Source organism: Lytechinus variegatus, chromosome 3, assembly GCF_018143015.1.
Source record: "Lytechinus variegatus isolate NC3 chromosome 3, Lvar_3.0, whole genome shotgun sequence".
Lineage (NCBI taxonomy): Eukaryota > Metazoa > Echinodermata > Echinoidea > Temnopleuroida > Toxopneustidae > Lytechinus > Lytechinus variegatus.
In genome coordinates this window covers 13285615-13357703 of record NC_054742.1, presented here as the reverse complement: position 1 = coordinate 13357703, position 72089 = coordinate 13285615, and the positions used below count along the sequence as shown (strand labels likewise).

The 72089-nt window shown below is 36.4% G+C and overlaps 1 protein-coding gene across 1 annotated transcript; it reads left to right on the top strand.

Moving 5' to 3' along the window:
- The first annotated feature begins 25298 nt into the window (after positions 1-25298).
- Positions 25299-70630, top strand: LOC121410263 (bifunctional purine biosynthesis protein ATIC-like). The gene is made up of 17 exons (XM_041602221.1): positions 25299-25417; positions 30929-31055; positions 31508-31584; positions 33898-33964; positions 35212-35300; positions 37466-37544; positions 38458-38530; positions 41328-41610; positions 43622-43729; positions 43869-43954; positions 44386-44475; positions 44760-44888; positions 49885-50051; positions 62304-62412; positions 64165-64224; positions 68412-68507; positions 70304-70630. Exons 1-17 carry the CDS (start codon positions 25399-25401, stop codon positions 70421-70423), a joined length of 1779 nt encoding a protein of 592 aa, XP_041458155.1. The 5' UTR covers positions 25299-25398; the 3' UTR covers positions 70424-70630.
- The last annotated feature ends 1459 nt before the right edge of the window (positions 70631-72089 follow it).

Below are 72089 nucleotides of genomic sequence, written 5' to 3'. Positions count from 1 at the left end.
ACACGTATCTCACCAACAAATTAATACGAGCGCGAAGCGCGAGCTGAAATTTTTTAGAATACTAACCTTAAAACAGGAAAAGCGTACCTGTTCAGGACTGTTTGTAGTAACTCATGAGGAGGATTATCTCACTAAACAGATAATGCGAGTGTCTAGAGCAAGCTGAAAATTCTTTATATTCTGACCTGAAGGCTTGATATTGTAAGCATTTTTGGTAGCAATGATTAATATTGGTATCTAAAAGGACAATAGATGCGAGCGCGAAGCGCGAGTTGAGAATTTTGATATTTCGATCTGACAAAAAAATGACAGTTTAATAGACGTTTTTGATAAAAAAAACAAGATATATATCCAACAAAAGATTTTTGCAAATCGAAGCGGGAGTTCTTTTGAGGTTTAGAACTGAAAACGTGACATTCTATTCACCTATTTAATCATGGAAAGTATGGGTTTTGGCTACAGAAATTATGCGAGCGCGAAGCGCGAGCTGAAAATTTTTATATTCCAATCTGAAAAGTGGACATTTTGAGCACGATTTGAAATAAGTCTTATTCAATTTTTGCACATCCGGAATTATTGGGGGGCAAAACGATATGTTTGCCCCCAATATTTTCATTGGTGGGGCGATCGCCCCCTGCCCCAGGATCGACGCCTCTGATACTTGATGATGGTAAATTGCCAATTCGTCTACTGCCATCCCGTCCACTCACCACATGGTCTACATTCATTTCGTCTAATGCCATTTCGTCCATTAACATTTCGTCTACCACCCATTTCGTCCAATCACCATTTCGTCTAATAGCCATTTAGTCTAATAGCCAGTTAGTCTATAGCCAATTCGTCTACAACCATTTCGTCTAAATCCATTTGGTCTAATGCCAAATCGTCCATTAACCAGTTCGTCCACCGTTCATTTGGTCCAATAGCCATGTCGGCTAATTTCAGTTGGTCCAATATCCACATCGTTTACTTATCAACTCGTCCAATTGCCATTTCGTCTAATAGTCATTTCGTCCATCAAACATTAGGTCCAATAATCAGTTCGTCTACCAACCAAATCGTCTACTAACCATTTCGTCCAATTCCCAAATCGTCCAATAGCCATTTAGTCTAATAGCCATTCGGTCCAATAGCCATTTCGTCTAATACAAATAATTTGCGTTATCCGAGGAGGGGAGCGAAATGACTTTAATACCTTGAAATTATTGATGATATTAGTTTTAAAAAAACCCTAAAAACTATGATGATAACTACTATCGCAAGGGTCGATTCAGTGGGTACAGCAATTCAGGCACCCCCACCCCCCCCCCCTAAAACGCACACACACACATATAAAAGGCGGAACTAAGATGGGGAAAATGGAAAAGGGTCCTTTTATTTTAATTTGTCGCTCAATTTTTATTTAAAAAAAAGAAAGGAGAATATTGTATTCCGATATCAAAATACGATAAACAGATGAAAGACAATATAGCCTTTTAAAGAAATATTATTGATCAATATACCCCCACCCCCCCCAAAAAAAAAAAGAGAGCTCTTCCCGATCTGTCCTATCTTCTTTCCCTGTACTATCCTCTCCCTTTTTGTTCGTTTCCCGTCGCTAGAAGCCCGCCTGCGCCTAAAATAAATGTAGGCCTAGTAGTATTGACAATAACGATGAGTATAATGTTTGTGATATACTCATGCTGTAGCAATTAATGGATATAATAATAAGAATGATAATCATCATAATGATACTAATAAATAATAATAATAATAATAATAATGAAATTCACAATAATACTGCTACTAATAATAATTATGATGATCATATTACTAATATTAACAAAAATGATAATAATAAGGATAATCATAATAGAAATAATATACATAATTAAAATAATTACTACTACGTAGGCGCGGATCCAGGAGTTTACAGGAAGGGGGGAGGTATTGAAATCACTAGAGTATATTTTTGGTCGCGAGTATATAGGCCTGCCGGGTATAATTATAACACATCCCTTTTGCGGATCTTGCTTTTGCTAATGGGGGCAGGGGGGGGCTGTTGGTCGAAAAATGTTCATTCATTTATATATTCCCCTGTCTGCGGATCGAAGAGGGTTTTTTCCGTGTTTTTTTTTTTTTTTTTTTGCTTGCGCGAGCTGATTTTTTTTTTTATAAACATTTTATTTCATGTAGGCCCACTATTATTTTACACATAAAATCGTAAGTCTTGACACTGTTTGAAATCCTGAACATTTCTCTAGATTAATAACTAATGCGAGGATTGCAAGCGCGCAGCGCGAGCTGAGAATTTTCCATATACTGACATGAAACAGGGGCGTTTTAAGGACTGCGTTTAGGAATTCTTGAAGATACATATTTTACTTTTGTAAATGCAACATCACAGTGCGAGCTGAAATTTTCCTATATTCAGACCTCAAAACGGGGCACTTTAATCACTTTTTGTAAATTTGTACATAATACACATCTAAATAAACAATGCGAGCGCGGGTCGAAATTTGTGATATTCTGACATGAAAAATGACGTTTTAAGGACTGTTTGTAAGCATTCATAAAGTGGATACATAGGCATTTCGAGGAGGGCAAAGCGTCCGCCCCTCCTTATTGACGGCCCCAAAAAAGAGAAAAGGGTGGGGGAGAAAAAAAGAGAAAAAGGGAAGGAGGGAAAAGAAAACGGGGAATGAGACGAGAAAAAGCTGAAGGAAGGAATTAGACATTGACAATCCACGTCACTATATATCCAGTTTAGAAATGAATATACAAACATGTGCACGGCGAGTTAAAAAGAAATGATATTTCAGGACACTTTGAACACTCCCTGTAATACAGGATACATAATTATCTTAAAATGAACAATTACTGCAATCGCCAGTATACCATTCCGTTTTTCCTCGCCCGTATCGTGTATGTATAACCTCGATAAGACACACATTGCTTCCCCCCTTTGGGTGGAAAACACTTCCATAATGCAAAGTAATCAATGACGAACAACACTAGTCAACAGTGATAAAATAAATCAAGAAGTTGAAGAGAATTGGTAATTAATTAGGCCCACAATCGCGAATAGAGTCGACTCGGGTCGTAGAGGGCGCTAGTGCAGCATAGTAGACCAGTATGCGTATTAGACGAAATGAATATTAGACGAAATGGTGATTAGCCAAAATGGCAATTGGACATATTGGTTATTAGACCAAATGGCAATTAGACCAAATGATTGTTAGCCGAAATGAGTTTAGACCAAGTGATAGTAGACCAAATGCAGTTAGACCAAATGGAACATGGACGAAATGAAAGTAGACCAAGTGGTTATTAGACCATTTGCCTTTAGACCATTTGGCTATTAGACCAAATGGGAATAGACGTAATGATATTGGACAAAGTGGCTATTGGACCAATTGGCAAAAAAATACCATTAGACCAAATGGCTATTAGACCAAATGATAATAGACGAAATGGCTATTAGACGAAATGGTGATTGGACGAAATGGTAATTGGACCATGTGGATAGTGGACCAACTGATGGTAGACGAAATGATATTAGACCATGTGGGTAGTGGACAAAATGGCAGTGGAAGAAATGGCAATAAACCCTTGATGATTACCAAAAGTGCTTAGAATGTCCAAAGTTAAGGTCAGAATATCAAAATTTTTCAGCTCGTGTACGCGCTAGCATCACTTGTTTAAATAAATACCCATCCCGCTGATGGTTGCAAAAGTACTTAGAATGTTCAATTTTGGCATATATAAATTTTTCTTTATCTCGCACTACGCGCTCGCATAAAAAATGTTTAGTTAGCTACCCATCCTACTCATGATCACAAACAGTGCTTATAGAAATTTCAACATTTTAGGTTAGGATATTAAAAATTTTCATCTCCCACTACCCGCTCTTATCAATAAAAAAATAATGATTAGACACCCATCCTGTCCATGATCACCAAAAGTGCTTAGAATCTGAAGTTTTGGGTAGGAATATCAAAATTCGCGCTCGCATCATTGTTTAGACAGATACCCATTCTGTTCATGGATTTAAAAAAAGTGTCTATATGTCTAGTTTTCCGTCATGTTCATGGAGGGCGCCATTTTTCGAAAAGTACACATGGGCACCAAAATTAGGTCTGGCCCAGCACGAGATGCAAAATCTTGGATACGCGCCTGCCTTATTAGATATCTTGTTTGTAAGAAAAAAAACTTCAGACTTTAGTGGGGACAACGCCCTAAGCAATTTTTTTTAAATCAGCTTTTAGCAGCCGAATGGTAAATGGTGAAAACAATTTTTCCGCCCCCTTAAATTTTGATGCTTCCGCCGCCAGTGCTTTAGATTCCATATCAGTCTTTGATTTAATTCGACTTATTTCAGACTTCAAAAAAAATATCAGTTAATGTTAAAGCTGTATATGTATAGAGTTACGCAAGACCGGCCGAGTTTGGTATGTAAAATTTTTACCGGATAATCTCTCGATATTATTAAAAACACATTAAAACTTTTTTGCCAAATATCAGGAAAACTTTGGAAACACAAATTTATGATAAAAAGGTCAAAGAACCAAAATGAACACGTTTTCAACAAATACAAGATAAAAGTATAAACAAACAAAAACGGGCTACTACAGTGCGTATCAAAAAAAAGTTTACACTTAGAAAAAAATCCTATAAAATTATACATTTGTGATATCCTGAAGATTTTTCCACATTTAAACATTGGTACAAATCCATTCAAGCAAATGACGATATAATTGTAGAAAAATATTTCTGCTTGAGTGAGCACCACTTACTTTTGAAACGTTTGTAATAAATGATTTGCACAGAACTTTCAAATAGTTATGCGAATAAAAGTAGACCTTAATCATATATAAAAACACGTGGAATTTAGCTAGTTCAATTGATTTGAAGATATCTTTTACTTTTTAAAACTTGTTTCCTTGCCCAAAACACTTCGAAGAGTGCATTGCGCCCCAACCCACTCCCCCATACACTGAGAACATCGTGACAATATTTGCTTTACACTGAGCTGTGATTTACATGAAATATGGCTTAGGTTCGATTTTCATTTTGATAATCATTGTCAAGCTTGGAAAAAGTGTGGAGAAACAAGTATTAAATGAAAAAATTAAATGTAAACCCACTTTAAATGATAAAACTTAGTGAAAAAATGCTGGAGATGTCTGATATAACATTTTGTTCAGATCCAGTTATGTCCTCAGATCCAGCTGGCACAAAAAGGGTAAAGGTTGTGCTGAATAAGTGTTGAAATTGCAATTTGGGTGGCAAAATTGTTACAAAATGCTTGAATGTATCCGTTTTATTTCAATTGAAAAAAAGTGCAAGGGAAATGCATGAGATATGTTTCGCAAGGTTAAGTTTGATTTCGCCCTTTCCCCTTGACACAGCGTGAAAACGAGCATTTCTGCGCAAACAGATTTCTGCGAGCTTTGCAAAAATGGACAGCGCTCACTGAAGTGTAACATTCTGTCAAAACTTTTACTTCCATTGGATAGATGAGACCCAAACAAAGAATATATGTGAAAAAATTACCCACATGTTGTATATTCTTTAATTCCCAGGGCTTTTTCAAAGTGTAAACTTTTTTATCCGCACTGAATAACCGGTAGATTATAAAATATGACAAAGGAAATAGGCGACAAACAAAAATTTTGTTCTAAGAGGTAGGCGATTTTCAACAAGGTGTTATTTTTTTACAAATATGTTGGTGACATGAAAAAAAACCCAAAATAATACAAAAATCTGATATACATGTAGTCTGAATGGAAGATAGTGTTTTACGTATCATGAGCAGTGTGAATGGATTGTAAACAAAATAATAAACCAATGTGACAAAGTGCAATGTGTCTATGCATGTAGATGCGAATATCAAAAATATTGTCAACCCCACACAACGCCCCACCCCTTCTCTCTCTCTTATTTATAAAGTCATTTGGAGTTTCTTTGATCGTTTTACTTATTTTTTTTCTTCTTCCTCCTCCTCCTCCTCTTCTTCTTCTTTTTCTTTTTCTTCTTCTTCTTCGTTTTTTTTCTTCTTATTCTCCTTCATCACCGTCTTCTTATAGGATGCATACGTACCTGCATCTCAGAACGGAGATTCTCCATAGGAAATGCATCATTGTGGTTGTCATTCGAGTAGCCAGAATAATTGGAAAACTGAGAAGGGTTATTTTTACTTCTTGAAAATCTAATCAAAATCGTGTTTGACTTATGACTGAAACAGTTCGCGTCGTTAAATGAAAAACAGAAAGACGGAACCGCTATGTTGTTAACAACTTGATTAATTCAAGAAATTTTATCCGAGGCTATGTGTCACTCTGTTGATTAAGTCAGGTTGAGAGAGACATAATTAGTTTGCCTTGAATCAAGAAAAAAAAATTCGCCCACGTCTGAATAATAGATGATTCTGTCTCACCTGTATCTTCTTAATGGTCATCATGTAATCTGAAAATAAAAAGTAGGCCTATCTGCACTTATAATTCTACTTTTATGTTAACGTTCTAGAGCTTAAGAAATATATAATTTCCCGGTTATCAGGTTCTGACTTGCCCACGCACTCCTTGGGTAGAATTTCCTTTATAAGAATTCTAAAACTCGATTACTTGGCATACTTATCTGTTTACGCATCGATTTAACACCTGGATGGAGAATGGCCAAGTGTAAATGAAGGACTTTCTAAAACTAGATAATTTTAGGCACATCGTGTCAAAGGTATTGTTTAACTTTGTGAGCAGCCGATTTAAAAAATTCTCAAACAAAGATGAAACATGTTTACAAGTGCATGTATTAGAACTAATAAACCCTGAAAACAACCATTATTGAGAATGAAAAGCTAAAACTACAAGGCGAACCCCGACTTTGTAAATAGGCGTCTTATAGACGCCTAAATAGTACACATAAGTGTATGGGATGAAATTAAGATGGTGTTTCCGGTCACTTTATATTTAAATTTTTGAAGCACTAAATAGTTATTTTCGAATGCAATTTTGTCTGGGCTTCATTTTTGTAACATATCACAGACACAGGTGACAAGTGTGACCTTCTAGCTCAGATTTTTTAAAAGTCAAACCAATGTTAACCAATCACTTTAATGCTGAATTGAGAAGTGTTTTAGCGTATAATTTGAGGGCGCTGAGTCCAATTTTGCCGTTGCCAACCTTGATTTTGATGTTAAAATCCTCAAATTGGCAAAAATAATTATGGCCGCCATTTTACCTTTTTTTCTTTCACTCTATTCTGACCCCCAAAACTTGTTACAAAAATGATTGTCAACGGTTTTTTGTACCATTTGATATCAGGAATAACATACTAAAAATCCACCAAAATCCGGATCCGTGAAAGTTGTTATTTTCAATATGGCGTCTAAGATGGTCGCCATTAACTGAAAATTAAAGTAACCAGCACTTTATCTACCCTAAACACCCTTTTCGGTGCATACATGTATTCAGTGGTGTAGAGGGTAAAAGGAAAGAGTGACATAAACACTCCAGGGTACCTGAAAATCCAAGATGCCTAAAAATGGCTGTCATGGCCTAAAAATTCACTATTCATCTATTAACTAATTATCTAATGTCTTTTATTTTGGGTTTTATTCGTTGGCGATTTCAACGGTAAAGAAGCAAACCGGGACAAGTTATATGACAGTCAATGGTCCACTATGTCCAAAAATCCAAGATGGCTTTCAAAATTGGAGTCTAAAATACCTGTTGTTATCTAAAAACCCTTAACCCGACATAGTTTGTTTAATATCTGCCTTGGGAATATGATGTTGGTGTCTAACCAATAATTTAATGGGTCAAGAAATACGTTGGGACAAGTAACAAAGACAGGCTATTGTCCTCCATGTCCAAAAATCCAAGATGGTTTGCAAAAATGGAGTATAAAATGTCTGTAGTTAATTACAAACCGACACAGTTTTTTTAATCATAAATTATTCTCCAGGCGGTTATTTAGCCGCCTGGAGAATATGATCTATAACGCATGGTTTAAAGGGTCAAGTATAGATTTGGACAAGTTACAAGGACAGTTAGTGATTCCAGTATGTCCAAAAATCCATAATGGCTTCCAGAAATGGAGTCTATATAGGCCGTTCTTACCGAAAAACTGACATAATTTGTTTGATATCAGCCTGGGGTATATGATTTTGGTGTATAACCCATGTTTTAAAGGGTCAAGTAATAAATGAGGACAAGTTAAAAGGACAGACAGAGGTCCAGCATGTTCAAGAATCCAAAAAGGCTTCCAAAATCGGAGTCTAAAATGGCCAGGCGCGCCGGAATACTTTCAGTTTTGGGGGGGGGCAAAATCCCGAAGGGGGCACAATATTTTTGACAGCGTGAGATATCGAAGCGATCGAGCGGGAGAAGGCGTGGGACCCCCCCCCCCCCCCACGGTAAGGACTTTGTGTAAAAATGGAGTTTAAAATTACGTTTCTAAGAGAATTCAAAAATAAATTTCTTGAGAATTAAACATAGAATTCACTACGAAAGACTATACTCAGAGTTTATGAGAACCTATGAAATTTACGCGCAAAACGATCGCTTAATTCGGAATGTGGTTTTCGTGTCTGATCAATTAAATTACGTAATACGCTTATATTTACTCAAAATACCAGAAATTACATTTTTTCATGCAATATCCTTTCAGAAATATTTATTTATGTACATCTACATACACGGACGATGCGAGAGAGTACAATTATCATAAGTTTCAAGGATTGTATTAAGCAGAAGAAGCGTAACAACAGAAACAAAATACATTCTAATGAATGTCTTTTTAAATTCAAAATGTCATACTGTTCTGACGTGGAAGAACAGTATGACATTTTGCGATAAGCGCTTAAATCCCCATTCTATTTAAATCATTTCTGACCTCAGCATTGGAGAGAGTCCCTGATTATCCATGCATAGGCAAAACGTTTCATATTTTGTAACTGGAGGAAAAAAAGAAATATGACCTGCTTAATTATTGTCTAACAATTTAAAACTTTTCTGAAAATTTAAAACATTACTCGATTTATGTGTTTCCTTTGGCATGTTTTGTATGGCTGGGAAGCACTTTTGGATGACCCCTTCAAAATCTTTTTTATTTACATATTTTCTGGGGAAAATGTGACCATAACTAGGAAATGATGAATATCAAATTCCAGGAAATATTCATTTGTAAATAATCATGACCTAACAAACTACGGCAGTTCATAATGTACATTATGTAACATATATTATTTAGAAGAAAACAATTACAATCCAACAACGGATATGGTTGACGGTGCACCATGTGGAGTTTTCGAAAAAAGTGGACAGAGGATGAAGTGAAATTGATAGGAGGAAGTAGACAGTAATAGTCGAGTAATTTTTTGTTCAAATGGGCGTAGTCCTGATAAAGACAGTAAACCAGAAAAGGTTGAAGAAGAGGCTTGATTAGTTGATAGATGAGTACTCCTGCTCTGCACTCCATTCGCAGACTCAAGCTAGCATCTTCTCATTTATCCAATAAGCAACTACTCAATCCTCTATAACTCTTTAAACTTTTCGGTTTTACAGCTATTTTCAGATTCTATATGTTGCTCGAGTAACTAGCGTTCACGCGCGTTGGTGATATCGGGTCCGGGGAGCGTTTCATGAAAGGACTTGTAGGACGTTTTATCCGACAAGTCCTGTTTTATCCGACAGTTACTATGGTAACAATGCTTCTCAACCAATCATAATACAGGAAAGTTGTCAGATCTTACAACTTGTCGGAAGAAAATATCATAGTGATGAAACACCACCCCGGTCTGAGCGTTTCTGGGCGACCGCGCGTTTGTTAGCGGACACAGCCAGCATGCAAATTTGCCATTCGGTTTTTAGTCTGAAATGTATTTCTTAATAGGCCCCCATTCCACAGAACGGAGACCATTGAAAGACCACTGATAACTTAAAGTTAGTGAGGTCAAGATCTGTGAAATTTGTCATCTCCCTGGAATGGCTCAGAAAGACCCCTCAAAGAACTCTGAAAGACTGATGGATATTTCTTGTCGTACTGTCTTTACTAGTCCTCTCGAGATCTTTTATGCAATAAGTGGTCTTTCAGAATTCTTTCCATGGACTTTGCCTGGTCCTTCAATGGTCTTTCAATGATCTCTCATGAGTTTTTCAGTGATCTCCGCAAAAATCTTGAGAGAGACTGCCGAAAGATCAATGAAAGACTATGAAGACCTTTGAAAGTTCATCGAAAGACCGCTGAAAGACTGCTGAAAGACCACTGAAAGGCAATTTTCCTGAAAGACCGTTGTAAGACTGTTTTGAACCGTTTCAACAAGTTTTAGAGCCCATGAGGACCACGAAGACCACTGAAAGATTGGTCAGGACTCGTGTAAGACCTCAAAGACCATTGAGAGACCTCTGAAAGATCAACCAAAATTCATGGTCTTTCAAAGGTCTACCAGCGCTCTTGTTCTCCGTGGATTGGGGGTTTAAAAGGTTATACGTTTTTCACACTGTAATAAGATGGAAAAGGGGCTTATCAAAGGTATGTTTCACAGAGGGACATGTTCGTCAAAAGAGGCAAGGCTTACTAAGATGTGTAATTGCCCCGTCAGGGGCGAATTTTTTTCATTTTTGACAAAAGAAATAACAACTCTTAGGCAGAAAAGTGCCTTCATCGTTTACTTTTATCCTTAAATAATATCATTTTTCTACTTTAAGGTGGCACATTGGGGGGGGGGGCAAAATCTCGTTTTGCCCCCCAAAAATTTTCTTTGGGGGGCAAGTGCCCCCCCCCCCCTGCCCCCCCGCTTCCGGCGCCCTTGAAAATGGCTATTGTTACCTAAAAACCGCATACATTCGTAATTCCGAAGCTTCGTTATCCCGATGGTTATTCCGAAGGTTCGTTAATCCGAAAACGAAATAAGGTTCGTAATTCCGAATGTTCGTTAGTCCGAAAACAAAATGAGGTTCGTAATTCCGAAGGTTCGTTGATCCGAAAACGAAATGAGGTTCGTAATTCCGAAGGTTCGTTAGTCCGAAAACGAAATGAGGTTCGTAATTCCGAAGGTTCGTAAATCCGAAAGCGAAATAAGGTTCGTTAATCCGAAAATTAAATAAGGTTCATAATTCCGAAAATGAAATTAATTCATTTTGGTAACAAGAACGGTGCTGTTCTTGCAAAATAACAGGATATTATGCAATGATTACTATCGAACGATGATATATGTGTGTGTTGTGGCCATAGCATGTATTGATTTAAGAATAGGCGCCCGGATCAAACATACGCTTAATTTCGATTTTATCTGAGCAAATGGTTTAAAGATGCAGCTAGGGGATTAAGTGTGTTGGTCGTTTGCGAGTAACCTCCAGATAATAGGATTTGTATTGGAGGGGATGTCATTTTTAATAAGAGCTTCTGCTGGTAATAAAAATAATACTAATGATGATCATAATAATCGCAAACGATGATCATAATAAAAATGGTGATAAAGAATATGTTATTAATCGTTTTCCGAGTTAACAATGTTAATCCGTTTTTCATGATTACAAAAAATGCTCGGAATGTTAACTTTTTATGTGGGGCGTTGTGGCCCAGTGGATTGGTCTTCTGACTATGAAACAGAGGGTCGTTCGAATCCCAGCCATTGCGTAAATTCCTTCAACAAGAAATTTATCCAGACTGTGCTGCACTCAACCCGGGTGAGGTGAATGGGTACCCATGGAGTATAAAGAAATTAATTAAATGCCTTCCTTTGGGTGCCTAGACAGCCCACCTAAAGCCGGGCTCAAAAGTTTGAGCTCGTGATTCGCTCGCAACATCTCACAATAATGCCCTTTTAACAGTAATTAAGTCCATAATTGACCAAAAAGCGAGTTTTACAACTTCAGATTTAATTTTTTTTCCAAACCACTTGCTCGCTACGCTTTCTCGCGAAAAATAAAACCTAAATATATGTTATCAATCAGAAATAAATTAAAAAAAACTTTGCTCAACTTAATTACTACAAAACAAACAATTTCTTCTTTACACAGATGATAATATCATGGTGAAAATATTCGTTTGCACCAAAATGCCCTTTTTGGCATATCAGTGCACTTTTTTTGGCTCCCCCTAAAAAATGAAAATACGTTCCGCCGCCCTTGGTTGAAACATGTACCGTCTTCATAGCTAACTGCAAGAATCCCTTAACATGTCCCTTTTAGATCAGGTCAGAGCTTATAATAAAAATTTCTGCTCGCGCTTCTTGGTCGCAGCTGTTATCTAGTTATACAGCCATCTTGTTTTGAAGATCACAAACATATTGCCCATCATATTTTCAACGAAAAGTATAGCTCGCGTTTCGCGCTCGCATTATTTAACAAGGGCTTATGATATTATTACATATTTACTTTATTTTATAATAATTATTGGCTATTAGAAATACCCTTTCATAGGAACAAACAAACAAAATCAACTTTAAAGCTGCCGATCCGAGAAATTATGGATAAAAATATTTCGCCCCTTTGGCGAAAGTTGGATCCGCCTGGGGGGGTAGCAGGGGGCACTTGTACTCCCAAAAGAAATAACAGGGAAATGCTATTTTTTCCAAGTGGGAAATTCCTCTTTTTCAAAATAAATACTCTGTTTAAAGTATACATTTTTAATAAGAGCTTCAGGAGAAGGAGAAGCTCTTATTAAAAATGACATCCCCTCCAATACAAATCCTATTATCTGGAGGTTACTCGCAAACGACCAACACACTTAATCCCCTAGCTGCATCTTTAAACCATTTGCTTGGGCAGCATTTTCTCAGATAAAATCGAAATTAAGCGTATGTTTGATCTATTCTTAAATCAATACATGCTTTGGCCACAACACACACATATATGCATAATATCCTGTTATTTTGCAAGAACAGCACCGTTCTTGTTACCAAAATGAATTAATTTCATTTTCGAAAATACGAACCTTATCTAATTTTCGGATTAACGAACCTCATTTCGTTTTCGGACTAACGAACCTTCGGAATTACGAACCTCATTTCGTTTTCGGATTAACGAACCTTCGGAATTACGAACCCTATTTCGTTTTCGGATTAACGAACCTTCGGAACAACGAACCTTAATAGTTTTCGGATTATCGAACCTTCGGAACTACAAACCTTATTTCGTTTTCGGATTGACGACCCTTCGGAACAACGAACCTTATTTCGTTTTCGGAATAACGCCACAAATGTTCGGATTAACGAACCCTTTTTCGTTTTCGGATTAACGAACATCGAGGTATAGGCAATTTACGTGTTTCGGAATTACGAACCTTTGGAATTACGAAGTGTAACCCTAAAAATATGGCATAGTTTGTTTGATATCCGCCTGCATGGGGTATATGATTATGTTGTTTAACCTTGGTTTAAATGGTCCAGTAATACATTAGGATAAGTTACAAGGGCAATCAATGGTCCTGTATATTATATGTCTAAAAATCCAAGATGGCTTCCAATAGGGGTCTAAAATGGCTGCTGATACTTAAAAATGGACATAATCTATTTACAATCCATCTAGGAAATATGATTTTGGTGTCTACACTATGGTCTCAAGGGTTAAATAATACTTTTGGATTAGTTACAATGGTATGAAGTTGTCCATTTTGCCTATTATTTAAAGATGACTTTCAAAATGAGTCTAAAAAGACTTCCATCACCTAATCATAATGATAATAAGGTGAACAAAATCTACACTACTGTGGTTTGAAGGCTAAAATAATGAATCGGGACAAATAAAAGGTCCAAAGCGACTTCTAAAATTGCGTAAAAATGACTGCTGTCCCCTAATCATGAAACCATAGGATAGTCCTAAGCACAAAAATGACGTGTCTTGAAATAGTCTTAATGTATCAGTGAATTATAGAACTTGTTAGGTGAAAGCGTACGGGTTCTTATTTAAGTTTGTTTTTGGATGTTTACTTTTTGTTGCACCACCACCTTAATTATGTCACTAATTCTTGTAAAACATATTTTCATGAATCTTAAAAACAGAGACACCAATATAGTGGCACTAGATGGAATATAAAGTGTTGTCATTTTTGTATCAATGGTGGTCAATTCGAATGTAATTTTTGGAGCGTTCTTCATTTTTTTTTTTTGACAAAATGGACAGCAGTGAATCCCTGTAATTCGTCTTCACCCATATTATTTGACCTTTAAAATCATCAGAAAGACACAAAAATGTCTCTAGGTAGATGCACTTTGCAGCCAGATTTTTAAGAAACAGCAACTATCTTTTAAGCCATCATCATTTTCTTTAATGGCTGACGAATCAATCGGACACAATATATGCTTGCAACCCTGGGTATCAAAAATAACGCATAGATCCCAATTTCTGAAATACAATCACCAATAAAAATCGTTTAATATGGGAAACTGAAAAAAAAAATGCCGCCATTTTTTTGCCGATTTGAGGATGAAAACGCCCTAAACAAGTTTGGCAAACATCATTTTTGGATTCAGCACCCATGAATTACCTTAAAACAATTGATAAATCAGCATGAACACAAAATGCCTAAAGCACTTTTTCTGAGCACATTTTTTAAAATCTGGACGTGACTATATAACTTGTCTTATGTCATCAACAGCGCTTTGTATATCCTCTGGAAAAAGGGCTATAAATCCAATTATTATTTCTTGTGCTAAATGATATCCCTTTGCAACTGATAGAACAGGTTCGTCGTGCGTAAAGTTGTGCGTAACTTTACGAACAGCTTTGTGAAACACCGGCCGCTTAGGGAGTCATTTTATGTGAGATCGTATCGGTTATTGTGATCACATTTGTCTTAGCTTCAAATAAAAATAATGCACAGAACATCATCTTAATTGTTTTTTTTAAACCAGCAACCTTACATTAAGGAAATCTTCCAATTTATTTACTTGCTTTCACTTTTTCAAGCATCATTGCGTCAAAATGTACTGTATATTTATATGTGTTCAGTAACATCAATACATACGATGTATAGCAAAAACCGTCTATTTTCGAAAGAATTAGAACGAATTATGATCTTACCAATAAGGAAATAGATAACATATTTTAAGACTAAGATATTGCACACTGAATAGTCGATTAAGGGAGTTTCAGTGTAAACTTTTGCATAATATTATATACACTTACCATCACCCCTTTCCGTGTTGGTATTGTTTAGACCAATTTGTACTCATTTTGTGAAAAGGAAGAAGAAACGTATGAACATCTATTTTATACTTGTGACTTTTCAAAATTACTTTGGGAATTGTGTGCAAGAAGTTTAAATTTTGAAATAGAATTAATTAAGTTGGTAGGATTTTTTGGGGGGAAGCAGGAAAGTAAAGGTAAATATCAAATAATTGATTATGTTTTGACTTCAGTTATCTTATTTAAAAAAAGCGAGAATTTAAAAATTTATTCCTGCCCTCGAAATATTGGGAGAATGGTTGTACAGGCCACCCCCTGGATTTTTTTAGGGGACATATCCCAAATCCCCCCCCCCCGGATCGACAGCCATGAAACAATGTAAATGACAATCACTAACAATAAGAAAAAATACATTATGGGAAAGAAAAGGCTGGTGAACGTGTTCAACAGGTTACATTTGTCAGACTATAAAACAAATTAGGGGAACAAAGGTTGAGAATTTTTATTATAATTTTTACTTATTTCAATGCACAAACAATATATTTATATATAACAGAGTTCATCCTGAGTTTAACGAGGAATTACGTTTTGCTCTTCGCCATTTCCAAAAATACACTCGTTTTGTTGTATTCTTATTTGGCAGAATAATCATGTAATAATTGGATGCGAAATATTCTTGGTTTACTATCATTGTATAGATGGTGAACAAACCAATAAAGGGCAAAGTACTTTCAGGCTTTTCCTTGATTACAAATCAAAGTGTGTAATTCGGATTTTTACCCACTATTGTTCCATCAAATCTGGGTCAAGTTGAACGGGCATACTTTTGATCAAATAAATTTGTGCTTTATACTATTATTGTAACAGGTATTGAATGCTATTTATGTTGGTGGAGATTCAGCTCATTGCACAAGATCCAACTGATAATCATTTCATTCAGTATAATAGCTGCAAAAAATGTAGGTTAAGCTGCGGATTGAAAATAATTCATAGTTTACGTAAGCAGTAATAATTTCCTTTGTCCATCAATTTAAGTCACATAATGAATATGATTAAAAGAGATTTGTTCATTCGATCGCAGGTTTACTTTCAGAGTCCGTATAGAATGTCCTAATTAACTAGTCACGATAGTTATTTTGATTTCAATCTCCTATTATAGTATCCAAACATACTATGAAATCCATCAATTCCTTTTCTTTCGTTCCTATGATGAATCATTTCCTATTCCTTTTCATAATTAACTTATTTGAGGGACTTATATCAAAATTGCATTGCTTCAAATCTTTATCAATCTTTATCACCTGGAGAAAAATGAATTGATAAGTTGTTAATTTCATGCCCCAGATTTGTGGGTATTATAAATATCCTTATCCTTCAGAGTGGGGAAACAATTTCCAAAGTTTTATTTCCTGCAAGTTGAAAATGAAAATTGACCTATTTTTCGTTGTTGCTCTTACAATTACAATCAATGATATCTGTTTATAAGTAAAACTCCGGAAATTACCATTGAATAATACTCTACTTGCTCGAATAATTTGGACACAACAGGCAAATTTGACTTGGGAGGTTTTGAGAAAATTGGAGCGAGCTCATTTTTAATCAAAGAGAAGAAAACCTGAGCTATAGAGGTTGTCGAACGTATAAAGACCAGACAGGCGTATATTTTGTAGCTACACATTGTAGTGAGGAACATTAACCGAGTGGAAAACAGAAGACATGATGATTTATTTGGAAAATAATATAATCAAGAAAATACAACGCATAAAGACAGATACAAAATATCAATGAGCCAGGACCTCTTGGAAGCAGCAAGTGCCTGTTTGAGGTCCTAGTAGTATATTTATGAAATGCAATTTTAAAAAATGATATATTTCTTTTGAATTTTTGAAATTGGATTTTAAAAGCATCAGTAAAAAAAATCTACCTGTCATAAAGTAGACTTTTAAGAGCAAGACCACCCTTTATAAAACGTCTCGATAATTCTACGCATTTGTATATACTCTAAAAACATTGAGTAAAATTTTACCCAATATTGGGTACAAAGGGTACATACACGTTTGCTGGGTATTTTGCCCCATATTTCATCGCAACATTGTGTAAAATTTAGAAATATTTTACCCAACCAACAAACATGTTCCCATTCTACCCAATATTGGGTAAACTTTTTGTATTAATTTGATACTCTTTGACTTGTACCCAGTGAAAATATATCAGAATGAGTATAGTTATGGAGACGTTTTATAGAGGGAGATCTTGCTTTTAAAAATCTATTTCATGACAGCTGCATTTTATAAGCGTTTTGGATCCACAAAATAAAATTATGTCTTATGACTAAAATTTTCGATCGCCTCCATTCATGTATCTAAAAATGACATGTGAGACTGAAACTAGCTAGAGTCCAAAGCGTGTTTTCATTCCTTTTTAAACATACATTCCTGGGAAAATACACCCCCCCCCCCCCGATCGACCCATCCTGGGCCATTGATTCAACATCAGCTTTATTTTATCACCTGACAGACGTTCGTAAACTGCACATCATATTTACTTTCTTACTTGATGTTAATCTTTTATGCAACGACAACATTTGATATGTTAACCAACATATTTCATCATAAAAGAATTTTTTTCAAGTGAACTACATATTTGGAAATGGAAAACAAACATTTCTAGTAAAAATGTTGAAATTATTTTCCTTTGTTTTTCACACATAATATTATATAACATATTATGTTGTAGGCATGGAGTTTTACCTTAAATCTTGTTTGCCCCATTCATTTATGAATATGTTATAATTATCTCTTTAATACAATCACAAGTTTGCTTTTTATTTGATATTGAATGAAAATTATCTTTAAAAAGAGGAATTACTAATTGACGATATACAGTATACTTTAAATAATATCTTTATATTTATCATTTAATTCCATACTTGATTATTTTACTAATTGGTGTATTCGTTTATTTTTTGTCTACTTTGCTACTGCATGCTCGACTGTCCTCCTCCTCCCCCTTCTCCTCCTATACTACTACTATATACTACTCCTACTACTACTACTACGACTATACTTTTGCGACTGTACACCACTTCAACTATTAATACTTATATTGATATACTACTATACAATATTGATTTATTACAACTATTACTACTACTAGTACTACTACTACTACTACTACCACCACTACTACTACTACTACTACTACTATACTACTACTACTACAACTAAAAGATGTATCTTGCATATGTGTTTTATGGCAAACTATCATGAATTTAACTAACTAAACCTAAAAAATGTACATATGGGATCACGAGAGGGGGTAGTTGCAAACACGAATTACGTCATTGTGTCCTTCAGTGAAAAGTAGACAGGCAATATGTCTCTTTTCCTCTACAAACATGATTAAAAGTCACTCAAAATAAAAGCAAAAATAATATCACGGTAGACCTATTTTGTAGAATAGAGGTGTTGAAACTCAGTGGATAAGTTTTGCACTTTGAATCACAAGGTATTGGGTTTAAATCCATCCACAGAACTCGAAACATTACGCATAATATTGCATGAAAATGTAATTTCTGGTATTTTGAGTCAATTTTAGCGTTCATACGTAATTTAATTGATCATACATGAAAACCAGATTCCGAAGCGATCGTTTTGCGCGTAGATTATAGGTTCTCATAAATTATGAGTATAGTCTTTTGTAGTGAATTCTATGTTTAATTCTCAAGAAAGTCATCTTTGAATGCTCTTAGAAACGCAACTTATGTACTGAGGCGCGCCGGAACACTTTCAGTTTTGGGGGGGCAAAATCCCGAAGGGGGCACAATATTTTTGACAACGTGAGATACCGAAGCGATCGAGGGGGAGAGGCTATGGGACCCCCCCCCCCCCCACGGTAAGGATTTTGTGTAAAATGGAGTATAAAAGTTGCGTTTCTAAGTGCATTCAAAAATAAATTTCTTGAGAATTAAACAGTCTTGGAGTTCTTTTTGCTCCTTCTGTTTCCTCCGGCCGGCCGGCCCTTCTGACCCAGCCTGGTGTTTCTTCGTGACCAGGGTCGCAGTTCCAGCAAATTACGAGCCTTATTGCAAACGAAATTGTTTCAAACCAGTGTAATATAGGCCTTTTAAAGACTTTAAGATGACAAACATGACCGTACGCAGCGGGGGCCGCCGATCGAGAGGGCAAAATTCACCAAAAGTGTGCACGAAATCCTTCAATTTCATTCTAGAAAATGCAAAAGCTCCCCCATCACAAATCCCCTCGCTCATACGTTTCTTCGAAAATTTAGGTCTTGCAGCCCCACCCACTCCCGGGTTGTTTTTTCTTTATTTTTGCAAACGTCCATGAATAACAAAAGCTGGGATGAACCAGAGAACATAGCTGCCATCTCGATCTGACTAGTAACAGGTAATGGGAAGAAATTTTGGAATCTAAAATACATAAGTGCTATATATGAGCTGAAATAGTATCAGACAAAACGCCTTCCTATCATGCCAATGAAAAGGAATAGAGGAAATACGGGGCTGTGAAAATATCTTAAGATTTTTTTTATAGTAGAGCACTACTGTAACGCTTATTTTTTCTTTTATATTATTTACATTTTTATTCATATCTCGGATAATATCTTCTGGTCAAGAAGACACTTTCACAGATGATTTTATTTTGTTCATGTCCAAACATTATCGCTAAGTTGCTTTCGAGTGGGATTCACCATTTTTACAAATTATAAATTATAATCCTCTACACATGATTATTCTGAGTGTAATTTTCTGATAACATGTCTATATTGAGTTGGAATGACCTTGGTATTTTCTTTAGGGCACTGAATTGTTATTATTATTTGTTTGGCGTCACCTGTGCCTGGGAGGCGAAAAGCGAACTGAATCACTATGATCCACAGGTCTCTCCTCCCGATATAACTGATTGGAGGGGGGGGGGGGGGTGCAGGTGGACCTCGACACCGGGGTTTCCCCCTACTCTTATACGAATAGTGCAGTGGGTTCTTAACGTGCAAAGGTGGTGACTCTCCTCTACACGGGGCCTCCATTTAACGTCCTATCCGAGGGACGGAGTGTTTTCCATTGTAACATAGCCTGCATCTATGAAACATGGGAGAGACGTTTACACACAACGCACTGACTTCAGTCATCCGCCCAGGGTGGACTCGAACCTACGTTCTTTGGTTCGACTTCGACGGGCAGACGCGTTCCAACACCGCTTTCTTGTTATCACTGTATTAACTAAATTTAAATTTAGTTGAAAATGAAATAATTGAAACAAGTTTCTCGAGATGTTATGGTTTCTGGGCTTGATAGCTATGACATAGATTCCATATCTTGCTCGAGTAACTAGTGTTCACGCGCGTTAGTTATATCGGGTCCGGTCTGAGCGTTTCTGGGCGACCGCGCGTTTGTTAGACGACACAGCCAGCATCATAGAATTATAAACCTAATCATTGGTGGACCACTATCAATTTGCCATTCGCTTTTAGTCTGAAATGTATTCATTAAAAGGTTAAACGTTATCACACTGTAATAAGATGGAAAAGGGGCTTATCAAAGCTATGTTTCACAGAGGAACTGTTCGTCAAAAGACGCGAGGCTTACTATGATAATGTATTTGCCCCGTCAGGGGCAAAATTTTTTCATTTTTGACAATGGAAATGACAATTTTCAGGCAGAAAAGTGCCTTCATTTACTTTTGTCCTTAAATTATTTATCATTTTTCATCTTTCAGGGGGGCACGCTGGGGGGGCAAAATCTCGTTTTGCCCCCCCAAAATTTTATTTGGGGGGGCAAGGCTTCCGGCGCCCTTGTATGTACTCCATTTTCACACAAAGTCCTTACCGTGGGGGGTCCCACACACTCTCCCGCTCGATCGCTTCGGTAACTCACTATGTCAAAAATATAAAACAAAACCCTAAAATTTAAGTGTTCCGGCGCGCCTGCCACTCGTCAATAGATCGAGTGCCCCCCCCCCCCCCCCCGGTGATTTGCCTCCAGTTCGTCCAATGATTATGACGTCTAATGCCGTTTGGTCTAGTCCAAGAGCCACTTTGTCCAAAATCCACCCTCGTCTAAGAGGCACTTCGTGCAAAGCCACTTCTTCTAAAAATAACAATTTCGTCTAAAAACCACTTCCTCTAAGAGCCATGTCTAAATGCCACTTCGATTAATAGACACTTCTTCCGACAGCCATTTCGTCCAATAGCAAATTCGTCTAAATTCATTGCCAGTTGGTCCAATTGATTAGTCCAATAGCCAGTTCGTCTAGATTCACTGCTAGTTGGTCCAATTTTTACCCACTTGGCCCCAATTGACAGTTCGTCCAATACCCACTTGGTCAAATACCCATTTGGTCCATTCCCATTGGTATAATAACCGTTACAGGGGGCAGGTGTAGATCCAGGGGGTGAATAGGTCCCCCCCCCCCCCCCCCGTATAAAGGGTGTGAAAAAACACATCACAATAAAATACGAACGACAATAATTTTGAGGCAAATAGCGATTTATTGGCCTGATTTTGATGACCGTCTCTGCGACGCATATCAGCTTATATTATGCCCAGTTTTCTAAAATGTAATCACTTTTGGTGTTGTGATTTACTCTTCTCATGAACATGAGACACGACATTTGTTCCGGACCTAGGCATAGGATTCGAGTCCGTTCGAGCTAGGATTGTAGTAGAGTTTTTGGTTCTTGTACACTCTAAAAATGTTGGGCAACATACAGTCCACACAACAATTGGTTTAAAAAAATATCCAACTGTGGGTAGAAGCACACATTATAGGTTTTAAACTACCCAAAATAAGATAAAGTTTTAACCAATTGTTGGGAGACAGTATTTTGCCCAACATTTTCAAGAGTGTAATGATAATGATTAGGTTTATTTAGTTTTGGAGGTTAGATTTTATGTTGGGTTTACGGCCGTGCATATTTTCCATCGGAGCAATTGTCGCCGGAGCAAGTACAATGTGAAATTTAAATGAATTAAATTTGAGCCATATATGCATACCCGAGGCTTGACCCTTAACCCTATATAGCCCGGGCTATTTTGAAATTGCATAGCCCGGGGGGCCTATTAGCCCCCCCCCCCCAGATCTCGGCCGTTTATCGACCGATTGCGACCAAATTTGGTGTGTGGGTGTCTCATTATATTTTACAAGAATGCGTTGTCAAATTTGTGATATTTATTATCATTTTTTATTTATCTAATTAATTATGCAAATATTCAAATTTTTTCAAGGAATTTTCATTTTTTGTAGTTTTCCCCCCATTTTTGAGAAAATGCAATGGAATCAAGCATGACAGTAGCCAGTCATGTAATCTAAAAGACAGCTCACTCAACTGTATTGAAATTGTGTAATTACTAGATTATAATAGTAATCAATTATGCGCATATGCTAATTTTTCGCGATAATATTCTTGTTTCCTTCCGTGTTTCCAAATTCTTATGTATTTCTTTGTTTTTAATTTATTATGTATTTCTTTGTTCTGAAATCTCTATTTTTTTTATTGTTTTTTTAAATCTAGAATAGTTGGTGATAGCCCAAAAGAAAGTTGTGAGGAAAAAACAGAAAAAAACATTCATCTGACAACATTTCTTGTAAAACCCATACATTGTACACACAAAAGTCAATGGTAATTGCCGGTGACATTGGTCACGAATATGTGCTATATCTCCGAAAGTACACCCCCGATATTCGCAAACAGGGTCTCAAAATGTGCGGGAGATGTGAAAGAAAAAAGTCATGAAATTTCAGCATATTATTTTTTTGCATTTAGAAATTATCGCGAAAAATGTCGAGGAGGGGGCCTTTTAGGCCCCCCCCCCGGGCTATATAGGGTTAATTGTACTCATTAAGAAAAACAACAAAACAGAGTTTATTTTGATTTTTTTCAAAATTATCCAATGAATGTAATCTATTTCATTATTATTATTTGATTTTTTTACCAGGGACGTATTTTTATCTGATATTGAAATAAATACCAATGAAATTGGGCAGAGAGTTAATGTTCATTAAACATTTATTATTTTTGAGGAGCTGCAGTTTTTGTCCTCGTTTGTTTTTTTCAATATTGCGGGTTTTATCTATCTATTTATTTGTTTGTTTATTGCTCTCACCGCTTCCCCCTCCCTCTTTCTTGCTCAAGGCAAAGTTAATTTGGACAAGGAATCATTATTAGTTATGTAATTTTAATCCATGAAATTGTAACCTATTTTGTTCTTGATTTACTTGTGTTTTTGTTTTGTTGTTTTTTTCATTTGAAACAAATGTCAAGCGATAAATAATTCTGTTAGAGCAACTTAGTTTTCAATTTTCATATCTGGAGAGAAAATTAAAAATGCACATTGTAGGCCTATCCCACGCGATTGCGTAGACTGTGTTTTACAAATTACCAAAAGGGAATTAGGCCAAGTGGGCTTGGACCAAATGGGTAGGCCTTGGAACAACTGTCAATTGGACCAAGTGGGTGTTGGACCGAATTGGACCAAATGACATTTTACCAAATGACCATTGGACGAAGTGGATTTTGGCTCAACAAACTATTGAGCTATTTGATAAAATGGCTATTGGACAATATATTTATTGAACGAAATGGCATAGATGAAGTAGCTTTTAGACGAAGTGACTTTTGGAAGAAATGGCGCCCTTAGACTAACTGGTAATTTTCATGTAGCCCCCTCTCCTGGCTGCTATTGCTTCAAGCACCTATGTGCTTGATAGCTGGCCCCTGTATTCTACCGAATTCACTATATCACATGCTTATGTATGATTTAATTATCAGTCTTTGATCATAGAGATATGTATCTCTTCAAATGTCACATTTAAAGGTCAAGTCCAACTCAGAAAAAATTGATTTGAATCAATAGAGAAAAATCAGACAAGCAAAATGCTGAAAATTTCATCAAAATCGGATGTAAAATAAGAAAGTTATGACATTTCAAAGTTTTGCTTATTTTTAACAAAATATTTATATGAACGAGCCAGTTACATCCAAAGTCGATGATGTCACTCACTCACTATTTCCTTTGTGTTTTTTTTTATTGTTTGAATTATACAATATTTCAATTTTTACGAATTTGACGATTAGGACCTCCTTAATTGCCTAAAGCAACAAATGTTAAAATAATGGAATTCCACGTGTTCAGGGAGGAATGAAAATTCATTTCACATGACAATGACGAGAAAATAAAATATTTTATGTAATAAAATACAAAAGAAATAGTGAGTGGGTGATGTCATCAGTTCCTCATTCATTTGCATACCGACCGAGATGTGCATATAACTTTCGGAAATGAAGCGAAACGTTAAAATGCCATAACTTTCTTATTTTATATCCGATTTTGATGAAATATTCAGTGTTATATGCTTGTTGAATTTTTCTTTTTTATTCAAATCAAGTTTTTAATGGGGGTAGACTTGTTCTATGAATTGTATTCATTTATATGTTCGGTATCATGTGAGTATCATTGATTTATGAATAAAATGCAGAAACTCCTAGTGTAACAAGCTATATATTAGACGAAAGCTCCATTGAACCATCCTATTAGAACTCCATGTTTGAACGAAATGATATAGGAACAGCATTGGACTGTCGAAATGGCACTGGATGTAGTAGACCAACTCATTTTTTTATTTTTTTAATCATCATGACTCAATGAGTACTGTACAGACGAGCGAATAAACCAAGAAGTTACCAAAATGTGCGGTCAATATATCATGCACAAGGTAATTTTGGTAAATTGACCAGAACGTGCCATAACAACTCTTGTCTGAGATGTACAAAACAGTACATTAGTCATTACAGCTTGCGTACGGGAGGTGTGTGTTATGTAAACATCGATCCATCGAGAAAAGGGGGTTTCCCGTATATTAAATACCCCCGCGAAAACAAACTTCCGGCAGGTGACCTAATTTGAAAATAAAATTAGTACGATCGAACTATAGTAACAATAAGAAGCAGTGTTAATGAAGCCAAATTTATTTTCATTTTTATGATTCTTATGCTAAAAATGCATTTGTAAACAATAATATGAGTTATTTGTGAAGATAAAGTTCCCACTATTTTACTTTCTCGCGGATGTATCTTAAACTCTTCTGCACATGTGAAGCTACCGTACTTCACTTGTGTATGTGCATGAGTAACACGTGCGATCTAGCTTTCACAAATAAATGAATAGGCGCCAGCCTAGCCTAGAGCTGAATCTCAATCTCAAATCGTACATGCAGTTGATGCGGTGTGTCAGCCTTCCAGTCTTGTACCTTCAGTTTTGACGTGAAATATGGCAACCCAAGAACTTGGTGAGCTGCTCCTATTATAATTATCGAATGTCGATATTTTTTTTATTTTTATTATTATATTATCCTAGGCCTAATTCAATTCTAACGTTAACGTTAGGCCTAGGCCTAATTCTAATTCTTAATTCTTGACTTATTAGTCCTAACCCAGGCCACGGAACTCCCGCCCGCTACGCGGGCGGGAGCCCAGGATCTTACGTGTAAAGGCATACTCACCTGACAAGCGTGAAGTATGGTCAAAATAATTCTCCGAATAAATAGTTGAAACAGAAATCAAGCACTTACCACGATTATATGGATGATGGTCTATAAACGAGTGGCAGTTTTTCTGACATCTGGGCACAGACTGGAACCTCAAAAAACGAAAAGTTCTCCTACCCCCGTCTCGATCGGCCATTTTTGTTATGAATTGTAACAAAATGGCCGATCGAAATTGACATCGAAATGTGACTGAGAGACTTGTCAAGACATTTGGGAACAAGTATTGGTGATTAGGTGTGCTGGTAATCGGCCGTTGCGAAACTGCATTAGCGCCGACACCTCTCTCTAACCGTAAGTCACTTTTCAACCAAACTTGGATGATAGATGGACTTGGGGGACGTGACCTGCATGTTATGCTGCAGTCAGAGGTCACATGGTAAGGTCAAAGGTCATTTTCAGGTCAACATTAAAGTTTACAAAATTACATGCAAGACTCTTGTTATGACACCTAACTTTGCAACGGCGTAAGTCACTTTTCAACCAAACTTGGATGATAGATGGACTTGGGGGACGTGACCTGCATGTTATGCTGCAGTCAGAGGTCACATGGTAAGGTCAAAGGTCATTTTCAGGTCAACATTAAAGTTTACAAAATTACATACAAGACTCTTGTTATGACACCTAACTTTGCAACCGTAAGTCACTTTTCAACCAAACTTGGATGGTAGATGGATTAAGGGTACCTGCATATTATGCTGCAGTCAGAGGTCACATGGTAAGGTCAAAGGTCATTTCAGGTCAACATTAAAGTTGACATGCAAGACTCTCTTATGACACCCAACTCCGCAACCGTAAGTCACTTTTCAACCACACTTGGATGGTAGATGGACTTGGGGGACCTGTATGCTAGGGTCATTGTTGCCATGATAATTGTATTTTTTGGTCAAATTTCTGTGTGAGCTCTATATATCGCAATGACGGATGACGCGGTGGGATCGTGGGATACATGTGCTCGGCTGCGCGACCCGCCGAGCATCTCTAGTTGCCTTTGAACTTGGCAGACCCAGAATAGCTGGACTCTTGGTGTCCACAATATAGAAAGTTGTATTCTTCTAGTCACCATCATGTCAACAGGGAATTTTCACAATTCCATAGTGAGGAATAACAGAGTTATTGTAGGGAAGCAACCTCAAACGCCTCTGAAATATCTTGCTTCTATCAGGGTTACCATCCTTTTCCAATCAACTGAGGTTGCTTTTTCCTCAAGATCATTGTTGGGAGGACATTTCCTTATGCCCCGTGTCGACTTTATCCTTTAAAATGTGGTTTCCTGGTTTGTTTTTTAGTGAAATTGATACATCTGCAAAAACTTCATCTTTGTTTCCTCTCTCACTCTCAGGGATGCTCTCAATCCCTAAATCTTCTTTGAACCTGATTGTCTACATATATAGCAATTCAAAGTCATCCTGTCTAGATGCTCGGTCCCTTTCCTGGTTATGTTCCTGGTCCTGGAACTGTACGGGGTGGAAGTTTTGTCTACTTCTACCTTTCTGGCTTTGCGACCTTTTTCTATCCCTTCCACTCTGCGACCTAAACCTTGGGAGTCCACGGCCTATCCCTTGTTGGTTCTCAGCTGCATCACGTTGAACATTTGACCTACAGCATTTCCTCCAGTGTCCTTTTTGTCCACTTCTGTTACATTTGGACTGGTAAGTTGGACATTTACGTGGCTCATGGTTCAAACCCAATTACGGCACTTCTTATCCTGAATTAAAAACTGCATTGATGCTTGCTGTGCCATTTGATTCTAGAGTTTGTAGACATTGCTTGCCAGCAACAATAGCTTCATACTTCATGCCTTCACTGAGAAGGCTGTATCCCTGTGGTTGATCAAACAGGTACTTTTTGAAGGCCTCTATGGATGTAGATGAAATAACAAGCTCAACTATCCGCTCAGCAAGCTCACTTTCCTTGAACTGGCACATCTTCACCTTGTCGTGGCATCTAGACAAATTCGTCAATACTCTCACCTGCCTACTGACGGTGCCACATAGATTCCAGCCTATGAATCCTGAAATTCATTTTAACCCCTGATTCTCAAGGACTTCCCATAGCTTCTCAGGATTTTCTTGATAGCCCAGAAGAATTAATTCAACGAAGACCTTCATTACCAATGGCTATTTTTCTTTTGATTGCAATTTTCTTTAAGTCATTTACTTCATTGTCATCAAGGAATACATTGTCTAAACAACTTTAGCTCTTCAGCTAGGTCTGGATACTTCCAGATCATCCCAGGGTACCTTGCCATATTGGTATAGTCTATTTGTCAAGCAATGCATAGAATATGACATGAAAATCAAATATTCAATAAATTATCTGAGCGTACAAACATCTGACTTTGAATGTCACTTTGTCACATAAAAAAAAGGAATTGGTCATTATTTGTCATCAAATAATGATACATCACATTCCAAATATATCAAACTAGGGTAATACTAAGTGACAAATAAGCTCATTTAACACTGGTTGTCTGTGCTAGTATCATGCATTGACAACAAATTCATGGATCAATGGAATTTGTGAAAATGTGATAAAAGATCAAAAGGTACATCTATAACCATTACATGCATATGAAAATATGTCACAACATATTATATCATAACTAAGTTCAGAGTCATGTTACTGATCTTGTCTTTTCTCATCATAGTTAGGAAAAATCAATGTGACTTAAGTTCATCATTCTCATGTTTGTTACTTAGTCTAGAGTAGAATATCGCTGACTAAGTTCATAATCACTTGCACGTAGCTTAGTTCATGGAGATCCATGTGAATTTCAAGCACACCATCTTAAGTTCACACTCAGCATTCCTCCATTCTGACTGGAGATCACAGATTAGAAATTTCAAGCAAAGCGTTCTAGGTTCCTTGTCCTTATAAGTTGAATCTAGAAGATTAAAAAGTCAAGAACTTACTCTAATCCAACGTTGATAGGGTCTAACTTAGATCTAGGCCTACTGGGCAATAAATTCTGGATCATTCAGCTTCAGGCACATTCTGCAGTCAGTCACTGCTCATCACAACTTGGTCTTGGAACAAAACATAGATCTAAATCTGACAGGGTCTCAGACTCTCACTTCGTCACATAACTGTTATCAATGTTAGATTACTTGCAATCCACTCACTCAGTCACTGACACTGTCTCACTTGGGTCTCAGCTCGATCCTGAATTTCACTTTAAATTCCAACAAAATCAAGAGCGGCTCCAAATAAATCAACATCACAAGTCACATGTAGGCTCAGTCTCTGGGTGAGATGTTTCAGAATCCAGTGGGTTAATCTTGACGTGTTTAATAACTGTTAACGAGTCAAGTCAAATCAATGTTTTCTTTAATACCCAACGGTAACGTTGCTTGTCCTGCCCGGAACTCTCTGCGTCAAAATCTGGTCTCCTAGTCGAAACAGTTAGGGGATAATCATCTGCGCTAGGACATCACAAAATGTCCAAAATTAACGACGTGAGAAATTCTTTTCCGGCTGCCACCGTGTTATGTGTTTGTATGAATTACTTGGCACTATGTCACCAACACACTAAATAATCAAGTCCAAGCCGGTATATTTAGCTCTGAATTCCAAGACTTTAATCCGGCATCACCAGTTACTAAGGCAGCTTAATGTGCAGATGCCGTGACGTCATAATGTTTTATGACATCACAGCATGAGATTTAATGCGCGTACATGTACAATCGATAGTTATAATTGATAATGAACAATACATAACAATGACCACCTTTTCAGACCTAATTTTCAGTTCCCTAGGTACTCTGAATGACAAAATTCCATTCAGAAGCTGCCCTGCTCACAAGATCCCTATTATGATACATCTCCATTCCCAAACCCTACCTAAATTGTTCAGCACGAGCACAGTAAAGCTAGCTGCACGCACGGCTTCTTATTCCCTCTATACCACACTATACTAGAGCCCATATGCACAGCGCTATAGTGCTAGCGTGCACCATACCGGTATACTGTAGTTTTTCACTCCGTCCAGTATTTTACAGTTCCCAAGAACCTTTTTTATACTCTTGTCAGTTTCTAAGACCCCCATGTCATGGTTTTTGAGGCACACCCCTATCATTATATTGTTGTGTTGGGGGTTGGATCGATTGCACTTTAACTTTCAACCAGACTTAAAATGAAGGAGTCAATACAAAGCCTGTACAGTTCATATATACATTTATTGAAGATGATAACTAAGGTGATGATGATGACAAATAATACAGGAACATGATGAGTAAAAAAAGTCTGATGGTGACTATACTCTCGAAACTCCGATCTCTAATTTATCTGTATGCTGGAACAACCTTTTAAAGTAGTCTGCAACCAATCTAATAATCTGCATTCTCTGAAGTAATCTGATTTGGGTTCAGAAGTGAACTCCTTTATTATATATTGGTCTGGTCTAGACTGTTTACGATCAAACAAATGTTGGTCAACCTTGGACGCTTGACCAAAACAATCTGTACGTCATAACTTTACTCTGAATTGGGGGAGTTGACCTTTTAGGGAGAACATGAAATGTAGTGAATAAGAAACTCATAAAATGCATGTGCGTCAGAAGTTTAGCTGGAAGAAGGATGAGTAATACTTTCTAATGAAAGTTGGAGCTGATATACTTCCTGTAGAAGTATTGATTATGTATATAATATTGAATATGTGAGATATGTCTTATCATCACAAAACAATATAATTGGAGTGACCCCACCCATACTATACACAATAAATGAGCGCACACACAAGAAGGGAGACCTATTTCATGATGAGGCAACAAGAGTCGATGTAATTTATTCATAAGTTTCCATTTGTTTTAGTTTAGTACAAACATTTGTAAAGTTAGATCTTGATCTATGTTTGAGGCATGACCATTCAAGTGTCATTTGTTGATAAGGGCCTAGATCTAATAGATCCAATTCCAAGAACCAAAATGAGAATATTTAAATTGGACCAAAGTGAAACAATCACTTTAAGCATGTTCACATTTGATCTGGTAAATATATCATCTTCTCATGTATGGAACTCTGCTACTATTTGGTTGCAAACTTCTCATAAATCTGTGTGTCCTTTCTCCTGGTCTGATTGGTACCAAATTGATTTTTTAATATATTCAGACTATCCTTAATAGAGTCAACATAAGGCTGAAACTTAAAATATTTAAAAAACAAAGCCACTCATACTTACAATGTTTCCAGTAAACTTTCTTACGAAAACAAGTTGACACAGTTGGTCAATGTAAACATCTGATCTTTTTATTCACAGCTATCTTGAGTGTTTTTAATAAGGAAGGTTTAATAGACTTTGCTACCAAGCTTCATCAGTTGGGTCTACAGCTCATAGCATCTGGAGGAACATCTAAGGCCATCAAGGCTGCCGGAATTCCTGTCAAGTAAGACATTCTGCTCTTATTTTAAATTACAATAAAATAAAATTACAAATAATAAAAAGTCTCATAAATTGATTCTACCATCTTAGAATATTTTCAATATTGAAGAAATCTTCAGGCCAGATTATAAAATGTATTCTTTCCTCTGTCTTAGTCATCTTTATCTAAAGTCAAACAGATTTCTGTGATCGAAAGAGACTTAACTTGCTTGTACCGGTCTTACAAGACCTATCATACCTTTGGTGATTATATACTCTATGTATTGTGGAATATGTATTTTTATTACTGATGTTGCCATGGTTTTCTGCGTGCATACAAAGACAAATACATTGATGTATCTGTAATTTTCTGAATGATAAAAAGTGTTTTCAACAAGGTTCCTCATAATTTGTGTTGTGTCATAACAGTCTCACAGTTTATGTTCAATTTGTGTATGTTTATTTTTTTTTTGACAGAGATGTGAGTGATATAACAGGAGTAGCTGAGATGCTTGGAGGAAGAGTCAAAACACTTCATCCAGCTGTCCATGGTGGTAAGAAAATTTATTTTAAATCTAACTAATTTGCTGCCTGCCCTTTGGGTTATTTACAGTATTACTTTTGACGTGTTTATGATATTCGTTGATACTTATGTCAACTTGTTGAATTAATTTTCTTCTGGGATGCCACTCATTATTTACCTCTTGCTCATATTCATTTGGACATTATCTCAGACAACATGCCTGTTCATGGTCAATCTACACACTTCTGATTTTTTTTCAGTATTTTTTTTAGTCTGATTGTATGGATAACTACCTACACTCTGCCACCTTTAAAGCATTATTTCCTCAAAATCTTTAATTTTGAATAAATAAAAAAAAATGTTAAATTGGTAATTGATATTAAAAAAAATGTGACTCTGTAAATTTTGGATGCAAATAGTTTTCTCTCCCTCTCTTTCTCTCTCTGTCCGTCACATATCACTAAAGGCCACCGCTCACCTTACTACCCGACTGGTCGGTGACTGAGTGAGGGGGGATGAATCGCTAGGTAGTCATAAGCCTCGATACTGCACACCTTGCGATTAAATCTGCGACTCACGCATGTACGTTTTGCCATAGCAACTGAGGAAGTGTGCTTACTACTGCCTTTGCGCGTTGTTTATCATATACGCGTCGTGCAACTCTACTGTCTGATTGGCTGGAAGTTGGATTGAGCTTGCGATCCAGTCATAAGAATTCGACATGACAAATCCTTCCGATTTTCCTTGCGACTTGTCTCTGACCGGTCTGCAACGCTCAGCTGACAAGAGCTGTGACGTTACATCTCCCCTCACTCAGTCGCAAGCCAGTCACAGACCAGTCGGGTCATAAAGTGTGCGGTGGCCTTAACTCCTCCCTCTCCTTTCTTATTCTGTACTCCTCTTTAGCTTCATTTATGATTATACATCTTTTCATTACCCCATGTTTTTTATCTATCTTCCTTTTCCCCTGATCACTTGTTTTCCCTGTAAGCATGGCAAGTATTCCCCCCTCACTCATATACTGGCTCTATGATCTCTATTGCCACTCTGCGGTCTACATTCTTGTTCCATCCATCTTTCTTGCTTTGTCTGCAGTGTTATACTCTTCTTTACTCTCTACAATTGTCTTCCCAAATTCTATTTCTTCCTTTATCTTACGATCTTACTCAGTAATATTGTAATTTATGTGACTCACTCTAAGTATTTTATTGATTGCACTTATAGCTCATTAGCCCAAATGGCCAGATGAGCTTATGCTCTGGCGTCCGTCATCCGTCCACAATTTCAAAATGCTTCTTCTTCATCATTTCAAGTCCGATTTCAATTCTGTTTGCTTTAAATGATAGCACTAGGTGGAAGATTCAAACCATCTACACAAAATTTTGAAACTCATATGCTAATTATGCATATTTTTCAAAGTTCACAAAGAAGCTTCTTTATTTGTTGACCAATTTTGATTTTTGCTTCCATCTGGTAGAGCTTCATGAGGTTCACACAGAATTTTGAAATTTTGACTAGAAAAATGTTTAAATGCTAATTCATGTGAAATTATTTTTGTGTATTTAAAAAAAAAAAATCACATAAAATGCTTTCTCTTTATTTGTTGACTGATTTTGATTTGTTTTATTCCATTTGGTATAGCTTTATGAGGTTCACCAAACTGCTACACAGAATTTCTGATATTTTGTGTTTTATACTAATTTATACAAAATTCATTCATAATCATAAAAAAATGCTTCTTTATTTGTAGACCAATATCTGTCTTGCCTGCATAACAGAGCGAGACTATAGACGCCATTTCTCGGACAGCAGCGGCAACATTGAAATCTTAACCAAGGTTAAGTTTTTGAAATGTCATTATAACTTAGAAAGTATATGGACCTAGTTCATGAAACTTGGACATAAGGGTAATCAAGTATTAATAAACTTCCTGCCTGAGTTTAGAGTCACATGACCGAGGTCAAAGGTCATTTAGGTTCAGTGAACTTAGACCATGTTGGAGGAATCAATATCAAAATCTTATCCAAGGCTAAGTTTTACTATATGCACTGCTTTTCCGTTTGCATTAAAAGCCAGGAAAAAACAAACTCAAAATTGCAATTTGCCCATGCAAATGAAAATTTGGTAATGCCATTTCCATTGTCCTAACTCAGTCATGCATGCATTATGAATGTCGAGATGGGCTTCAAATGAAAGAAGAGAAGCATATATTTCCGTTCATGTACATTTCAAAAAGCAAATTTATGAACATGGAAGCAAAAAATTACATTGATTCTCGGTTTCATTTTTTCAGGGATGCACTGTATACTTAATATTTCAGCTATATTTCTGTATGTTACCACAGGTATCTTAGCAAGAAAAACTGAGGAAGATGCTGCTGATCTGCTCAAGAATAACTACCAATACATCAGGTATGTCTGTACATGGCTCATACTAAATGGGTTCCATTACATTGGTTCCTCCAGCAAGTGCTTGTACTAGAAATGCACACATTAAAGGGATGGTCCATGCTGGAGATATTTCAATAGAGTAAAATTCACACAGCCAAATTTTGAAAATTTGGTCAAAATGGGATAACAAAAACGAAGTTATTGAAAAAATTTTAAGATTTACATTATTCTGATGAAACAGTCAAGGCTTGTCGTCATGAATATTCTTTAGGTGGGCTGATGTTATATCCCCACTTGTTCTTTTGTATTTTATTATATGAAATTAGGTTTATTTAGAATTTCTCTACCAAGCACTAAAACAATTGGATTGACGACTGATTAAGTGCATTACTTTTTTATAGCTGCAACTTCATCAAACGGAGACGACACATTCAAACATGTATGAAAAAATGAAATATTTCTGATTTCATGTAATATCATAAGAAAAAAGAAAGTGGGTATGAGACATCATTAGCCCAACTAATGAATATTCATGACAATGTGAATATAACTTATCACAACATATTTTCTGAACTTAAAATTCAATAACTTTGTTATTTGTTATCCGATTTTGAAGAAATTTGCAGCATTTTGCTCTGAATTTTACTCTATTCATATAGATATAAATATTTTTAGCCCCGACAATCACTTTAAGCCAAACATCCTTATCTTAACATGATTCTGAACTAAATCTTATCTTATATCTTTAGAGAAATTAGCACAGGGAAATTGTCGTTAGAGCAACTGTCATGTTAACAATGCATTTGGTAGGTCTATTCATACATGTATATTGTCATATCCCAATTAAAACCAATAGATATATGTACAAGGCATACAGTATCCCAAATAACTACCTTTATATCAGGTACATGTCTATACAGGCATAACCCAAATAATATAATACTTTTACTGTCATGTTCGAAGGGACACTATGTTATTGAAAAGACCAGACCTTTATTGAGGATTGGATTCAAAATGATAAGGAGACGTAAAATGTTAGGCTGGTCCCAAACTTGTTTTCCATAAGCTTCACTACAAATGTAGATGTTATGATATTAATCAGTAGGGGAAGGCGGGGTTAGTTGTGACACTTATGCATTTTGCATGTTAGAATTGATATGACTAATAATATTGTAAAAAGAAGTACCTTGCCTTTACATTTGATTCTTGGGAAATATTCTCCACACTAAAATTAATTGTGCCCTTTGAAAAAATGTGATATTTTGCAGGGTTGTTGCATGTAACCTGTATCCCTTTGAGCAGACCATTGCCAAACCTGATGTAACTGTAGCAGATGCAGTGGAAAACATCGATATTGGTAAATTCTTGATACATTTTTAATTTTTCTGAAATCCCTGTTTATAGTTTAATATGAAATTGATGAGATTATTCCAACCAAATTCTGAAATTAAAAATGAGGTCTTATCTTTGTGAAGCTATTTTAACATGGATGATTAAAACTTCAAGTATAAGAGAGATAAGATATACTTGTAAATCAATTTGCAAATCTTCAAGTATATTGTTCTTCATATGTAAGTCTTCTCTAGTTGAGTGATGGCAGTCATTAGATTTATTGTCATGTTCAATTGAAAAACACAAAAATTGTCAACAGACTCTTAAAGGGGAAGTTCACCCTGAAGAAAACTTTGTTGTAAAAATAGCAGAAAAAATATTGAAAAATATTGGTGAAGGTTTGAGGAAAATCCGTTAAAGAGTAAGAAAGTTATTAGAGTTCAAAGTTTTGGATTTGTGACGTCATAAACGAGCAGCTGCCCCATGTGTTATGTAATATAAAATGCATGAATTTCAAATTCTGTATGGTTCCTGATGACTTAACTTTGTTTTCTATTCGTGATCGGGTGTGTAGTAATTTGTCTATTGATATACAAAAGGTACTGTGAAAACCATTTTCAATTTTCTGAGAAAATGACATTTCATTGATTTTTTACCATTCGCTATGTAGGAATGCTGCTCGCATATGACGTCATAAGTCAAATAATTGAAATTCTAATTACTTTTTAATTATTTGATGAATTTTTCTCAAACCTTCGGCAATATTTTTTATTATTTTTTTCTGCTATTTTTACAATAAACTTTTTGTCAGGGTGAACTTCCCCTTTAATAACAAAAAGTGGATAGGAACAAAGAATAATCACAAACTATAAATATATCTAAATGATACATACAAAGATAAATATATGAATAAGATAAATATTCCCTGTTTGCATGCTTGAGCACCCACTACATGACACCAAACCACAGACCTACTGTATGAAACAAAATTGTCACCTGCAGTGGATCTATGTAATCTTAAGATGGGTACACAAGCATGCAAACAGGCACTGGAAGCTATGACATGGATACATGCATAAATTGAATTAAAGTGCCAGACCTGCCGACAAAGTAAAAGTAGTGATCAGAAGCTAAAAAGTCATAGTTTGACATAAAATTCATGAATTTATATGACCGACACAGTATTACAAATTTCTTTGAAGAGGTAATATGAATAACCCTAAGAAGAATGGGGGGGCTGATTCGGCCCCCCTCAACATTTTTCGCGATAAATCCGCCGCTTGAAATTTTTTGACCGCGTCACTCGCTGAATTTTAACTTTCAAGTCTTTCAAGTCAACTTTTGAGACCAAAAATTGTGACCGGGTACGCGGTTCCGAACTTACGCAACATTTCGTAAGTGCATGCAGACCCAAAATTACTCTAAAATGTGAATTTGTGTACAAATCCAATACAAATAGTGTTTTTAGCCAAAATTCATAAATGTATCATTATTTTTTCCTTTACTGCTTAAAATCTATTTTATTTTTTTTATGGTCAAAATAAAGTCCCTGACAATTTCCATTGAAAAAACAATAAAAAACAAAAAGTAAAAAAACAAAGAAATACATAAGAAATTTAGAAAACAATAGAATACATAAAATAGATGCGATGTTGAAATTTAAAAAAACCAAATTTTATCAGATGCCTATCTAGAGTATGTGAAACAAAAATTAGCATTTTAGGGGCATTATTTTATTAATTAGAGCAAACTTATGATTTTACGCATAAATCAGCATAATTAATGAGATTGTTCGCAGAATTTGATATTAAAGTTTTGTAGATAATGCCATGGGTAACGCGCGTACCAATTTTCGTCGCGATCGCCAGCCGAGATCATAAGGGGGGCTGAATCATGCCCTCCCCCGTCTTCTTAGGCTTTAAAATAGCCCAGTGTATTTAGGGTTAAAAGAAATCTCTGGTACTCTTTGCTAGATTGCCTTCTCTGTATATGAGGTGGTGATTTATCATGGTTGTCTTTTCATTTGGCAAATTCTGAAAGCAGTCATCAAACTATTTTCTTAATGTTTCAGTGTGATTCCTACATTTTGTCATCCCAATGGAGCCTGTAATCTTCTACATGATCCCCTGGAAATGATCAAGGATTATATTTCCTAATATCTTAATGTCTTATTTTTATATATAAATTAAGGTGGTGTGACTCTCCTGAGGGCTGCTGCTAAGAATCATGCTAGAGTAACAGTTGTGTGTGATCCCACAGACTATTCTAAGTAAGTTTGACATTAAAGCCCTGTTCCACTCTACCAATTTCGCTACAAGCCTTCAGATCGGGGGAAAATTAACCATTTTATACCAGGAGTCAGCAAAAAATGATTTATCCAAAGAATGGGTGTTTTCTGATTGGGGAGATCGGCATGAAATTTTAAACATGTTCCAGATTTAGTCGATCTGAATATCATGCCTGTTGTTACCCTGTCTTTACAACATTGTTACTATGCTGCCCGTGATTTCAACCGATTCCTATCCCGCTCTCTGCTGATCTAAAGATAGGGATGGATCAGTGTTTCAGATCTTGATAGTGGAATGGCCCCTTAACATTTCAAATAAAAAAATTTTGAAATGCACCTGTGAAAGGCAGTATTATTAAGAGTTATAAATCTCTTATATGATATGCCTTTTGATGTCATGATTCAAATTACAATTGATTAAAAGAAGATATTGTTGAAAAAATCAATTGCATAAAACCCCCTAATTTGATGGCAATTTTTACATTTTTGTATATGGTTGCTATAAAAATTAGTGGGGGAGGGGTCCCTTGTACTCTGCAGGCAAAGGGGTGTATATTTTTAGATATAAGCAGGTTCATCTATTATATTCATCATCAGTAGCCATGATGTGACGCAACGATCATAGTTTTAAAAATCTGTTTTTGAGACGGACACGCAAAATGATTTTTTTGAACTATTAAACCTGACTGATAGATGCACACATTTCTTGTGGTGAGAAATGTGTTCATGAGGGATATTCTGTTGCAATTGAGCACATCTTGCATCATGACTGATAACCATAAACTTGCTGACTTATTCCCATCTACCTTTGTTACACCATTTCCTTTTCAGTTGTATCATTTCAGATGGTATTTCCCTTTCATATCTATTGTATTTTGTCTTGCCCATGTTTCAGCATTATTCAAGAGATGATTGACAGACCAGATAATGACACAACACTTGAGATTAGAAAAGCATTAGCAGTCAAGGTATAGTTACTCATGTTAATTTTAGCTATGACAGTTCTGTAATTGCATATTATATTGGATGACCATTTCAATAGAAATTATTATTTCTTATGTAGTACCTTAGTTTAAAATATTGATAAAAAAGGAGTGATAATGTATATTTGAAGTTAATGTAAGCGATAGAACAATTTGCTTGTATCAAATGTTATTTTGGCCTTGCCTGCATAGCAGAGTGAGACCATAGGTGCTGCTTTTCCTACAACAGCGGTGGCGTCAACATCAAATCTTCATAAAAGGTTAAGTTTTTTAAATGTCAAAACTTTTAAAAAAAGGCATAGCAAGTATTACTCAACAGCATGCGGGCATTTGAGGTCACATGACCAAGGTCAAAGGTCATGTAGGGTCAATGATCTTGGACCATGTTAGGTCAATGAGCTTTGGCCATGAGGGGGTATTTGTTGATTTCCATCATAACTTTAAATTTTTAGTGATCTGGTTCATGAAATTGGATCAAATTAGTAATCAAGTATCACTAAACATCCTTTGTGAGGTTCAGGTCTCATGACCAAGGTCAGTAAACTTTGGCCATGTTAGGGGTATTTGTTGATTTCTATCATAACTTCGAAATTTATGGATTTATTTCATGAAATGTGGACTTAACAATAAAAGGACTGGTGGGAGGCATGATGGCCCCCCTTGACAATTTGCGTTTTATTTCCAAAACAAAAAAAGATAGTGCCACAAAATTTTATGAAATCTTGTAAGTCTCATGCAACTATTGAGACCAAATTTGTGACATATGGGTATAGCATCGCGACACCAAGTGACTTTTTACAAGACAATGTCATGCCGAAAATGGCTCATTTTTATACTTTGTGTACAAAGTCTATGGGAGATGAAATTCATATAAATTTATTATATATTTTTTGTTGCAGTCGGTTTGCTCAATTAATTTAGGGTTTGATTTAGTTGTTGAATGGTCTGTAATAATTTATTTCCATTGAAAAAATAAACTAAAGATAAAAAAACATGAAGAACATGAAGGTAAAGAATGTGCTTGCCAAATTTCGGCGCGATTGCTCGAACGGCGGCCAAAATCAAAAGGGGGGGGGGAGCCATCATGCTCCCCCCTTCCTCAATACATCTCAAATAGCCCAGTCCTTTCAGGGTTAACTCTATATAGCCCGGGCTATTTTGAAATTGCATAGCCCTATTAGGCCCCCCTCAGATCTCGGCCGTTTATCGACCGATTGCGACCAAATTTGGTGTGTGGGTGTCTCATGTATTTTACAAGAATGCATTGTCAAATTTGTTATATTTATTATCATTTTTTATTTATCTAATTAATTATGCAAATATTCAAATTTTTCAAGGAATTTTCATTTTTGTCTCAACCTGCGAAGCAAAGTGAGACTATAGGCGCCGCTTTTCCGACGGCGGCGGCGTCAACATCAAATCTTAACCTGAGGTTAAGTTTTTGAAATGATGTCATAACTTAGAAAGTATATGGACCTAGTTAATAAAACTTGGCCATAAGGTTAATCAAGTATTACTGAACATCCTATTAGAGTTTCATTTCACATGACCAAGGTCAAAGGTCATTTAGGGTCAATGAACTTAGACCATGTTGGAGGAATCAACATCGAAATCTTAACCTGAGGTTAAGTTTTTGAAATGTCATCATAACTTAGAAAATATATGGACCTAGTTCATGAAACTTGGACATTAGAGTAATCAAGTATCACTGAACATCCTGTGCGCGTTTCAGGTCACATACCAAGGTCAAAGGTCAATGAACTTTGGCCGAATTGGGTATATCTGTTGAATTACCATCCTAACTTTGAAAGTTTATGGATCTGATTCATGAAACTTGTACATAAGAGTAATCAAGTATCACTGAACATCCTGTTCGAGTTTCAGGTCACATGATCAAGGTCAAAGGTCATGTAAGGTCAATGAACTTTGGCCATGTTGGGGTTTTTTGTTGAATAACCATGATATCTCTGTGGGTATCTGTTGAATTACCATCATAACCCTGTAAGTTTATTGGTCTAGTTCATAAAAAGTGGACATAAGAGTAACCATGTGTCACTGAACATCTTGTGCGAGTTAGAGTAGTATTCAAAGTCAGCACTGCTGCTATATTGAACCGCGTGATGCAGGTGAGACTGCCAGAGGCATTCCACTTGTTTGTAGTTTTCCCCCCATTTTTTGAGAAAATGCAATGGAATCAAGTATGTTAGTAGCCAGTCATGTAATCTAAAAGACGGCTCACTCAACTGTATTAAAAATTGTATAATTATTAGATTATAATAGTAATTAATTATGCGCATATGCTAATTTTTCTCGATAATATTCTTGTTTCCTTCCGTGTGTCCAAATTCTTATGTATTTCTTTGTTTTTAATTCATTATGTATTTCTTTGTTTTGAAATCTCTATTTTTTATTGTTTTTTTAAGTCTAAAATAGTTGGTGATAGCCCAAAAGAAAGTTATGTGAGGAAAAACAGAAAAAAAACATTCATCTGACAACACTTCTTGTAAAACCCATACATTGTACACACAAGTCAATGGAAATTGCCATTTTCAGTGACATAAGTCATGAAATTTCAGCGTATTATTTTTTTGCAGTTAGAAATTATCGCGAAAAATGTCTTCATTCTCACGATCAAGTTCATATGTCATTTCTTATGAATGGTGTTTTTTGTAAACGATTATTTTGTATATATGATTTGAAAGATATTGAATCAGATAATGCAGGCAAGACTGCTAGAGGCACTCAACTTTTAAGATTTATCACATTTCTTTGTTAATCACAGGCTTTCAATCACACAGCCACCTATGACATGTCCATCTCCAACTACTTCAGACAGCAGTACAGTGAAGGTCGATCCAACCTTACCCTACGCTATGGTACCAATCCTCATCAGAAACCAGCCCAACTGTCTACATATCTCTCGAAGCTACCAGTAGAGGTCATTAATGGATCACCAGGATTTATTAATCTGTGTGATGCCTTCAATGCTTGGCAGTTAGTCAAAGAACTCAAAGCTGCGCTTGGTCTCCCTGCTGCCTCCTCTTTTAAGCATGTCAGTCCAGCAGGTAAAGTTAAAACACCTCATTGTCTCATTTAAAATTCTCAGGATTCCTTATAATCAAAATTCAAACAAGGCTATATATCACTGAGAGCATGCTGCTTTAATTGTGCATACATTTGTAATTCTGAAACTTTGTTTTTCCGAAGGTTCCGAAAACGAAATGAGGTTCGTAATTCTGAAGGTTCCTAAAACTAATTGATTGCCGAACTTAATTTCGTTTCGGACTAACGAACCTTCGGAACAACGAACCTTATTTCGGTTTTGGATTAACGAACCTGTGGAACATCAAACCTTATTTCTTTTTCGGATTATCGAACCTTCGGAAAAGCGCCACAAATGTTCGGATTGACGAACCCTTTTTACGTTTTTGGATAAACGAACATCGAGGTGTAGGCAATTTACGCGTTTCGGAATTACGAACCTTCGGAATTACGAAGTGTAACCCTTTAATTGTACAATTGACACTCATTTTTCATTTGAATGGTAGCTTCCTTTAATAGAATGCTTTATTCAGGGATGCCACTTTTCCTGCTATCCGTCTTATTTCCGTATTTCCGACTTTTCCTGTTTTTGAGTACATATTAAAAAAAAATCGGAAAGTCCTCCTTTTTTTCCCCCTATCTCTCTCGATTGCGATGCATATGGATCGACCGAGTGACAGATATTTCCCCGAGATATGGCTTTTTATGCAGTACATAATTTATAAACGCGCGCACTGCCCACTACGTTCATTGACTTATGCTTTTATCAAGGCTTTTTTATTCGAATTCTCGATATCCTTCCAAACGCACGCACATAGAAAACCGCAAAGCAGCGGCACGAATCCCGATATAATAGCGACTGGTAAATACGTCTGTAAAGATGATGACGTCACCCAAGATGGCAACTTACTATTACCAACGGAAAAAATCGAGGATGACTAAGTTTTGATCATCATTTGAAAGGAATTCGCGGTAATTTCGGTCTAAGGTACGATGTTTCTGAATTTAATATATTTTCTCGTAAGTTTGGATGTAATTATTTTTTTATAATGTGACATTTTATGTACCAAAAAACGATCTGAAAATCGGGTTTCCGCTGAATGTTAGGTCTAGTTAACGTTACTGCTACTGCTGCATGCTGATACAGAACCCATGGAGCTCCGGCCCGGGAAGCGGGCTGGAGCTCCTTGGATTACGTACCCGTATCAGCTAGCCATGGCCCAGGGAGCTCCGTCCCGCTTTGCGGCCGGAGGTTTTCTGATACGTTGTCTTTACGTACGGGCCAACAACTCTTCAGTCCATGTATATTGGTTCGTGCGCAAACGCAGTTCAGCTGAACAACCAAAATACAGAGACTGAAGCTTTTGGTCTAGCGTTCTATGAGAAACACACAAGAACTAACTACCGTCAGTTTTTAAAACCTCGACTTGAAGGTCATCGATCGCAAACAGGTAAAAAGTCACTTGGTCCCCCCCCCCCCTAAATTTTGTTTTCGCTTGTCCAATATTTTACCTGTGTCCATCCCAAAATTTAAGTTGGACCCCCCCTTATTTTTTTTTCTTGACCACTGTCCCGGCCCGCGATAAGTTTCAGTATTTTTGGAGGACACCTAGTGGCATCCCTGTTTATTTAAGTTGAGTGTTGATTAAGGTTTGCTAGGACAGTTAGATAAATCATATTAATGGTAAAATTACTTGTCTTTTTTTAAACAAATTATCTACACATCAGGAGGTCAGCCTCATGTTTTATTTTCCTCTAATGAGGAGAATGATGTTGCCTATTATAAGATATCTATCCAATTTTAATTGATAGTGTTCTGGGTATGGGGCAATGAAATGGAGTGTGACCCGATTTTTCACCATAAGCTTTTTGAAAGTGTGAATTTAAGTAAACTGTATTAGTGTACCATATTTGTGGATAAAACATGTCTGAATTAACAGTCCGCTGAAAAGGTAGTGGAGCAAATAATCATCAAAATATAGATCTTCAATATTCCATTGAGTTCAGATAAAGATGATAAGCTTCTTTTTGCAGGTGCTGCTGTAGGAGTTCCTTTGTCTAATGAGGAAGCAAAGGTTTCTATGGTGGATGACATGAAAGACTCACTTACTCCATTAGCTACTGCATATGCTAGGGCAAGAGGTAAGATTTCTGCTAGATATTATCTAGAAAGCTGTACATCAATCTTCAGATGTGACCCGTTTAGCTGTATATCCATCTTTAGATTTAAGATATAACTTTAGTTTAATTTTGGCTTGTGACATTTTGTATTTGATAATAGGTGCAGACAGGATGTCATCTTTTGGTGATTTTGTTGCCCTTTCTGATATATGTGATCTGCCAACAGCTAAGATCATCTCTAGAGAGGTAAGTATAGGCCTATGCATTATTGTGAAAGTATTTCCTCCCTCTCATAAAAGATCTCTTTTGTTTAGGTAACTAACTATAGGGATCTAGTTCGCATGGTCTTCATGAAAAAAAATGATATTCTGTTGCTTTCCATTTTAATGAACAAAGCTTCTTTCCTTTTTTTTTGGTTTGTTTGTTTGTTTGTTTTTGTTGTTTGGTTTCTGTTAGTAGAGGGTTGCAATGAAACTTCATGAGTTCAATAGAGAATGGCAGAGCCTACATGACTTCTTGGGTCCTGCCCTCAGTTTCTCTCCATTTATCTTTAAAATTGGGATATTCGGATAATATGATCAACAGTAGAAGAGCTTGTTATGAAAGTTCATGATGTTGGTAAATCTTCAGTTTCCACCTGTTTCTGAATGATTATTGGTATTTTTCATTACATTCAGGTTTCTGATGGTATCATTGCACCAGGATATGAACCTGAGGCTCTAGCTGTACTAGCTAAGAAGAAAGGAGGAAAATACTGTGTGCTCAAGGTAAATAGCCAATGCTATCACCATTGTATCAGTTAATAAATTGACTACTGCACTTACAAGAAGTTCTTCTATTTCACCTTATTGAAAGCATTATCTAAAAAGATCTGTGATCTTTTAATCTCAACAGTACTTCATTCTACCATCAATTTCAAAAAGCCTTAGAACAAATTGTTTAGTGAAGAGCAGTGAGTCACAAAACATGATATTGATGCATTAACTGGATATTTGTTGATGCTCAGTCGATCACATACTGAGAGAATGAAACATTTTGAAATAATTTTCAGATTGACCCCACCTATGAACCCGATGCCATGGAAACCCGCACATTGTTTGGAATGCAGATGACTCAACTGAGGAATAATGCAAATATCACCAAGGAAATGTTCAATAATGTAGTTACAGAGGAGAATGTGGTATGTAGTCCAAAAGTCAGTTTTTTTTTTTTTAACATCTAATGTATTAATAGATCATCTGAATGTCTTATTAAGATAAGGTTAATGAATTGATGTCCAGGGTAAGTATTCCTGTGTTCTACAATGCATCCAACTAAAAGGAAACGTGAATTCCATGTTATTTTCTAAACATAGACGAATGGTTTATGGTCTTTCATTTGCACCGTAATATAATTAGGTGGTCTGTGATGTATGACAGATCACCTTTTAATTTCGTCAGAATTTTCTTATTTTTATTTATTTATTTTTACGGATTTTTCTTGTCGCCAAGTTATCTCAAAATAGACTTGATCAATTTCAGTGAATTTCATGTCATCTATAGGATCTGTCATGGACACGTCAAAATAAGCTTTTCAAGGTCATCACGTCATGATGACGTCATCTAGGCGCCATTTTGTAAAATCACAAAATCAATCACATCTCCATTATCAATTATCAAAAATCAATCAAATTTACATCACATCAACTTCAGGTCAAGGGTCATCAGGTCATGTCATCAAAGGTCACCTGGAGGTCACGACGCGCGCGTACGCGCGCGTCAAAATTTAAAAATGCTCAAAATCACTTTTTGACCAAACGAGAGTACGTTTCAGGTCATTCTAAGCATTTCAAAAATTTGCGCGCGCGCACGCATGCGTGCGCGTTTCCGCGCGTAACACCTTAACGCAACTCAGAAACACCGTTTTTTTTACATCATTGCATTGATAATAAAATTCTGAACAATTCGATACCTTGATCAACCTTCTACGACCATTAATGACGAAATTAACACCCGTTAAAGTCTGCAGCACGTGTGCGCGCGAGCTCTCACTATAGGCCATATATGGGCAAAAACATGCCTATTGAAAATTCACTGTAGCTCTTTAAATAGTCCGTTGACCCCCAATTTTTTTTCATATATCAATAGAGTATGAGTTGTAGATTTGATTTCATGTCATCAATGTCCCTAAATTATATTGTGACGTCATCAAAATGGCGCCTAAACTAAAAATTTCATTTTTTCAAAAATGACGTCATCAAATTTATGCAAATTTGGTTGTAACTTCTCGAATATAGATTGTTTTTCGCCCAGATTTCGATATGTTGTAGTTTAGAATGTACTCTTTCTCCTCAGTAAACATGAATATTCGTTTTGAGAAACGCATCATTGCGTAAAACAGCGATGAAAAGAGGCATGTCATTTTTCCTCATTTTGCGTGTAATCTCTATGGGACATGACTTTTTCTCAAAACCAGATTCGACATTCCTCTATTTCGTGAGCCATATCTCCATTTTTTCTTGTCAGTTTTCCTTAAACTTTTAGTATGTTGTAGCTGAGATTCTAAGCTTTCGGAAGTGTGCCCTTTATTTTTTGATCAGATGCCGGGATCATGCCCGTATTTCACTTGCAAAATTGGACTTGTAATTCTCAAAATTGCTTACGTGTATTCTCTATGGGGAATATCGTGGCTTTGACTGCTTTCTAAAGGGCGCGGGTTCGAGTCCGGGGGTGAACAAGATGATTTTTTTTTTCACTTTTTTTTCTTTTTGCCACTTCTTACATGATCCTTTATGATAATTAAAAGGTATAAAAGTTAAAATTTAACAAGATAAAACAGATTATAATTGTTTTTTTCATATCACATGTGTTTTGCGTGTAATCTCTATGGGACATGACTTTTTCTCAAAACTAGATTCGACATTCCTCTATTTCGTGAGCCATATCTCCATTTTGTCTTGTCGGTTTTCCCTGAGCTTTTAGTATGTTGTAGCTGAGATTCTGCGCTATCGCAGGTGTGCCCTTCATTTTTTGATCAGATGCCGGGATCATGCCCGTATTTCACTTCCAAAATTGGACTTGTAATTCTCAAAATTGCTTACGTGTATTCTCTATGGGGAATATCGTGGCTTTGACTGCTTTCTAAAGGGCGCGGGTTCGAGTCCTGGGGTGAACAAGATGATTTTTTTTTTTCATTTTTTTTTCTTTTTGCCACTTCTTACATGATCCTTTATGATAATTAAAAGGTATAAAAGTTGAAATTTAGCAAGATAAAACAGATTATAATTGCTTTTTTCATATCACATGTGTTTTGCGTGTAATCTCTATGGGACATGACTTTTTCTCAAAACTAGATTCGACATTCCTCTATTTCGTGAGCCATATCTCCATTGTTTCTTGTCAGTTTTCCCTGAGCTTTTAGTATGTTGTAGCTGAGATTCTAAGCTTTCGGGATGTAACCTCCATTTTTTGATCAGATACCGGGATCATGCCCGTATTTCGCTTGCAAAATTTGAATTGTAATTCTCAAACTTGCTTACGTGTAATCTCTATGGGGAATATGCTAGCTCAATGGATAACGCATTTGACGTGTTCGTCCGTATTGCTGACGTGTAGGTCCGTGTTGCTGACGTGGTGGTCCGTGTAGCTGACGTGTAGGTCCGTGTTGACGACGTGCTCTGCCGGCATGATCCGTGTAGATCCGTGTGAAGCTGCCGTGTTGATGCCGTGTTCACAGTCATCTGGGGCAAAACTATCCCGGACCTCCCCGGATCATGCCGGCATTGCCGTGTTGATCCGTGAGGTATAATCATCTATCTTGTATGTATCTGTTTGAAGATGTATGTCTGACGATTGTCATCACCACATCAATAATCACAATTAGTAATGGTCAAAACTTATTCTTAGGATGTCTACGATCAAGATTATCAATATCTAAATGATTTATTTCATACATCAGCCGACTCTCGATGACAAATCATGACAGACCACCTAATTCGTCCGCATGACGAATTAAATTCTAGTTCTTTCTTCTTTTTTTTCATACCTAATATGAAATGAGTAGTTTGTGCATAGATGGGCAAGAGACTTTAAAATTTCAATGTCAAAACTTAGTTGTGAAGAATTTTGTTTTTAAATCTTGACTCTTGCAGAAAACTAAGTACAAAATGTGACTGCATTACTGTACAGTTTACTTGGTATTTACTTTTCATACAAATTTTATGATATGATTGCTGTACATAGCAAATCTCTTCTGTATGTAATGGGTCAAGGAAAAGGAGAGACATCTTTCATTGTACAACGCCTACTTAGCTTGTTGTACACGAGCAAATGGGATGCTGAATGTCAAACACTCATACCGTTGCACACGCGACGTACCATTCAAAATGTACCGTTGCACGGCGTTACGAGGTGATGTCACAATATGATTTAATTCATTGCACTTAGTAAAAATGAAAGTGCAATACGCGTAAAAGCCTGCTGGCTAAATGCGCAATGCTGCCCAAGGTCATGTCCCCTTGTGGGACTTTGTTTTTCGCTTTCAATTTTTTTGCTCGCTTTTCATAGATTACTGCAGGGAAAAACTCGTTTTTGTCTCACCTGCATAGCAGAGTGAGACTATAGGTGCCGCTTTTCCGACGGCGGCGTCAACACCAAATCTTAACTGAAGGTTAAGTTTTTAAAATGACAGCATAACTTAGAAAGTATATGGACCTAGTTCATGAAACTTGGCCATAAGGTCAATCAAGTATTACTGAACATCCTGCTTGAGTTTCATGTCACATGACCAAGGTCAAAGGTCATTTAGGTTCAATGAACTTTGGCCGAATTGGGGGTATCTGTTGAATTACCATCATAACTTTGAAATTTTATTTGTCTAGTTCATAAAACTTGGACATAAGAGTAATCAAGTATCACTGAGCATCCTGTGCAAGTTTCAGGTCACATGATTAAGGTCAAAGGTCATTTAGGTTCAATGAACTTTGGCCAAATTGGGGTATTTGTTGAATTACCATCATAACTATGAAATATCATTGGGCTAGTTCATAAAACTTGGACATAAGAGTAATCAAGTATCACTGAACATGCTGTGCAAGTTTCAGGTCACATGACCAAGGTCAAAGATCAATGAACTGTGGCCATAATGGGGAATCTGTTGAATTACCATCATAACTTTGAAAGTTTATTGATCTGATTCATGAAACTTGGATGTAAAGAGTATTCAAGTATCACTGAACATCCTGTGCAAGTTTCAGGTCACAGGATTAAGGTCAAAGGTCATTTAGGTTCAATGAACTTTGGCCAAATTGGGGTATTTGTTGAATTACCATAATAACTTTGAAATTTCATTAGTCTAGTTCATAAAACTTGGACATAAGAGTAATCAGGTATCACTGAGCATCCTGTGCGTATTTTAGATCACATGACCAACGTCAAAGGTCATGAACTTTGGCCATAATGGGGGTATCTGTTGAATTACCATCATAACTTCGAAAGTTTATGGATCTGATTCATGAAATTTGGACATAAGAGTAATCAACTATCCCTTAACATCCTGTGCCAGTTTCAGGTCACATGACAAACGTCAAAGGTCATTTAAGGTCATTTAACTTTGGCCATTTTAGAGATAATTAATAGATTGGTGTCATAACTCTCAAAGTTTATAGATAAAGTGTATAAAATATGGATAAAGGGGTAATCAAGTATCACTGACAAGTATTAGGTAACATGATCAAGGTCAAATATCAATGAACGTAGTATTGTATCATTATATGAATGGTGTTTTTTGTGAATAATCATGTTTTAGTAGTTTTAAGAGTCAGCACTGCTGCTATATTGAATCGCGTGATGCAGGTGAGACCGCCAGAGGCATTCCACTTGTTTCATATTTGTACAATAGTGCAAGATTTCTCATTCAGTGAAAGAAAGACGCTCTATTCAAATCGGCTTATGCCTCGTTGAATAGAGTACTTTCGTTCACCTCATGCAAAATCTCGCACCATCGCACTCATGTCTATTCACTATTTGTATAATATTATCAGAGCAAGCTATTGCAAGCTTTTGATTGGTTGAAAATATGTTACATTTGCTTTTTATAGTTGAGTTTGATTGTAACCCTTGCTGCAATGTCCCCCTGGACAATCAAATTAATATACACAATAAGAATGTTATATTTTCTTGTATCATTTGTATTTACAGTTGAGTGAGAGCGCTCTTCGTGACCTGATTGTTGCCACAGTAGCAGTGAAATACATCCAATCTAACTCTGTCTGCTATGCTAAGAATGGCCAGGTTATTGGCACAGGAGCAGGACAGCAATCCCGTATACATTGCACGAGACTTGCAGGAGACAAGGCCAACAACTGGTAAAATTATTCATGTATTTAATAAGAGATGACATTAATTCACATTCAGTCCGACCTCTCTTATTCGGACACGTTGGGACCAGCACCAATCCGGATAAGGGATTTATCCGGATCTGGGAGACCCAATATTAAATACATGCAGCTGCTTCCCAATGGCGGTAGTAATATCATTAATAGTGTTGTTAATATATTGTAGTGGGCGTACAGACCGTATTCACTGCAATGTTAGTGCAAATTATAGGCCAGCCATTCTCAGTTACTTTTGTTAGGGAGCCCATCCATATTGCATTGGCAGCGTGCACCCCGCGAGCGTACGCTTGCACACTCTAAGACGGGATAATAGCGTCGGCCAGCGGCAGCTAGCTGCGATAATTAAAGCACAATAGAACTCACATCCGCTCTCGCAGCTCCCCCTGTGCCTGCTGCCGCTCGCTGCCATACTTTATGTTACATTTGATTATAGATTTAATCCTCAGCTCGCTGCATCAATCTCACCCCGCGCCGGCCACGGCTAGCCTTCAATTCCGCGACTCGCTCTGGAATGAAGACCCGGAATGAAGAGTAAACATGTACGTCGTGGTGCCTGTACTAGTTCCACTTGTCGTGCTACTCGACTTCAAATTATTATATTTAAAAGCATGATAATGAAAGGCGTTCCTCTTTTATGTCCGTATCGAAGCACTTCATGCAAGCACGCTCTATTGGAAATGACTACAGCTAGCTAGCGGTAGAATATGCTCGGCCGCATCGTGTCGCATGGCGACCGAGTACTACAGATCAACACGTGCGCATAATTATGAATATGACAAAAATTCTCGATCTCGATAAGTCGATGGTTCTCAATAGTTTCCGTTGTCAACGAACTGAACTGAAAATTAACGCCATCAATAGAAATACTGCCGATTTCGAAAATGTTGCAGCTTTCGAATTGAGATTGACACGGAAGATTCACACATGAAAAATAAGTTGAATTAATGACTTTTTTAACGTATGATTTTGGGACCGGATACAGATGGATTACACGCCTATTTTATCCCGTTTTATCCGAACGTCAACGTTGCTTCTTGGCACTGACAAAAATATTAATTCCCGAGCATGAAAATCAAGAAGCGCAAGACAAACCGTTCGTTTAAAAAGAATATTAATGATCGAGCAGTTGCACGAATTGTACCCATGCATATTTTTTTTTTACCTCTATTAAGGCCATACTTTGAGACATCTTGGTATGAATAGGCCTATATCATCCAACTCGCCGGATAATGTCCGCCAAGAGTGTATAACTAGAGGGGTATATAGGCCTATTCATCTTTGCCACGGGAAGATTAATATTTTTAGAACATTTATTTTTTCTGACAGAGGCCAGATAAAATGACACAATATGAATATGATGCCCGAATGTAACTAAATTAGTGCGAACATTGATATCAACGGCAAACTAAATTTTGGAGAATGATAATGACGCCATATCATTAAACACGCTAAATCGCAAATCAACAAAATGTCTACTTCTTTTTCTTTTGTTAGACATACTGCCTTACTTTTTGAAATACTTCCTTTTATGATATTTTTGTTTTGATTTTTTGACATTTCGATTTTGTTTCTGACATCGTATAAATTGTTTGGGTATATTTATGTTGGGTTTTTTGTTTAACTTATGCCGAATTTTTGATATTGTAGGCACTCTTGATTCTAGAAAATTATTGGGAACGCAATCTGCTTCTGTTGGACTTTTTTTGGAAAAATACGCGAATTGTATTTCTTCCAGGAGAATAAAAGTTTACATTGGAAGGTTTTAATTGATTTCATGATATATAATTTCCACTTCAAAACAATTTCAAAAATACGTCTCGAACGATCGTGCATTAATCTAAGACTAAGATGTTGAGTACTTTTATTCCAACGTATTTCCCTTTTATTGGAAAGATAAGCGAATAATATTTATTTCAGGAAAAAGAGCTTATGGTATCTGAAACAAATTCTATATAATTTCCACCTCAAAACAATTTTGAAATACGTTCCGATCGATCATGAGCTGTGATCTGAGAGTTGAGACCATTTATCTAATGTATTTAGGACTTATATTTCTAACTTAATTGAAAAGATACGTGAATTGTACTTCTTTTTAGGAGAGAGTTTATTCTCAAAGGAAATTAAATTATTTCAATATAATTTCCAAATCAAAACAATTTTGAAATAATTTCTGTCTCGAACGATTTTCAATTAATCTGAGACGTTTAAAATTTTTATTCCAACCCTTTACCTCTTACCGGACCTAATAAACCGGCCAAAGTCAACGATCAGCACCATTATAGCGTACCTAATAAGGGGGGGCAGACTGCCCCCCTGACGAGTCACAACACATGCAAGTGACGTATCCCTGCCACCCCCCCCCCCCCTGACGAGTCCAAAGTGATCCCTGACGAGCCATAAGTGACCCCTCTCCAGTGAAGACTTTTTTTTTTGCTTGTCAATTTTTTTTACCATTTATACCTCGGTCACATTTGCTCTATGGCGGCTGTACGGCGAGTCGGAAACAGCCGTTTTAACATTTTTGAACCAGCCGCATATAGGTGGTTTGTATATAAAACAAATGAATAAACGGCTGTTTTAATTCGCCTTACGGCTGCCGTAGATCAAATGTGACCGAGGTTTAAGTCTCGGTATAAAAATCAGTGCTTTTCAGTATCAAGGATCGTCTTTCTAGGCACGGGATTAAATCCGATCAGCCTTTCATCCACCAGTGTTCTATAGTGCGTTAACAATTCCCTAGTGACGCTAAAGACCACACGCAGAGTGGGGGATTGCGGGGCGTTAAGGGTCGAATGCAAATTACAAACACCGTCTTTTGATCGCTCTATATCGAGCCGGAACAATGATAAAAAAACCCGGATGTGCGGTTTAGTAGTCCATAGTTTTTTTTCTTATTTAAAAAAACATTGAATGAAGAAAAAGAAAACGCTCGGGATCCAGATGACATCCCCATACAAAACATCGAACTTTTGAAAAAAAAAGTGAAACTGTATGATACTCATTGTAATTTCCATACTGCAGTATTTGATAAATCCAATCATTTGAGGCCTATTTTTTTTAGTTTAGCAACATTTTGTGAATAAATAGGCTAGGGCCATTACACACATAATGGGAACTGATACATGTGACAATCCTTTTTTTAGTGCCGCATGTTGTTATTCAAATGAGGAAACTCTTCACCCTCTATATTTTATTATGAACATGATGAATGGGTGCTACTGCGTATTTCGCGAACCGATTCCATTGTTGGATGCATGGAATATCTCTGTCGTTCTTTGATTTTCGCCATCATTTCCGATTGATCATGTGTTGATGTAAGAGCGATTGTTTTGAGGTGCAAACAATTTAAGATAAATTTCATATATCTTTAGGACTGAATTCATGTTCTCTGAGAACATAAATGACACTTTCCCGGCAATATCGGAAAGGCAAATGAAATGGAGTTACAAACATCTCAAATTAATGCAGGATCGATCACGCATGATTTTAAATTTAATGCGAGTGTAAACGATTTAAATAACTGATATTTCCGTATATGGACGAACCCATGTTCTGTCAGAAAAAAATGAAATGACTAATTTTCCCGACAAAGTCGAAAAGGCAATATTTTAATGGAATCAAAGTCGCAAAATTTCTTATTCTTGATCCAATCCGACATGAGATGAAAGTATTTCAGTATGGAATATCGAGTTAAAAGATATCCTCTGTCAATAAAAATATATTTTAAGACTTTCGATGTGGAAATAATTGATTTTTGTTGGGCTATGAATACCTATATCTTCCAACAACATACGATTGTTGTTCTTGGTCCGACCCGTTATAAAATGATGGTCTAATTATAGATATATATACAGAGTTTCGATCTAGCTGATACTTCTAAAAGGTTTCGAATCGGAAAGAGATCCGACCCGACATAAAATGGCGATATAAAATTGACAAATATCGAGTTCATAAAGATCTTGAATTATTAAAAATATACTTCTTTTGGAACAGAAAGAATATAATTCGCACGACGCAATAATATCTACATCTTCTAACAAGATGCAATTATTGCTTGTTCTTGATCCGACCCGATATGAAATTAAGTATACAAAAAAAGTTACTCCTCCCCGTAATCAAAATTACCCTGCCGCCGCCCATCCTCCTACCCCGGATGGCGGGCAAGGGGATTTAAAAAAGAGTAATACATATATAATGATAATATGACAAAATATATTTTGCGTTAAGAATTTTATGTTGCTCTATATACTCAGCACATGGCGGTAAATGAACGTGGACTGAAAAAGGGACGACATGTTCTATTTCCACTCCATGCAGAATCATTGCCACTTTCGTGCAATTTCTAGTTAATTGATGCATACGCAATTGTTGATGATTATTTTACATCTCGTCTTTTTCTAACAATTTTGTCCAATAGGCGTCACTTTTCTTCTGTGTCTAATTTGTCAACAAGGTTAGAGCTGCAAAATATGTTGCAAATGTGCTTTTATCCTCTCAACGATAAAATGCGAAGGAACAATAGATTTAATTCCTTATAGAATTAGAGCTATTGTGACAAGTTCGGGCAACTGGCACTTCGTCATTTCACAAAGGAGTGATTAGTGCCCATGATCGAATTCATTGACCCTGAGCTTCATTGAAAACATTTACGTTAGCATCTCATTTTTTTTGTCAGGACGACCTTTGTGCTTTTCTTGGCAAAAATAACAATTACAAGAATTCTTTGAACAGGAGTGAAAGCAGGAAGCCTGACCAGGTTGACGTTATTCCAAATGGTGCAAAAATAACCCCAACATGAAACTACAATGAGCACGCAATAAACAGACGAACATTATATTTCAAAAGTGGTTCGGGTTATTATAATTTTGTAAATGTAATTTGAAAAATCGCGAGAGCAAAAGAAAGTTTAAAAACGGAGAAAAGAACGCAAATACAATGAATTGAAAGATGTGAAAAAAAAAACAAGTATGAAAAGTAGATCATGAAAATTTAAAGAACGGGATTTTAAAAATAGCGACCAAGCCGACCATTATATGTTTTGGGTAGTTGGACATCAAACATGTCGGGGGGGGGGGGGAGAGAACACGTCCTTCCAAAAGTCAGTTAAGCGTAGGGGACACAAAATGTCATACACCCCACCCTCTCCCTGGCTCCCCCAACAAATGGAAGCTTTAATTCATTTGATTATTTACGAACGTTCTCTAAATGTCAAAACTATCAAAATTGTTGAAGATATGCCTTATAGAAAATTCAAGCGCGCTTCGTGTCGTGTTTTCGTGCTTGCACCATTTACAAAGGCCAAATGAAATCTGATCGTAGTTATATAGCAATATAATGAGGCATATATTTTAAAGTAGCTGAAAGGGCAGCTAGGCATTGTGGCCCCGGGTAAATCTATTAGCGCCCTCACTAGTATGGACTTGGTTGTATACCCCCCCCCCCCCGATTTTTAAGTTTATCTTTCTTTTAATTATGTTAACAATTTGCAAAGATTTTGTATCCCCACGCCGATACAAAAGGTAAGTTATAATCAAAGTTCTAATAATCCCGCCTTCTAACAAGGTATTCTTTTTAGATGCCTATTGACATTACCGCCCTAAAAATATATGTGTACATAATTATATCAAAGGGCTATACATACTTTTTTCAAAAGATTCTAGTGTTGGATGACTTTTGAAAGCATTAAAATATTATAAGAGGGCAAAAAAGTAGACTCCACAGGACGTTCTTTCTTATCCTCTTTTAAGATTAACTGATTAAATACCTAACAATGGTGCTGTTTAAGTCATTAAAGATCAAAGCGGCCATTTGCTTTCACAATAATTTATAATGCGCGGCAAGTTCTTTTCAAAGAAAGTATCCGACGTAGATTATATTGATTAATTATCATTGAAGGGTCATGGGCGTAGCGGACATAACTATTCTGCGAAAGATCCTGCTCTTTTCATTGCGCTTGAGCGTTTTTCAGACTACTCGTTACAATGGGCTTCAAGAAATCAAGAAATTGATTAATTGTGTATACATTGCACGAGTATGGAAACAATGAATTGCGAAGAAGCACCATTACACTCACCTGCTGCGACAAAATAATCCAATGATTATGTAAAATGAAATGAAATTACTTGAATACTTTTGCATCAAATATTATGGCATAAAATCACAAATTTTGTAATTTGAACCATCAAATTAATGGCAAGGCGAATTTATATCATTCTAAAACAGGAACAAGCGATTATCGCGCATTGGTGGAAGAAATAGTTAATTTTTAAGCAGGGTTAATTAGATATATATGAATTATTCCACCTTGAAACATACTAGAAGTATTTATAAAATCATTTATTAGACAGTTTTTGGCTCAATATTTAGTACATTTATGCCTTTATTTCGTGTCCGAGCAGAAATAAACACACAAGCGATAATCGTACATTGTTTGAAAATACCGTAGATTATTGCGAAAGGCAGTCAGATGCTTTCCACCTCATAACTATTTAGAAGTCTACGGCCTATTTTATCTATTAACATGCCAAATATTTTGCGTCATTTCATGTCGGGTCGGATTCAAGAACAAGCTATCATCGTACATTGTTCGAAGAAAAGAAAAGTTATTTGATTTCCGCCTTAAAACTATTTTCGAATAATCTAGGACACATGTTATCTGTCAATGTTCCATATATTTTGTTTTATTAAATGTCTGGTCGAATTCAAGAACAAGCGATCATCGGACATTGTTCAAAGAAATGCATAATTATTTCGCAAGCTTGATTATATGAATACGCATAGGCGGCGTTGAGAACTTTTTTTTTTTTTTTTTTGGTTGTCCCCTCCTAAAATTTTTGGCTTCCGCCGCCAATGTGAATACGAATCTTTCCACCTTGAAACGTACCAGAAATATCTTTATAACCATTAAAAACACTTTTTAGCTCAATATTTCCTTAATTTCCCCGTTCATTTCGTGCCGGAGCGGAAACAAACAGGCAAGCGATAATCATACATTTGGGAAAATACCGTAGATTACTATACGAAGAGTAATTAGATTCATTCCGCCTTCAAACTATTTAAAAGTATTTACGACCCATTTTTCTATTAATATTCCATATCTTGTATAATTGATTGTCTGGTCGAATTCAAGAACGAGCGAATATCGTACATTGTTCTAAGAAATACATAATTATTTCGTAAAGTTTAGTTACATGAATACAAATCTTTCCACATTGAAACGTACCAAAAATATTTTTAAAACCTCTTAAGACACTTTTTAGCTCAATATTTCATTCTTTTATACTTTCATTTCGTGCCGGAACGGACCTAAACAAACACGCAAGCGATGATCTTACATTGCTAGAAGTTACTATGTCCTATTTCATGTCGGGGTCGGATTAAGAATAAGTGATGATCGTACTTTGTTGGAAGAAATAGATCATTATTACGCAACGGAAATAATATAAAACTAATATCATTATGAATCTTTCCACCTCGAAATGTATAAGAATTATTTTGCTAAAAATCTAAGACACTTTTTAGCTCAATATTTCTTACTTAAATACCTTCATTTCGTGTCGGGCAGACAAGAAAATCGCCGCATCGGTCGCGCACATTTCACCAACGGATTTAGAAAGCACATCATTTTGAGTACGAGTATTCGCCTGCAAGTTGGCCGCGTGCAAGCTGCGAGAAGCGGCGAGAAGCTTCAATGATAAAATCTAGGATTAATGATTCCTGTTAATCTGCTTTAATCTGAGCAGCGCGCCGCCGCTAGCTGCGTCTAGCGGGGAGATACATCCTGTTCACTAATTACCGCAGCGGGGGTGTGCTCGCGGGGTGCACGCTGCCAATACAATATGGATGCGGTCCCTTAACGCTCCAAATTTCTTGTTGAAAATCTGGACTGCTCCACTATCCAACAAGCGCTTAGGTAGGAAGCCTTTTAAATGGCCGAGAGGGGTTCTAAATCAACAGAAGATATAAAATGCCAACATACTACACAATTTATTTTTTTTTTAATAATTGTCTTGCTCAAATCTAGCATTCGATTAACAATTATTGTGGAGGATCAATGTTCTTCCTATTTATTCTCTTCTTGATGTATTCATTTACAACTGGTACAAAGACTATGTACATGTGTGAACATAGATTTGTGAACAATGCTTTTAATTATAACTAGAATTTAATTCGTCATGCGGACGAATTAGGTGGTCTGTCATGATTTGTCATTCAGTGTCGGCTGATGTATGAAATAAATCATTTAGATATCATTGATAATCTTGATCGTAGACATCCTAAGAATAAGTTTTGACCATTACTAAATGTGATTATTGATGTGATGACAATCGTCAGACATACATCTTCAAACAGATACATACAAGATAGATGATTATACCTCACGGATCAACACGGCAATGCCGGCATGATCCGGGGAGGTCCGGGATAGTTTTGCCCCAGATGACTGTGAACACGGCATCAACACGGCAGCACGGATCTACACGGATCATGCCGGCAGAGCACGTCGTCAACACGGACCAATACGTCAGCAACACGGACCTACACGTCAGCTACACGGACCACCACGTCAGCAACACGGACCTACACGTCAGCAATACGGACGAACACATCAAATGCGTTATCAATTGAGCTAGCATATTCCCCATAGAGATTACATGTAATCAAATTTGAGAATTACAATTCCAATTTTGCAAGCGAAATACGGGCATGATCCCGGCATCTGATCAAAAAATGGAGGGCATATTTTTTGAAAGCTTAGAATCACGGCTACAACATACTAAAAGCTCAGGGAAAACTGACAAGAAACAATGGAGATATAGCTCATGAAATAGAGGAATGTCGAATCTAGTTTTGAGAAAAGGTCATGTCCCGTAGAGATTACACGCAAAATACATGTGATATGGAAAAAGCAATTATAATCTGTTTTATCTTGCTAAATTTTAACTTTTATGCCTTTTAATTATCATAAAGGATTATGTAAGAGGTGGCAAAAAGAAAAAAAAATTGAAAAAAAATCATCTTGTTCACCCCAGGACTCGAACCTCCGCCCTCGAGAAAGCAAGTCAAATGCGTTATCCATTGAGCTACGATATTCCCCATAGAGAATACACGTAAGCAAGTCAAATGCGTTATCCATTGAGCTACGATATTCCCCATAGAGAATACACGTAAGCAATTTTGAGAATTACAAGTCCAATTTTGCAAGCGAAATACGGGCATGATCGCGGCATCTGATCAAAAAATGAAGGGCACACCTGCGAAAGCTCAGAATCTCAGCTACAACATACTAAAAGCTCAGGGAAAACTGACAAGAAACAATGGAGATATAGCTCACGAAATAGAGGAATGTCGAATCTAGTTTTGAGAAAAGGTCATGTCCCATAGAGATTACACGCAAAATACATGTGATATGAAAAAAAGTAATTATAATCTGTTTTATCTTGCTAAATTTAAACTTTTATACCTTTAAATTATCATAAAGGATCATGTAAGAAGTGGCAAAAAGAAAAAAAAAGTGAAAAAAAAAATTCATCTTGTTCACCCCAGGACTCGAACCCGCGCCCTTTAAGAAGCAGTCAAAGCCACGATATTCACCATAGAGAATACACGTAAGCAATTTTGAGAATTACAAGTCCAATTTTGCAAGTGAAATACGGGCATGATCTCGGCATCTGATCAAAAAACGAAGGGCACACTTGCGAAAGCTTAGAATCTCAGCTACAACATACTAAAAGCTTAAAGAAAACTGACAAGAAAAAATGGAGATATGGCTCACGAAATAGAGGAATGTCGAATCTGGTTTTGAGAAAAAGTCATGTCCCATAGAGATTACACGCAAAATGAGGAAAAATGACATGCCTCTTTTCATCGCTGTTTTACGCAATGATGTGTTTCTCAAAACGAATATTCATGTTAATTAAGGAGAAAGAGTACATTCTAAACTACAACATATCGAAATCTGGGCGAAAAACGATCTATATTCGAGAAGTTACAACCAAATTTGCATAAATTTGATGACGTCATTTTTGAAAAAATGAAATTTTTAGTTTAGGCGCCATTTTGATGACGTCACGATATAATTTAGGGACATTGATGACATGAAATCAAATCTACAACTCATACTCTATCGATATATGAAAAAAAAATTGGGGGTCAATGGACTATTTAAAGAGCTACAGTGAATTTTCAATAGGCATGTTTTTGCCCATATATGGCCTATAGTGAGAGCTCGCGCGCACACGTGCTGCAAATTTAACGGGTGTTAATTTCGTCATTAAAGGTCGTAGAAGGTTGATCAAGGTATGAAATTGTTCAGAATTTTATTATCAATGCAATGATGTAAAAAAACGGTGTTTCTGCGTTGCGTATAGGCGTTACGCGCGGAAACGCGCGCGCATATGTGCGCGCGCGCAAAATTTTAAAATGCTTAAAATGACCTAAAACGTACTCTCGTTCGGTCAAAAAAAGATTTTGAGCATTTTAAAATTTTGACGCGCGCGTACGCCCGCGTCGAGACCTCCAGGTGACCTTTGATGACATGACCTGATGAACCTTGACCTGAAGTTAATGTGATGTAAATTTGATTGATTTTTGATAATTGATAATGGAGATGTGATTGATAATGTGATTTTACAAAATGGCGCCTAGATGACGTCATCATGACCTGTTGACCTTGAAAAGCTTATTCTGACGTGTCCATGACAGATCCTATAAATGACATGAAATTCAATGAAATTGATCAAGTCGATTTTGAGATAACTTGGCGACAAAAAAATCGTTAAAAATAAATAAGAAGAAATTGACGAAATTAAGAGGTGATCTGTCATAAATGACAGACCACCTAATAATCACGTTTTATTTACTCAGAGTGGCCAAGCAAGAGGGGCAGAAGGTTCAATTCCGTTTGTTGATGTGGTTAATGTTTGAAAAGGAAATTGGGTATGGTAAACAGTGGTAGAGCGTCAGTCTCATGAAGGGGGAGGTGTGGGTTCAATCCCTAACAGAGTCATACAAAAACATCAACTAACAGAATTGAACCTTCTGCCCCTCTTGCTTGGCCCTCAGCTTTTATATTGGAGAAGGGTAGTAATAACTTTACACACATGGAAATACAAGGCCCGCTGCAGTTCCCTGAGCGAAATGGCCACTCTGAGTAAATAAAACGTGATTATTATAATTAAAAGCATTGTTCACAAATCTATGTTCACACATGTACATAGTCTTTGTACCAGTTGTAAATGAATACATCAAGAAGAGAATAAATAAGAAGAACATTGATCCTCCACAATAAATGTTAATCGAATGCTAGATTACACAAAATCAGAGGAAATCAATAAGCATTTAAATTTCAAATAGAGCTGAGTTTTTATGTTCCCTTTGTAATAAAGTAATCAAATAGGATAATAGTAGATTAAACTTTTATTTCCTTGTGTTCATTTTCTTTTTCTTTACCGGCTCCCACGCACCATTCCGCAAGGCTCGGTGCACCACAAGTGGTGCGTGCGCGCCACCATTTGAAAATCCCTGTTATAGGTGGTATTTTTACAGAACCAAATCCATTGATGGCCAAAACTCTTGGATAATTTACCTGCTAAAATGATTTAGGTATACATCGAGCATACCTCGAAAGAAAGAGAATGACTTGATGAAACTAAGTTTTAAAATTGGATCATCGCGGTGGGTATCGCAGCTTCGCATTGTCAGCCATTTTTATACTGACTGTAGGCTCAAATAGATAGATGGTGCTGTCCATAGTGAGGCCTAGTGCTAAGTTATAGCTAGCGAGACATGTGTTGTTTTTTCCCTGGGAAATGTGATGAAATGTTTGTGCTGCACCCTGATTTACTAGAAAATTATCCTGTCTAAGATCTTTTGGTGATTTGGGTGAGATATTTTCATGAAAAATAATGTGGTTGTAGGTAGTCTATATTGAAAATATATGTGATCAACGTGAGTTAGGATTCTCATTTCCCCCACATACTAGATTGAATTGGAAGAAAAAGAAAAATCTTGGCAAGTGTGCATCTGGATAATAGAGAGATCCGGATAAGGGGAGGCCGGATAAGAGAGGTCGGACTGTAATGTGTTTGTATAAATCTGCCTAAATGTCTATTATAGTAATCTTTCCTAGTGTTGTCACTTTGGTGCTATATTTGGTTTAATATTATTGGATTATGGGATATGACATTATAGTATGTTTGGTGAATATTTCTTGTGCTTCAGGTGGCTCCGTCATCATCCCAACGTTCAGTCAATGAAGTTCAAGTCTGGTGTGAAGAGAGCTGAGATGTCTAATGTGATAGATGTATATGTGAATGGAACTGTAGGGGAGGTAAGAAAAAACACACAAAAAATGGAGTAATTGATACATTAATGAGTATTTTGCATTTATTATCTATAATAGAGTGGTTATGTGCAGAATAGAGAATGAATTGTCTTTTTTATTTATTCATGAAATTTTACTACATAATATTTATTGAAAATAAAAATAATTAAACTTGTCAGATGTATTTCCACATCAGTGAACATTTTTATTGTCTCACCCACCAGAGGTGAAGGCGAGACTAAGGGATCCTAATGTCGTCCATCTGTCACAATCATAATGACTTATAACTCCGCAACCGTTTGTCACTTTTCAACCAAACTTTGATGGTAGATGTACTTAGCGGACCTGCATATAATGCTGCAGTTGGAGGTCACATGGTAAGGTCAAAGGTTTTAAGGTAAACGTTAAAGTTTACATGCAAGACTCTCTTATGACATAACTCCGCAACCGAAAGTCACTATTCAACCAAACTTAGATGGTAGATGTACTTTGAGGATTTGCATGTTATGCTGTAGTCGGAGGTCATATGATAAGGTCAAAGGTAGTTTTCAGGTCAACGTTAAAGTTTACGTGCAAGACTCTCTTATGACACATAACACCGCAACCGTAAGTCACTATTCAACCAAACTTGGATGGTAGATGTACTTTGAGGATTTGCATGTTATGCTGTAGTCGGAGGTCATATGATAAGGTCAAAGGTAGTTTTCAGGTCAACGTTAAAGTTTACGGTCAAGACTCTCTTATGACACATAACTCCGAAACCGTAAGTCACTATTCAACAAACTTGGATGGTAGATGTACTTTGAGGATTTGCATGTTATGCTGTAGTCGGAGGTCATATGATAAGGTCAAAGGTAGTTTTCAAGTAAACGTTAAAGTTTACGTGCAAGACACTCTTATGACACATAGCTCCGCATCCGTAAGGCTCTTTTCACCCAGACTTGGGTTTTAGATGTCCTTTTGGAGACCTGCATGTCACGGTGCATTTAGAGGTCACATGGTACGGTCAAAGGTCCTTTTCAGGTCAATATTAAAGTTTACGTACAAGACTCTCTTATGACACATAACTCTGCAACAGTTATTCATTTTTCACCCAAACTTAGTTGTAGATGCACTTAGCAGACCTGCATATCATGGCGCAGTCAAGGGTCACATGGTAATGTCAAAGGTCATTTTGAGATAATTGTTTGACATAACTCCGCAACCGTGTCACTTTTGAACCAAACCTGGGTTGTAACTGTACTAAGGAGACCTGCATGTTATTGTGTTCAGAGGTCACATGGTAAAGGCCAAAGGTAATTTTGAGATCAACATTAAAGTTTACGTGCAAGACTTATGACAAATGTTATTGCATCCCAGTTATTTTACAATGAACTTTTGATACAATTCTGTCGCGTGCCCTCGCAAATTACAATATTTCTGGTTACTTTCACAAGTGGGCGAGACACAACAACGCTTATTCCTTGTTAGTGCATTTTTTGCTGTATCACTTGCTATCACAGGTTTAACGATACAGCACACTTTTGTACAATTATGACATACATCTGTAAATGAATAAGTTTGTGAGCTCTCTGGTACGTTCTCCATTCCATTCACTTTCACAAAAGTGATGGAGTGTATTTCCTTTCAGTATTTCTTCAAATGTTCAAACTTGACATTGTTGCTAAATATACATTCTAAAATCAGTGAAATATTGTCAGAAGAGTCTTCTTTGATATCAATAAATAAATTTGATATATTATGTATGTCACCTTGCAGGATATGAGTCGAGATACCTGGGAAGGAATGTTGGAGAATCCCCCAGCTATGCTGACAGAGGTAAAATTGATTTATCATAACTTTATTTAGAAAGGGTTAGCAAACAAAATGAAAAAAGAGGGAGTGTGACAAACTCATTACTGTGTTTAACCCAACGGATGTAGAGGGCAGCAACACACGGGAGTGTTGCTTTTAGGAAGGTGTACTCAATACGCACATACAATTGAAGTGCACGCATAATTTGGTAGGCGTGCCGGCGGGTGCGGAGGTAAAGTATGGTTGGCTGGTATCTGCAATTCTGCGTTCATGCTACCACAAATTTGTGTAAAATTGTAGATGTTACATAGACCTTTGCCCACTGATATTTCACAAGTCAAGACCCATCAGAATATACATGGCTTGGACCAGATAATTTCAGTCTGTTGGGTCTAATAGGACTTAGTTTTGCTAGTGTAGCAGCGTAAGATTTGTTGATATAACCAAAGATACTACAAGGGGAAGATCAGACACTTCAGCGATTTTTTGAAATGCTCAATTAATGCTTATGGGGAATGGCGCCCACTAGCGTTAAGTAAGTGAACCATTGCACATCGGCACGCTGCTGTGTATAAAACATATGCGGAAAGTGAGATAGGGGATTTTGGATAATAAAAATAATTATTATATAGGTATATCTACCCAGGGAAGCCACGTCAGTTCTGACAACTTTTCTCCCAGCAGGTCCTGCTATTATTATTACCCCGGCTTTAGCTGGGCTGCTTAGGCGCTTAAAGCATTCAAGGAATTTCTTCCTACCGGGTACCCATTCACCTCACCTGGGTTGAGTGCAGCAACGTCAAAGTTCATTTTCAGGTCATCATTAAAGTTTACATGCAAGACACTTATGACAAATGTTATTCCATCTCAGTTTCACATTGAAGTTTTGATACAATTCTGTTGTGTGCCCTCGCAAAGCACAATATATCTGGTTATTTTCATAAGTGGGCGAGACACAGAATAGTGTATGCCTTGTTTTTTTAAATATACAAAAACTATGATATCATTATTTAACATACTTTCTTGGGAGTTGATAATGATAGTAATAGGCATGTATATTGCCCCATCTATCTAGAAATAATCAATTCCAAGGCGCATTGTTATTATTATTACTCTGGCTTTAACTCTTCATTATCCATAAGAAATAAGAAATGCATTTTGCTCTGCACCTTTCTAGTACTTACTTCAACTTGATTCAACCATCAATCAAGGAAACTTTCTGAGTGGCCATATATTACAATGTCATCTACCAGAATCTCTGCACCTTCTATCTCGCTAAACATATCGGTCATAAGTCTCTGAAATATCTCACTGGCAGAGTTGATTCCAAAAGGTAACCTAAGAAATCTATATCTGCCGGAGGGCGTATTAAATGTGAGAAGTTTTAAACTCTCATCATCAAGAGGAATCTGCCAGAAACCGCAATTAGCATCTAATATACTAAAGATCTGTGCACCGGCTAGATTATCAGTAATGTCATCAATTGTTTTCATCGGGTAGTGTGATCTTTTTATTGCTTCATTTAAGTCCATAGGGTCTAGGCATATACTTACCTTATTTTTTTTCTTTCTTTGGTACTGTGACCATGGAACTTTACCCACTGTGTTGGTTCTGTTTGCTTTATTATCACACCCATTTCTTCCATTCTATTGAGCTCATTTTTCACACCTTGTTTTATTGCTACTGGGACTTTCCTTGGAGGGTGGATTGTTGGACTGATTTATCCACATCTTAATGCTGTGGTTCCCCCATACATCCAAGGCCTTCAAACACCTCTTTGTATTGGTTTCCCAAATTATCATCTTTGATTGAATCTGCCCTCTTTACAAAGCCTAGTAATTCAGATGACTCAAGTGCAAGTATGGATTGGGCATCTCTATCAAGTACCTCAAACTCAATGTAATGGAATTTGTTATTTCTCACACATGTTAGGGTGCATTTTCCCAAATGTGATTTTCTACATGCTCTGTGTATGACATCAATCTTGCTTTTGACTTGCCAATTTCTGGCATCCCTAGTTTTTTATAAGCCTTATCAGCCAGTATGTTGCATTTAGCACCTGTATCAATTTGAATTGAGCACTTTTGGTTGATATTTTTTTCTTTATGCCTGTTTTTGTCAGAAAGAAGTGTGAGATCGACATACCATTCTTTGGTTGATTTCTTCTCTTTCTGCTGGGCTCCATTGGTGGTGTCGACATGGAATTCCTCATTGTCCGCATCACTGGATTAACTGTTGGTTGTCATCGATCCCTCTTTTGCTGGGGTGATGACTCTTTTTGTTGCGAGTTCGTCCTCTAGATGGAACCATCCTCGATGAATGGTCTCTGTCATTATCTCGATCCCGATCTCTACACATGGAGCTGAAATGGTTCATCCTTTTGCAGGTATGGCATTCTTTGCCATATGCAGGGCATTTTCTGGGTGGATGCTTATTTCCACACTTAGGGCATATCTTTCTATTCGGCTTCGCCTGCATTGCATGAATGTTCTGTTCGGGCTTCAGGTCTGCAATATGTTGTGAAGTTATTTCAGTTGCCTTGCAAATGTCTATTGCTTTCTCCAAAGACAAGTCTTTTTTCTCTGAGTAGTATTGCTCTGGTACCATCATCACATATTCCAACAACAATTCTGTCTTATATCAGACTGTCTCGAAGATGCTCAAACACACATGATTTAGCCCTTTTCTTCAAGTCTGTGATGAACTGGACAAATGACTCGTTATCATGTTGAAATCTTGTGATGAATACATGCCTCTCAAATGTCACGTTGGACTGTGGCTCAAAATGTACAGTGAATTTCTCCAGCAAGTCTTTTAATGTCGGTGCTACAGCTTGTCCTGATGATGAAATGTCCTGCTCGAAGGAAAATGTGTTATAAATTTCTAACGCCTCTTCACCAATTATGTGAAGCAGTGTGGCTGTTTGTACTTTGAGTCCTTTTTGTCAAGTCCACTAGCCTTTAGGTACAGCTCAAAATGCTGTTTCCACCTCTTCCAATTATCTGTGATGTTGCCCTGTAGAGAAAAGGCTTCTGGTGGTCGCATGCCATCCATTTTCACTAGATAACAGTCAGTTCTTTAACTTCTGACACCATGTAGAGTTCCAGTTACACAATGTTTAGGAGACTCGAGAGACACGTGTGTATAGTTTGATTTTTTGATTGGAACTAAATTCATTTGTACAATAAACTTAATTTTAGCATGGATAGAGAGAGTACTTCATCTCATTGGAATGTGTGGTTACCCGAGTCATCATCTTGTAATGTCTCACACAAAGTAGTTACACAGAAATTATCTAAAGTCCTTTCACTACTATGATTTCCCAATCACAACACTACCAATACCCAGTCTTCTGGTTCAAAATCTTTTTATTTCACATCCCCTCATCTCTGGAAGAATCTACCACAAATTATAAAACAAGCAGATTCAACAGAGTAATTCAAATCCATGTTAAAAACCTACTTGTTTTGTTAAATAGCCCCTCCCTTTGCCTGTAAAGCCCCTCAACTGACTGCAATCTACTGTGAACTATACAATTACTTTATTTTCTTTTGCTGAAATTTCTTCTCTCTTTCTATTTTTTCCAAAGTGGAAGAGAGACATGGCTTGTGATAAGCGCTATACAAATAATGTTAATTATTAGTAGTAGTAAGTTTTGCTTAATTTCACAAAACAGTTGTATGTACATCCTGGCTGGTATGCATATGACAGGACCGATGACATCACCCACTCACTAATTCTTTTGTATTTCATTATATGAAATATCCTATATTGTCATGTGAAATAAAGATTTGCTCCTCCCTGAATTTTTTGTATTACCATTGCTTGAACATTTGTGGTTTAGTCAAGTTGGTCATTATTGTCAAATCTGTAAAAAAATGAAATATTGTATAATTGGAAAAAAAAAAAAAGAATGGTGGACATCATTGACCCTCTCATTTGCATATCACTGAGTTGTGCATATAACTGTTTCGTGAAAAATAAGCGAAAATCTAAAAATGCATATCTTTCTTATTTTACATACAATTTTGATGAAAATATCTTTGTTATGCTTGTTGGAGTCTCCATTTTTCTTGGGTGGATTTGACCTTTAATATGTGGGATTGCCAGTGCCTTTTATCAGGAATAGCTATGATTTGCATTGCACATAATTGAAAAGGTAAATGATAATGACGTTCAATCATTTCCTTCATATATGTTTTTTCATTTAGGATGAGCGTAAGTCTTGGATCTCCCAGCTCAATGAAGTTGCTTTAAGCTCGGATGCCTTCTTCCCATTCAGAGATAATATTGACAGGGCTCGCCAGGTATGTTTGGATTTCGTTGTTCCTATATGATTAATAAGCTTTTTACAGAAACTATTTCTTTTGGACCTCACTATTTGAACATTCAAATAATATTTAAACATTCTGTAATTCTCATACAAATGACTTACATTATACTTACAGATAATGTACCTCTTGAAAGAAGCAATTTAAAAAAAGGTTTTGGGTGTCGTTCATGTAGGTAAATTTAAATTGGAATGAACATATACATCATATAATGACCTCTGTTTCTAAGAATGTTTGTATACTCTATAAATCAAAGAAATGCATTCCCTACAAAACACTTATGATGCTTTATGATTCATTGATTTTACTGTATATAACGTATAGCAATCTAGTATGGGCCACCAGGAACAAAATAATTAAATTGTATTATTGCAAAAGAAAGCGCTTTGCATTTGTACCAGTTCACAAGATTTATCTTACACCAGACCATTATTTGACAGTATTTGACATTAATACACTACAATTGTTCATATCTAAAGGTCAAGTCCACCTCAGAAAAATGTTGATTTGAATCAATAGAGAAAAATCAGACAAGCACAATGCTGAAAATTTCATCAAAATCGGATGTAAAATAAGAAAGTTATGACATTTCAAAGTTTCGCTTATTTTCAAAAAAATAGTTATATGAACGAGCCAGTTACATCCAAATGAGAGAGTCGATGATGTCACTCACTCACTATTTCTTTTGTTTTTTATTGTTTGAATTATACAATATTTCAATTTTTACGAATTTGACAATTAGGACCTCCCTGCCTGAAGCACAAAATGTTAAATTTATGGAATTCCACGTGTTCAGGGAGGAATGAAACTTCATTTCACGTGACAATGACGAGAAAATAACAATCTTTCATATAATAAAATACAAAAGAAATAGTGAGCGAGTGATGTCATCAACTCTCTCATTTGGATGTAACTGGCTCGTTCATATAACTATTTTGTTGAAAATAAGCGAAACTTTAAAATGCCATAACTTTCTTATTTTACATCCGATTTTGATGAAATTTTCAGTGTTATGCTGGTTGAATTTTCCTCTTTTTATTCAAATCAAGTTTTTGTTGGGGTGGACTTGTCCTTTAAGTATTTAAATGGGATGCAACTGCCATCATTTCAAAATTTGTATACTTTAGGTAAAACCATTCATGATTACCCCACCCAAAATTCTTCTAATTTACATTTAGTTCATCCGAAACTACTTATTGCCCAGGGATCCATAAGAAACATGGTCCCAACCTTTGGAATCTTTTTTTCCACCATCATCGTCAACCCACCCACTGTCATCATCTTCATTTTCACCATCATTGATTTTTCTTCTTGAGTGTATTATATTGCAAGTGTTGGTTTGTTTGAATTTCTTTTTTTGTAAAAACTTAATTGATATTTGATAGTTCCTACTCATCCATTTTGCTCATAATAGTGAATATTGTCCCCCCCAAAAAAAAAAAAAAAAATATGTTTCAATAATTTTATATTAGAATGAGAACAAAAGGATAATTTTTGCATGAAATTAATTTCAGTGGGTTTTTCTCTTTCAATGAATTATGAAGATGACATTTAGCACTTCATAGAAGTCATTTAGCACTTCATAGAAGTATGAACAAACCAGGTTAGATTATAAAATTTCATGCAATGGGTTTATTTCAATTACAATTTTTCAAGTTTCTCTTGAATCAATAAAAAAGACTTGGATTGTGGAATGGCAGATCTGTGATTTTAGTCTTGTGATGTTTATCTCATAACTATCATTTCTAACCTTGAATATTGTATCTTTACAGAGTGGTGTGTCCTACATTGCTAGTCCTAAAGGAGCTTTAGCAGACCAAGCTATCATTGAGGCATGTAATGAACACAAAATAGCTCTCTCACATACTGATGTCAGACTTTTCCATCATTAGAATTGCACAAAATCATTCAGATTTCAGGATTTATCTGTGTTTGAAAATCGGCTGTGAGGATTAGTAGCTTTAACATGATATTAATCATGTCTCTGTCAAATTTGACTATATTTTTTGCTTTTTTGTGTGTTATGCATGTTTAAAGGACAATCCACCCCAACAAAAAGTTGATTTGAATAAATAGAGAAAAATGTAGCAAGCATAACAAATTTCATCAAAGTCGGATATAGAATAAGAAAATTATAACATTTTGGAATTTCGCTTAATTTCACACAACAGTTATATGCACATCGTGGTCGTTATTCAAATAAGGGGACTGATGACATCACCCACTCACTTTTTCTTTGTATTCTTTTGTATGAAATATTCTGATTTTCTCCCCCTTTAGTGAAATCGAGTTTTATTCCTGCCTGAATGTATGGAATTAATATTGTTTAACAGTATGTGGTTCAGTCAAGTTTTACATTATTTTCAATTCTGTGAAAATTGAAATATTGTATAATTCAAACAATAAAAAACAAAAGAAAATAGTGAATGATGGACATCATCGACTCTCTCATATCACTGAGTTGTGCATATAACTGTTTTGAGAAAATGAGCGAAACTTGAAAATGTCCTAACTTATTTTACATCCGATTTTTATAAATTTTCAGCATCATGCTTGTTATTTTTCTCTATTGATTCAAATCAAAAAATTTCTGGGGTGGACTTGACCTTTAAATTCCAACCATTAAATAATGGGTTAAGCATAGCCTTTGTATTCCAGTAAAGTTTGTCATTCAGTAACAATTGTTGCAGCTGAAAGCTGAAATTTATATCTTAAGATATATTTAAATGTTACATTGTCCCACATATTTATTTTTGTCTCACCTGCATAGCAGAGTGAGACTATAGGCGTCGCTTTTCCAATGACAGCAGCAGCGTCAACACCAAATTTTAACCGAAGGTTAAGTTTTTTTAAATGACAGCATAACTTCTAAAGTATATTGACCTAGTTCATGGAACTTGGCCTTAAGGCTAATTTAGTATTACTGAGCACCCTGCCTGAGTTTTGGGTCACATGACCAAGGTCAAAGGTGATTTAGGGTCAATGAACTTTGGCCAAGTTGGGAGTATCTTTTGAATTACCATCATAACTTTTAAAGATTATTGGACTAGTTCATTAAACTTGGGCATGTCATGAAGTATCACTAAACATCTTGTACAAATTTTAGGTCACATGACCAAGGTCAAAGTTCAATGAACTTTGGCCATGTTGGGGTATCTGTTCAATTACCATCATAATTTTGAAAATTTACGGATCGGATTAATGAAACTTGGACATAGGAGTAATCAAGAATCACTGAACATCATGTGCGAGTTTTAGGTAACATGATCAAAGTCAAAGGTCATTTAAGGTCATTGAACGTTGGCCAACTTTGGGGTATTTGTTGAATTACCATCATAACTTTGAAAGTTTATTGGTCTAGTTAATTAAACTTGGACAGAACAGTAATTAAGTATCACTGAACATCCTGTGTGAATTTCAGGTCACGTGACTATGGTCAAAGGTCAAAACTCAATGCACTTTGGCCATGTTGGAGGTTTCTGTTGAATTACCATCATAACTTGGAAATGTTATGGATCTAATTCATGAATCTTGGACTTGAGTAATCAAGTATCACTG

Bases quoted from the DNA above. Each gene is read 5' to 3' on its own strand.
- LOC121410263 (XM_041602221.1), top strand. The intron at 44,889-49,884 runs GTATGTAGTCCA...TTGTATTTACAG, and splicing joins TAGTTACAGAGGAGAATGTG to TTGAGTGAGAGCGCTCTTCG. The intron at 68,508-70,303 runs GTATGTTTGGAT...GTATCTTTACAG, and splicing joins ATATTGACAGGGCTCGCCAG to AGTGGTGTGTCCTACATTGC.